The 72,089-nt window shown below is 32.4% G+C and overlaps 1 protein-coding gene and 1 long non-coding RNA gene across 2 annotated transcripts; both read right to left on the bottom strand.

Moving 5' to 3' along the window:
* Window positions 1-42,909: 42,909 nt before the first annotated feature.
* LOC140174396 (cation/H(+) antiporter 18-like) lies at window positions 42,910-43,671 on the bottom strand. Its single transcript, XM_072198846.1, has one exon. The coding sequence runs from the start codon at window positions 43,669-43,671 to the stop codon at window positions 42,910-42,912; it is 762 nt and encodes a 253-aa protein (XP_072054947.1).
* Window positions 43,672-66,179: 22,508 nt separating this feature from the next.
* On the bottom strand, window positions 66,180-67,223 carry LOC112703323 (uncharacterized). Its single transcript, XR_003154564.3, has 2 exons — window positions 66,773-67,223; window positions 66,180-66,477 (listed from the first exon to the last, which is right to left on the bottom strand). It is a non-coding gene; the product is annotated as an uncharacterized lncRNA (long non-coding RNA).
* Window positions 67,224-72,089: the final 4,866 nt, after the last annotated feature.

Here is a 72,089-nt window from a genome sequence, read left to right as displayed (position 1 = left end):
GTCTAAAAGCTAAGAAAGCTATAAAAAGTTTGGAACAAGAAAAAGAATCACTAGATTCTAAATATCCCCCAAAGGAATTACTTTGCAGGTATATTTCAGTGACTTTTACTCCAACAGAACAGAGATATACTACTCATGAAAGGGAAACTCTAGCAGCAATTAAATCTCTTAAGAAATGGAAAATTGATTTACTACCCAAAGAATTTACATTAAGGACAGATTCAAGTTATTTAACAGGTTTCATATGATATAATTTGAAAGTTGATTATAATCATGGACGATTGGTAAGATGGCAATTATTTTTGTTACAATATCCAATAAAAATTGAATATATTAAGGGTGACAAAAATGTTATTGCAGATACATTAACAAGAGAATGGAGTTCGTCTACAACGCATTAAATCAAGAAATTCAAAAATATGAACAAGAACTCGAAAAATGCAAGCATTGTCAACAAATAAGGACACAGATCCAATCCCTCAAGAAGGCCATCGAAACAACGAAATCAACACAACAACCAAAACCATCAGAGTTCAGCCAGCTAAGTGTGGTGGACAAATCAGGTGAGGAAAAAATTCCAGAAAATAAAACAATTGCTGAAATTATCAAAAAATCCACCCAAGATAAAAAATATTATGTAATTTATAATGGCCCCATGAAAGGAGTATATGATGCCTGGGAAAAAGCAGCACCATTTACACATTAATCAAGGATAATTCATAAAGGAGGGTTTTTAACACTGGAAGAAGCAAAGGAATCCTTCAGAGAATATGAAACTCTTCATCCAGAGCAAACCCTAAAAAGAGCAGATAAAGCTCCAATTCAAACCCAGAGAACAGGGATAATAAGAAACATTCCTACAAGGGCTGAAATCAAGGAAAAGAAAAGGGTCTGTAGATCAAATCTCAGAGAAACCCTTAACATAGTCCTGAATTGGACTGAAGAAAAGAGGGCAATCTTGGGATATTATCCTATTGCCAAAGAACAGCTAACAAAGCTGGTTATATTTCCAGAGGCTTCCCCATCTGACACCTATCAGTTTTTCCAGTATGGATTAATTGATACAATTTTAATTTTTAATGATTTGAAAATTATTAGTGAGTTTCCTGCAGGATTCGTTGATGCAGTAAAGAGATTTAAAAATATGATTGACAACGTAAATCCAAGGGATATATCCCTAAAATTTACAAACAGTCAACCTATTTTTAATGAAGAAGAAGAATGCTTGGTTCCAGCACATCAAGTAATATTCATGTCCGTCTTCCCAGGAAATTTTCAACCAATTGATCAAGTTCAAGATTTAACAATCTACAGTCATGAAGGTAGACTAGCCAGCACACTAGCAAGGGTCTTCGAAAGAACTCAAAAGATAACAAGGGAATCTCACACAAGAATCAATTATAAAAGCAGAAATACTCTGCTTGTGTCCAGTAAAAAGAATGAAATTGAAGAAAGAGAGATGAGACTCTTAGTGGAATTTGAATCAGCATTCTACAACTTATCTGGACTCTTAGAAAAGCTCTCCGAAGGGATAAAGAGGAATCTTTGCTATTTGATAAAAGACAGAGAAGACCACAAGTGCCAGCTATGTGTCTCAGAGTTATCTGAAGAAAGCAATAATGAAACGGAATCAACCCACATGATAAAGGAAGAAGACAACGCATCTGAAGGTCACATGATGAAAGAAGAGGACAACACATCTGAAGCATCTCTCAAAATTATTGCATAGTGACGTAAGCGCTTAGGTCATAGAGCACCAACAATGTAGCTGGTGCAAGATAATAAACAATGACGTAAGCAATGACGTCATAAGAAGGGTAAGGATGGGAATTGTCCATCAGACCCAGCCATTATAAATAGGTTGCTTAGGCAATTGTAGAAAGCATCAGACAATAGAAAGCAGGAGGCTAAGAGTACTCATATGCTAGGAGAGCAAGGAGGAAGCTGCCGAGGCGATTCTGTAGTCTGAAGAAGAATTCCCTTAGGAAAAACCAAGTCTAAACTCCCCTCTGGAGTTAGTATCTATAATCTCCCCTTTGGAGATAAAAACATGTTATGTAAAATATTCTAAATAAAGGAAGTTTTTCTCCAGAAAGGTACGCCTTTATCCTAATCTCTTAGTTATGAATTATTTAGAAAGTTTAGAATTAACGGAAGAATCTGATTATTATAGGTTATCTGCTTTATTAGATAATGAAAAACAGGCTGTTCTAAAAACAGAATTAAATCTCAAATCAAATGAAAATTTTAATAAACAAAATCTTTTAAAAGAAGTTTTTAATAGAAAAAATATAATATACTATGAAAAAATTCAACTTGAAGCCCCTATAAAAATAAAATCCGCCAATGGAGAACTTGAAATAGCTTTGATAAATGATGAAGAATTGAGTAAACAGATTGAGAAAATTAAGGATCAACAAAAAAGATCTAAAATTGGATGGATCCATATTAGTACTATACAAGTCTTAATCAAATCTACATATATGAAAGGAATTAATTCACCAATAAGCTTAGCAATCTGTGATAAAAGAATTACTGATGATCCAATAGATCAAATAATTGGAATTGTTCATGGAAACTTGGCAAACGTAAATGTTAAATTCAATGCCCATCTTGGATACGCTATACCTTTATCAACTGAAAATCTTGGAAGATCTATAAGCTTAGCTTATAAATCTCACAGAAAGAATCTAATGGAACAAGATGATGAACCATTTTCAATTACATATGCGATAAATTATGCTTTAACGAATAGCCATCATAGTATAATATTTAAAAACAGAGAAAGAATTTATGTTGATGAATTATTTCAGAAAATTGTAAAAACAGAAATACCAAAATATAAAGCTATTGAAAACCCAGTTCTATTATTAAAAGAACCATCAGGAAAATTAGTATCATCAAATTTTCAAATAAGAGGATCTAAAATTAATAGACCTTTAAGTTTATCTAAGCTAAAAATCAAAGAAGAAAATTCTGAAATAAAAGAACTAACAAAAAAGGTCGAAAAATTAAATGAAACCCTAAACACTAAATTATGACAGTAAATAAAGAAGAAATATATGTGACTTATCAAGACAAGAAACAAGAGCTATTTGAAAGAAAAAATCGGTTGAATTATTTATAGTTTTCTGAAATAAATCAAAGAGCATTCAAAGCCCTAAAAATAATCTATGACAAGTTGAAAAGAGAAGTTGAAGAGCTAGAGAAATTAATAGAATCTCTAGAAAATAGTGATGAATCAATGATAGAGTTTGCAGAAATTTTAAAATAAATAATGAAGCATAAAAAGATTGAAAAACCAGAAAATAAAATTAAAAGAAATAGGACGAGAAAATTAAAAGGTAAAATAAAGGAGTATAAAAGGGAATTAAACAATCTTCAGATTAAAATTAATGATCTTATAATAAGAAGGATAGAAATAAGAACAAGTTGGAATTGAACTTAAAAAAGTTATAAATGCCTGGAAAACCATATTATGACCTAAAAGAATTAAAGCTGTTAAAAGAAAAAATAAAAAATGAAATTGAAAAATTAAACAGATATTTAGAAACAGGAGAAAATGTAGAAATAAAAGAAGTTATTGAGGATTTGAGAAGTTATATTAAAGAAAAAGACAAACAGATAAAAGATTTTATATACAATAATCTATGCAAAAAGGAATATTATAAACTAAAACAAGATTGAAAAGTTATAAACTGGTAGAATGCAAAAAAGAATATTATAAACTAAAACAAGATTGAAAAGTTATAAACTGATAGAAATGGTCAATACTTTCAAAGAAAAATTTGAAGAGCTAATAGAAATTTCGAAAAAGAAATTAAAAGAAAAAATCGAAATTAAAAAATTGGTATCAGAGCCAAGTTAACGATTAAGGGTAACACTTTCTCTTTAAGCAACATTTTTAGTGATACACTTTCAGTTACCAAATGTCCACAATTAATTGGTAAACTTCTTTGTAGTCACTATAAATACAATAAGCTAATAGGTACCATAGAAGGCACCAACATAAATATGTCTTTTATGATATCTTTTTTTTTTATCTGCTTCTCTCACACATAAAAAGTCTTTTTAAAAAATTTTCATCTCTTGGTATGTGTCATAACATTCTGACAACAAACAAGAAATTATGACATACTAACTAAGGCATTTGCATTGGTTTTCTTAATGGTTCACAGACTGTCTTACATATTTATTTATTTTATCATAAATAATTAGAGAATAATATTGTGTTATGCACTTAAATAATATAATAAACAAATAATAATAACACTAAATATAATAATAATATACATGGTTTAAATAGATATAACAATAACATCAATAATCATAATAAAATCATTAATAATAATAATAATAATAATAATAATAATAATAATGAAAAAGCAATAGTGATAATATAATAATAATTTAGTAATAATAACATTAATCAATAATATATTGTAAAGCATTAATAAAATAAATAAATGATAAATAACATGGAGATAAATATATAAAGAAAACAGAATGGCGATAATCCGCATTGGATCAAGGAGAGATAATATTAATAATAGTAATAATATTAATAATTATAAAGCAAATGAAATGGTGGTAAATTCGCATTGGACCGAGAAAATAAAGAACAAATAATAAATATAATAATGATAATAACAATAACTTTAACCGAATTCCACATAAAATAATTAGATGCGAGAAAATAAAACATATATATATATATATATATATTATACCTAAAAAATTTTATTTAAAAAAAAAATATCTACCATAAAATTTTAATACTCCTCTCTCTCTCTCAATTTTATTACACTAAAATTCATTGAGTGCATTATTTTCTAATCATATAGTGACTAAAACTAATTTTAACTATATATTATAATTAGTAAAAATTAATATCTATATTATTACTTTATTTCTATATAGAGAAGAGAATAAAATCAATTGGATTATGTTAAATAGTTATAAAAAAATAAATGTTACAATTCTCGCATCATCTTTTTATGAATTTTGTTCCTAAAATTTACGAGTAAAAACCTAACATTTTCTTATCCATTTTTACGAAAGACAAAGTGCTTCTTATCTTAAAAAAAGGAGACTTCGGTTCTCAACTTTTTTATTTTAGGATAATACAATTCTTCTGCTAAAAAATTCGTTAAATAATAACGAAAATTAATTTTGTGAGACTTTTATTTGTAATTTATGGAGGGCTTAAAACTCCACAAAAAATTTCAATGATATAACTAACTATGACCATTACTACTACCACCTTTTTCATTCTCATCATTATCACTTCTACTTCTACTATTTTTGTTGTGTAATCATACTTTATCACCATCATTGTCTCCTCTACTGTCATCATCACTAATACATATATCCAAGGTTTTGAAAATCGAACCGGTCATCGAACCGCTCTAGCTACTGGTTCATTGGTTCATAGGTTCAATCGTGGTTGAACCGAAAAAACCGTTTTATAATAAAATAATAAATAAAATATAAATAAACACATGAAAATATAATTATAGTCTAATGTAAACTTTAAAATATCATTCAAATTAAAAGTACTACATAAACCAAAATGTTATAATCTCATTCAAATAGAAATTCAAAAGTCAAAAAATAAAACAACCAATCAAACATAACATAGCAATATCAAAATGATCCAAGTTTGTCATCAATAATCAAAATCCACCATAACTTGCTGCAGATTTGTGAAGATTTACATATTCGTTTTTCTTGTTAAATTCCAGTAACATAATTAATGACTCACCTCAAGATATCACTTCCGTGCTTCATCCACCCCATACAGTTGAGCTTCACAGAGAAAACACCATATGGACTCTTCGGTATCATTCGGATTTTGTGCAACATCTAGCTGAAACTGCTCAGCTCCTTCTTCAAATCTACAACAAAATGGGAATCCAATTCAGTCCCCCTTTTTACATATTCATAAGCAATACATTATAAATATACAATTCCATATGAATAGTAATTAAACTCAAATGAATAACAGAAGAGTGTAGAGTGAATACCTATCAAGGTAGTAAAGGGAGAAGCCCCTTTGCCGAAGATCTGGTAACAAACACAATGAGTACAACCAAATTTCATGTAACTTGAACTCAATTTACAATCATTCCAATCCAAAGTGCTGATATAACGCTTTTTTTTTTCAAAATGCTTATAAACATATACGCCTTTTGACGAGGGTCCAACTCAATTGCCCTGTCAAACTCCACCAGAGACTCCGAAACATCACCCTTTGCAATTTCACAGGCATCAAGTTATATATTCCTTCAACAAAGTGTTCAACTTCACTTACCAATATGCCAAAAGTGTTTATGAATGCTAGCATGAAAACAGAGTTATCCTAATTTTCAATCCAAAACCATAACTTGAGGTTGATAATAAACAAAGCAAAATCAAAGAGCTACTCAATCAAAGAGTTCACAGTCACAGTTTAGCAGTTCATCATGCAACAGTTATTCAATGATTCAATCAAACAATCTTAAGTTCATAACTAAAAAAAATTACCTGGAACTCTTGGAAGCTCGAAGGCACCTTCAAGGCTTCAAGTGCAGAACATGCAATAGGGAGAGTGGGACTTGGGAGACAGCGACTCCGGGTGATGGAGGTGACTGGCTGGGCGTCGGCTTCAAGCAGTGGTGGAGCACCTTCAAGGGACGACGGCTGCTACGTGATGGAGGTGGCTGTTCCGACGAACGACGGCTGCTGCGCGACGGAGGTCACTGGTCGAAGGAGGTGACTGCACAACGGAGGTGACTGGGCGACGGAGGTGACTGCTCGATGGAGGTGACTGGGCGATGCCGGCGACGGAGGTGACTGGGCGATGCCGAACCCGTGACGCCGAACCTTGCTCGATGAGAATTGTGAAAGGCTGAACTGCTGAGTGTTGAAGCCAATTAGGGATTCACATCATTGATTTAGGGCTTTAGTGGCGTAAACGGCAGCGTTTTGCTGCCCAGCCCAAAAGCTGGCCGGGTCACGGTTCGATTTGACTGACCAGTTACCGGCCGGTTACCGGTCTGTTCACTGGTTCAACTTCGATTTTCATTTTTTGCGGTTTTGCTGATTGCCCAAACCGTCTTCGCGTCCGGTTCACGGTTTGACCGGTTCGTCCCGGTTTTCAGAACATTGCATATATCATCAATATTAATGTTATCTTATTTCATTTCTTGTTCGATGCTATTTTTTTCTTTAAAAGGTCTTTGTACTGCAATTACTTTTTTCTCCTGTGACATCATTTTTAGCAAAGATCTTTCTCCACTTAACCACTACCAGTAAAGAAAATTTTTAAAAATAAACTTATTAATAGTTTGCGGGAGTTTAAAACCCTCCACAAGTTACAAATAAAACTCCCAAAAACTAATTTTTATTACTATTTAACACATTTTTTAATAAAGGAATCGTATTGTCCTAAAATAAAAACGTTGAGCGCCAAAATGTCCCTTTTTGTTTTGGACAAGGGTGCCTTGCCCTCGTGAAAATGAATAAGAACTGGATTGGGTCTTTACTCCAAAATTCACTAACTTGTTTGATAAATCCTGGATAAATCTTTTTCATTTCATCTTCTAATTTCTATGTTGCTTCTTCTTTTGTTAACCCTTTGCACACCACTATACCAAAAGAAGTTTCTTTTATTCTTAAATTTTTACCATCGAATATTACCGGCAGATTTAATGTCAGATTTACCGGTGATTACAGAAGAAATTCATCCCTCGATAAAATTTACGTCGGATTAAATATTTTGTCTCTAAATCTGACAGTAAGTAGTGGCGCGAAATTTTATTTTATTTGCGCCATTTTACCGTTGGATTTTACAATGAATTTTTTCGATAGTAACGGGTTTTAATGAAACGTATCGTTTAGGCAATGACAACTACCTTACCACAAGATTTATCTTTCAGCAAATCCGACGACAAAATTGGGGTAAAATTCAATACAAAACCCTTCTCTTTCACTTCTGCAAACTCTCTCTCTCTCTCTCTCTCTCTCTCTCTCTCTCTTCTCTTCTCTTCTCTTTTCTTGTCCTCTCTCTCATCTCCACTGCTCCATTAAAGCTGCCGCCATCGCCACCATCTAGAGCTGTTGTCGTCACCGCCACTGAACGTCGCCGTCACTGCTGTTGGAGCTGTCATCACTGCCGCTTCTATTGGTGTCCACTCCCGTCAAAGATTCACACCTTGTCTCCGTCATTACCGCCTGCTATCACCACCATGCTTTTACCATTCTGTAGCCACCATCAAAGAAATTTTTCTATAGTTCTTTATTTTTTCAAATTTTTTATGAGTTTAGAATTTTGTTTGGTATTTCATCAAGTTATTGACTAATTTTGTTTAATAAAGCGTATTATTAGGAGTTGTTATATTAATTTAGTGTAATTAGAAATTAAATAATGTTAGTGTAGGTTATGGTAAGGTAAAATTAAAAGTGCTTGAGTTGAAAGTTTTTATTTAAGTATTAAGAGTGCTTGAGCTGATCAAAGATTTTATTTGAGTTTAGGAGTGAGTTTCTTTTAATTGCATTCAATTTATATTGTTTATGTTTGTTATGCTTGTTATTAATTTGGTGAAATTAAAATTAGATTTTAATTAATTACAATGTTGAGTTTAATTTATTTATTGAAAATTAGTTTTTGATGTAGTTTTACCTTGTGAATTTAATAAGTTATCCTTTTTATTAGGATGGTGCTCTTTTCACTGAGATCAATTGTAATTTGCTTCTTTCGTAGTCTATGCAGTCATATTCCAAATATGTTTTTCATCTCTGAATATACTGAATTGTTTAAGTTGTATGCCGGACTTACTTTTTCTAGGATAGAGGTTTTGGACTAAAGTGGGAGAAGGTTTCGTAGTGGTGCCTTCGTAAAACTCTTGTTTGCTAAAAAATTGTGGAGTTATAAGGTGTTGCGCACTAGAATGGCTAGAATTTGATATTTTATTGAATGTGTGTTTTCTACTAATTTATGCATGTAGCTATTTTCTTTGCCGAATTTTTGTTTACGTTGTTTAAAACATGTTTAGTTTGTGAGAAAATGATAATTGAATTTGGTGAGAGATTCTAATTATAGAGGGAACTCTGCCGAATCGTCTAAAAATTTTAACAAATTGCGTTATTGGTTGAATTCTAGGATTTTTGTTGCAAAAAGATTCCAATCCATCGTTTATGAATGTACAATAGGGATAATAGTGGACAAGATAATTTAAAACCTAAGTTCTTTGAAGGGGTTGATGAGTTTGTTGTGTATATCTTTAACATGGAACTGTTTAAGTCTCAATGGGGTATCTAGGTGTCTTTGCTATAAATGTTAGCTGACTAAGTGGTTAAAATATTTGGATATAAATTTCATCTCTACCATAATGGGTTCAAGGATGGTATTAGATGTGGAAACAATATGGAGAGGTGGATGAGTAAGGAATTAACTGGTCTGCCTCGAATTCCAATAGGTCTGAAGGTCGATCAACGAGAGTTTGAGTGGTTAGTCTAAAACCTGCAAAATTATTGAATAATTAGCAAATAAATTAATTATTAATCAAGACAATTAGAAGATGAAATTTTATAGTTTAATGTGCTAGAGCTAATTAAAATAAAAATTTTGACACTAATTTTAAAAAATTTGGCCCAAGATTAGGACGAACTAACCAAACCACGCAAACCGAGCCTGTATTGGGCCCATGGCCCAACCCACAATGCCATACACACTTAATAAAACACCATCTTCCTCCTTCATTCAGCATGAATTGCTTAAGCATGTTCATGGAGAGAAGAGCTTGAGAATAACCCTAACCCTCCACTAAATTCCACATAACTTCTCGCTTCAAATTCCAATCACCGCACCATTTGTGACCACACGACTAGGGCGTCGAGCTCTACAAAGCCCAATAAGAAATTAGATAAGGAAGACACATTCCCAGTTTCTATTTTCTCTTCTCCAAAATTCCATGGTTTTGGGTGTTGAGATTGATGTTTTAGGATCAAATTCATTGAGGAATTAGTGGGTTTTTGTGTAATTGAGGCACATATAAGGTAAGAATTTTCAACCCTAGTAAATCTTTTAGTTAATTGTAATCTTGGTATTAAGTGTTATGTATGGATGCAATGATATGATATAGGTGTGTGTATATGTGTTTTGGAGCCTAATTGAGGAGATGAAAACCTAATTGGGAGCTTTTGGGGTTGACTTGTGGTGGTGGAACTTGTGAGCTTGCCTTGTGGGGTTGTTCTTGGGCTATACGAGAAAATCGGTCAAGGTATGGTTTTGGTTTCTTAAAACTAAAATATATTGTGTTGTGAGAACTTAGGCTAGTGACTGTAAGATAGGATTAAAATGTATGTTGTTAATGATATGGAATTGGATGGTATTTATGAGGCTTGGTGATTTAATGTTGTTGTTGGTGAAATAACGTAATCTTGTGGAGCTTGATGATGTTGTTTGATGCTGTCTTGTGTGAAATTATTGAGCAAATTGATTATAATTGTGGATTGATGTGTTGAGAGGTTGAGGATGGTTTGGAGCTTTTGTGGAAAGGTTTGGGTTGGTTTTTGAAAGGTTTGGCATTAGCATGTTTTGAAAGTTGAGGTCTGCAAATTTTATGAGAATTCTGATAATTGGCCAACTTTGGCGAAGCATAACTTGGCCTCTGGACCTCCGAATTTTATCAAACTTATCTTGAAAGAAAACTTGGTCTGAAAGGTTTACACTGTTCAAAAAATGGAGGGAAAATATTTTAAAACAAGAAAGTTGTGTGCGATCAAAGGTTGGTGTACAAAACAGAAATTCTAGACTTAGCAGCTTTTTGTGATTTCTGCTAAGCATGCGTACACGAGGGACACTTGTGTACACGAGCAGAGGGTCGCGTACGCGACCACCCATTTTTAACCCTGTGCGTATGCATGGTAGGGGTGTGTACGCACAACCCCTGTTTTTCTAAAATATGAATTTTTATGTTTTTAAACCAACCTCTAGCTTTCCAAACCACTTGTACACCTGTTTAAAGTCTGTTAGTGAGCCTTAAGTCTTAGAGTGAAGGTAAGCCTGCAAAATAAATGGAGGAAATATTTGGAAGAGTCTTGTGAAATGTTAACTGATTTAGGGAAGGGTTGGTGAGGTAAAGTAAGACGTGATGGATGAATATGATGATGATGCTTCTGAATTGTAATTGACTAAATAATGAATTAAATGACAATGAGATAGATGCGACCGGATAAGAGGTGGTGGAATTGACCACTCACTCCGGGTATATGTTAACGAAGTTTAGAAATGTTGAGAAATATATGGAAGATGAATTAATGATTGAATGATTATGAATGAATTGGAATGATAATGAAAATGAGTTTGAATTTAATTGTAATATGCCTCCGGGTAAGATGTAGTGGTATTATCCACTTGCTCTGGTTGAAAGTTTAATACTCCAGGTAAGATGCAAGGGTGGAATTCTGTCGCCGCTAGCTCCGGGTTGAGAACTATAACACCACTTGGGTAAGAGGCAAGGGTGAAGTTGTCCCGTGCTCCGGGTATGTGGGTAAGATGCAAGAGTTGCAACATTGTCGCACTTGCTCTGTGTTTGGTGTTCTGTCCAGGGTTAGCTACCGGACATGTCAGGTTCGGCTTTATAACTGACAGATGAGACTCATCGGCCATAGGATAGGCATGCATCATATGAATTTGTGTGTCTTGTTTTATTTTGCATTAATTGGGCTTGCCTCTGTGATTATTATGCCTACTTACTAAATTTGCTACATGCTGTAATTGTATTCTACTTGTGCTTGCTTTGTTTGCTTTGTTTGTTTGTGTGGTTCTACTGGTGTTTTGGAGGATTATAGAGGAAGGAGAGTAGTCGAGAGTTTTAATTAGAGTTTTATTAAATTGAAGAAACTTAGAGAACTACCCTGTTTATGGTTTCCGTTTTAAATCTTTATGTTTTACAATTTATTGTCGGAAGTTCTAGGATCGCCTTTGGCTTTCGCAGGACATTATATGTTAGAGATGTGGGAACGGTTACCATGCTGAGAATCTTTGGTTCTCACCCTCTACATATTTTGTGGTTTTCAAATGCAGGACTTGAGGTACCTCGCTGAGGCACTCTGAGAGCTTCTTACCGTGAAGATATTTTGCATTTTGGGACTTTAGTCTTGGTTATGCTATTTATAAGTAGATATTTTGTTATCTCCACTACTCATGTATATGATGTATTATTTCTCTTAGAGGTTATTTTGGAGAAATATGTTTTGTAAACTTTGTATTCTAGGCTTATTTTGGGTTCTCTTATGTATATGTATATATGCCTATATGCTCTAGTTAGTTTATCTTCGCGAGCCAAGTCATGAGCTTTGTTATCTGTATCTCGAAACTCTTTAGTATATATCCATGTATAGTTTACTCTTGTTTTTACTCCGGTTATGCTAACATTTACGCGAGTGTTGCATTTTTTTCTGTTTAACGCCTTCATTTTCAAATCTTTTTCCAAAGTCTCCTAGATAAAAACTTCCTTTTCAACTATATTTATATATATAATTTTACATTTAGAGGTCATAATATCTCACCACCTCTGTTTTATGACTTAAGGATAAGACTCTGTGTGGTAGGGTGTTATAGTTAGAGAACCGAACATGGAAAAAATAAATTGGCAGGGTAACAAAGAGAGATACAATAATATAGTGTTTGATACAATTGGTGTTTACGATGTGGAAGATGTTAAACAAGAGCCTCACCTAGAGGCAAAGAGATTTTATTATCTGTTAAAACATGCCGTGAAACCTTTGTTCGAGGGGTGCGTTCATTTAAAATTATCTGCATGTGTTAGAATGATGAGTATTAAGTTTAAGTCAAATCATAAACAAGAATCCTTTGATAACTATGCCACCCTTTTCAATGAATTAGTACCTAGCGGGACTACTAGCATCCCCGGGAGCCACTACGAAGTAAAGAAGTTAGTTTCAAAGTTAGGTCTATATTCAGTGAAAATTGATTGTTGTTTGAATGGTTGTATATTGTATTACAAGGGAGACGTAGATCTAACTATTTGTAGATTTTGTAAAACACCGAGGTTTCAAGTCAAGAGAGAACGGATTGGTAAACGACTTGTAAAGAGAGTTCCAAACAAACCGATGCACTATTTATCCCTAATTCCTAGGCAAAAATGATTGTATGCATCGATGAGTTTAATCCCTCACATGACTTGGCATAGTACAACAAGAGAGATGACGGTTTTATGATGCACCCGTCACACGGGATACTTGAAAGCACTTTGATAGGGTCCATCCTACATTTGTGAGCGACCCTAAAAATGTTACATTAGTTTTGTGCTCTAACGAGTTTGCACCAAACTCTAATTTCGGTAATGCGTACTCTTGTTGGCTTATTGTGGTGACTCCTTATACCCTACCTCCCAAAATGTGCATGAAGGACTTATACATGTTACTAACTTGTATCATACCTGGTCCAAGTAACCCAAAGGCCAAAATATATGTCTTCTTGCAACCTTTGGTAGATGAGTTGATCGAGTAGTGAATTCATGATATAGAAACGTATGATATTTTAACGAAGGCAAACTTTCAACTTCATGCTGCATTGAGTGAACCATTAACAAATTTTCTGCATATGGGATGTTATCAGGTTGGTCCACTCAGGGTAGAATGTCGTCTCCCATTTATATAGAGGATAGAAAGCATTTTGGCTGACGAATAGGGGTAAGAATTTGTGGTTTGATTGTCATCAAAGGTTCCTCGATATTGATCATCCTTTTTGTCACAACAAGGACTCGTTTAGGAAGAATAAAACCAAATAAAGAGGCACTAGTGAGGTTGAGTGGTTTGCAAGTTTGATATCGTGTCAGTAGAGTTACACGGATCGTCGATAATGAGACAGGGTTAAGACACCAGAATATGGCAAGGAGCATAATTGGACGAAATAGAGTTGCCTTATTGGAAAGACAACTTAGTTCATCATTGTTTTAATGTGATACACATTGAAAAAACATGTTTGATAATATCATACACACCGTAATAGGAGATGAGCGAACAAAAGACAATGATAAGATAAGGTTAGACTTGGTGGACATTTGCAGGTGGCCATATCTGAACTTAAAAAGACTTGAGAATGGCCGGTGGGCTACACCAAAGGCGGTGTTCACTCTAACAAATTATCAGAGACAAAATATTTGTACATGGATTAGAAGATTGTAATTTTCTGATAGTTACGCCTCTAACTTAGATAGGTGTGCAAATGTCTCACAAGGTAGGCTTGCTGAGTTGAAGAGTGATGATTGTCATATATTTATGAAGTCATTGCTTTCTATCACAATCAGAGAACGTCCTACCAATATCTGGAAATTCTTTACAGAAATAAGTGAGTTCTTTAGAGAATTATGTGCTACGAAGCTTAGCATTAATGATCTCATGGTCATGGAGAAGAACATTCCCATCATACTTTATAAGTTAAAGAGGATATTCCCTCCAGGATTTTTTGATGTTATGGAACACTTAGCAATCTACCTGCCATACGAAGCAAGAGTATGTGGGTCGGTCCAATTTAGGTGGATGTACCTGATATACAATGTTAATAGATATTGGTTCCATTCTTTACAATGGTCGGTGGGAAAGAAAATAGATAACACCGAAGTCTGGGTTCGTGGGGATGCAGGCAGTGGTCATTCTGATTGGTATATGTGTTTAAATGTGAATGGTATGATCCACGTTCATGACAGAGAAGACAAAAGTACAAAGACTATAACATCACTGAAGTAAATATAACAAAAAATATAGGCACTACAATCCTTTTAGTCCACCTCAAAATGCATGACAGGTATACTATTTGGCTTATCTAGGGTTATATAAGTCTACTAGAGTTGTTGTGGTTAAGACTATGCCAAGAGGTCGCATGAAGTCTGAGGGGACAGAAGGTCAGCAACCTTACCAAATTGATGACCCAATTCCTTCGAAAATGGTGATTGACACTAGTGATCTGATCACTCTTAAGTCGGCTGTTATGGATGATGACATCATTGACCTTAGGGTAGATGATGACACACTACCACTAAAGGATCACGATCTTCAAGAAGAAAAGGGGATCGATGGAGACGAATAAGAAGAAGATCAGTTCGATGATCGAGAAATTACTTCGGAAGAGGAGGATGATGAACCAACGAAAAAGATGATGAATCTGAATATGGTTAACCTAAATATAGTTTAACTAACTTGTTGTGTTTAAACTTTATTTTAGTCAGATCATATAATTACAATGCACGCTAGCCTTAGTTTCTATTTTATGTATTTCTTTATTTCTTTCATGTTTTTATTCTGTATGTTTGATCTTTCACATCATATATAAATTACTTTTTTCACATAAATTACTAATTTATACTTTACTTATTGGGAGTTTCTCTTTAGTTATTGGGAGTTGACTATTGATTATTAACTTTTAGGGTCCATTATAGATTAAAAAAGAAAAATAAAAAAATTGATATTTTCGTCAAATTTATCGTCGGAATTTTTCTAACGGTAACGATTTTCCAGATGTAAAAAAAAAAAATTGGTGCTACGGTCGGATTTATCGTCAAAAAAATCTGACGGCAATCAAGCGCAAAGTTTCAATGTTTAGCATCACAGTTACTATCGAAAAAATTCCAATGGTAAGTGGCATTAGGTTACCTTTACTTAAACTTTGTATTCTACTAGTAATTCTACCACAAGTTACTGTCAAACAAAAAAATCTGCTGGTAAATATTTACCAGCAAGGTTTATACCATCAGATACAATCCAACAATAATCAATTTATTGGCGGATTATTTTTTTAATCCACCGGTAAATCCGATGTTACTAAACATTTTTCTTGTAGTGTTTATCAATAATTTCTATTAGTATGGTTTCATATGTCAAACCATCTCTTATTTATTGTATCATATTCTATTACATGTTTTTTGTCAAAATAATACTTTATGAGTTGGAAAAAATAGAAGACAGTGTGAAAGTTTGAAAACTTTAAAGGAAATACAATTTGGTAAGCAACGGTCCAGTCCTCTTAAGAATTTAGAATGGACCAATGAATTTATGATTTAACTTTTTGGATTTTAGGGCTTTATCAATACAGTAGTAGGAATGACTTTAAGAAAAATATTGTCTCCTTAAACTTTATAGGTCTGTTGCTTTTATCAGCATAATTTTTTTACTTACTTTGAATAGTGAGCAAATTCTTTCTAATGAATCTAATCTTTTATGTGATTTGTTGTACAATATCAAGTCCTAAAAAACTCTTCACACCATCCTTAAACCAGCACAAATGTGATCAATTTTTTTACCATATAGAGCCTCAAAGGTAGCTATTCTAATGCTGGAATTATAGCTATTGTTGTAGGCAAACTCTATCAAAGGTAGATGAGTATCCCAACTTTCTTGTAACTCGAATATAAAATCCTTAAGCATGTCTTCTAGATTTTGGATTGTCCTCTCAATTTGACTGGTGCGCGAAAATTTAACTCGTACAACTTCACCGGCAAGCACCGGGTCGTCCAAGTAATACCTCAGGTGAGTGAGGGTCAATTCCACAAGGATTGTTGGATTGAGCAAGCTGCGATTATCCTGTAGATCTTAGTCATGCGAATACAAAGATAATTGTTGTTGTTGTAGGTGCATAAAACAAAACAATAAAGAAAGCAATAAAGAACTGATATAGAAACAGTAATGAGAAATTAGTTAAGACTTTAGAAATGCTTTATCTTTCAAGATTAATACCTCTTACTGACTACTTTAACAATGAATAATTCATTCTATGGAAAAGCTGTAAGTGATTAACACCATGGATCATGGTCAATTAATCTCCTCTAATCCATATCAAACGCCATGGGTCGTGGTCATTCAATATGAACGAGGGTGAAGCTCACGCAATTCATCCTCACTTAATCCTACTCAAAACACCATAGATAAGGTAGGATCTTCCGGATCGAAGAATGAAGCTCAATGTTCTAGCCTTAGTGCCACAAAAATCTCATTACCCAGTACTAATGAGATTATATGTCACTTATCCCCATTAGTCCAGATAAATTATTGGTCTAAGTGATGTATTCTCAAGCTTATAGCTCAATACTATCCGGGTCAGGATTTACAAGAACTCATGTAGAATAAGGAGTCATACTCTTGTTCCACCCTAGATTCATTAGATGAAGAATGACAATACATCATAAAATGGAATCAAACGTATATTAAAATAGAGAAGTAATCATATTAATCCATAGGAATAAGCAAAGCTCCTTACCTTAACTTATGAGGTTTAGTTGCTCATAATTTACAAAGAAAACAGAGAAGATATGTCTAATGCTATTCAAAACCCTTAATCCTAGGTGATCTTCTCTTTAAATAGTAAATACTAACCCTAAGAAATGTTAAATTTAAATTAAAAAGTACAAAGATAAGACTGCAAAAACTAAGGAGTGCTAAAATCCACTTTGGGCCCACTTTGGTTGAGTGCTTTGTCCAAGTCTGGCATTCAACTTGGAGAATGGGCGTTGAATGCCAGCTAAGGGGTGAACGTGCTGCTCCCTTGGTCCCTTGGTGGCGTTGAATGCCAGCTTTGGGTGTTCAATGCTGGGCTTGTTCCCTTTGGGGCGTTGAACTCTAGATGTGGACGTTCAACGCCAGTTATGGGCAGTGATCTGGAAGTAAAGTATAAACTATTATATATTTCTGGAAAGCTCTGGAAGTTAGCTTTCCAACGCCATTGAGAATGCATCAATTGGACCTTTGTATCTCAAAAAATTCTTGTTGGAATGCACGGAGGTCAGAACTTAACAGCATCTACTATCATTTCTTCCGCTCTGAACAAAAATTTGCCAATCTTGCTAATTTTTGCCCAAAAATCATCTAAAATCATAGAAGAAATAGAAAAAATCAAAGTAGCATCCAAATATGAATTTTTGCACTAAAACATACTAAATTTAACAAAAATTACTAAAATCTAACTAAAAACACAGTGAAAATGCTATGAAAAAGCGTATAAGAAATCCACTCATCATTGACCATTTAGTTGTGGGTGATAGGCTATATTAAAATGAACTTAGTACCTAAGACATATTGCAAAGTGGCTTAAAACTTAGATTTAAATCTAGAATCTCTGTCAGACACTATACCAGTTGGTACTCCATGCAACCTTATAATCTATTGGATATAAGATTGAAATAACTTATATAGTGGCCAACTAATCCTTATTGCCAGAATATGTGTAGATTGGTCCACCTATCTACTATTACTCATACAGCATCATAGTATGAAAGTGGTCTAAGTAATCCTATGACAAAGTCTATCGATATACGATGCTATTTTCATTATTGGATTTCTAGAGGATGAAGCAATCCTGCAGGTGTTTAGCATTCTATCTTAACCCTTTGGCAAGTGAAATACTTAGAGTCAAACTCAACTATGTTTCTTGTCATCCCTTTTTACCAAAATTTTTCTTTTAGATTTAGATACATCTTGGTTTTACCAGGATGCATGGTAAATCCATTGCAATGTGCTTCTAAAAAAATCTAGTTTTTTTAAATCTTTATTGTTAGGTAGACATAATCTCCCTTCATATAACACAATACCCTTATCATCAAGATTAAAATTATCAATCTTTTCTCTTGAAAGCTTCTCTTTGAGGGACAAAAGAAGTTGATCATTCTCTTGGACCAATCTCACTTATTCCCTCATGTTAGACTCGATCCTATCTTTGCTAGCATAAAACAATGAAGTTGCAATGACACTAGGAATCTTAAGTCTCTAAATTTCTCTAATAACTTATACTCCTCTATCATCAATGAAGACATGTGTAAGGATTTTTTACTTAAGACATTAGCTACTACATTAGCCTTCTTAACATAATACTTTAGTTCAAAATCATAATCTTTTAGAAACTCTATCCATCTTCTTTTCTCATATTCAATTTCTTTTGATCAAACAAATATTTTAAATTCTTATGATCAATATAGACCTCAAACTTTACTCCATACAAAAAATGCCTCCAAATCCTTAATGCAAATATTACTGTTGTAAGTTCTAGGTCATAAGTTGGATAATTTTTTTCATGGGTCCTATGCTGCCTAGAAGCATATGCTAAAACCCTTCCTTGTTGCATTAGGATACATCTTGAACTTTTTTTAGATGCATCACTACAAAATTTTGCTAAGGATCGGGGATTATTAAGACATGGGTTGATGTAAGCATATGTTTCAACTCTTGAAAGCTAGTTTTACAACTTTCACTCCACACAAAAAGTTGCTATTTTCTAGTCAACCTAGTCAAAGGTAAAGCTAGTTGAGAAAAATCTTTAATGATTCACCTATAATACCCTGTTAACCCTGGAAAACTCATAATCTTAGTGATAGACTTTGGTCTTTCCTAGTGTATCTTTTCTTCAACTTTACTTGGATCAACTATTACATCACTTTTTGTAATCAGATGGCCTCAGAACTTGATCTCATTCAACTAAAACTCACACTTTTCAAGCTTAGCATACAATTATTTCTCCTCTAAAACACAATCATATGGTGTTATTCATATTCTTCTTTAGTCTTAGAATCGACAAGAATATCATCTGCAATGGCTACAATAAATTGATCCAAGTATTGTCTGAATATCCTATTCATGTAATCTATGAATACTGCAGGAGCATTGGTCAGTCCAAAAGACATTATAACATATTTATAATGACCATATCTAGTTCTAAAAGCAGCCTTTAGAATGTCTTCTTGTTTTACTCTAATTTGATAATAACCAAACCTTAAATTTATTTTGGAGAAAACTGAGGCTCCTAACAATTGATTTAATAAGTCATCTATGCTAAGCAGAGAATGCTTATTCTTAATGATGACCTTATTTAACTGTCTGTAATATATACACAACCTCATGTTACTATGCTTTTTCTTAACAAACAAAATTGGTGCATTCCAAGGAGACACATTTGGCCTAAAGAATCCATTAGTTAATAGAACCTCAAGTTGTTTCCTAAGTTTAGCTAATTTGAAGGAGACATTCAATAATGTGCAAAGGATAATGGACCTGCTTCTGAAATAAGATCAATAGAGAACTCGACTTCTCTTTCAGGTGGCATTTTCACTATGTCTTTTGGAAACACTGTTAAAAAATTTTTTACTATAGGTAAGCTGTTTATATCTTGTTCGACCTTTGACATTAAAGAATAAAAAAGAAAATCAAGTATCTTTTTTAAAAGGCACTCCTTTACCTTAATAACATTAAGGTATAAGGATTTAGAGGATTTGAGATGAAATTCATTAGGAAAACAACCAAGTTTCTTATAAAAATCTAAGAGGATACCATTTTTGAATAGCCAGTCCATTTCAATGACGACATCAGTATCTTTTAAGGCAGGCAAATAAGGTCAATAATAAATGGTTTTCCTTAAATAGATATTGAGCAATTTAAACAAGCATTTGTGTTAGAAATTTTTATTCTTGTAGAAATTAAAACAAGAAAACTAAAAGGTAGAAGAGTTTGAAAAAGTTTAATTTGTTCACACAGTTAATAGAAATGAAAGAATGTGTAGCACTAGTATTATACAATGCAATTAAAAGATTATTATTCAAGAAACATTTACCTTTCATCATGTTAGGAGAATTAGTTGCTTCGCCTCCAATAAAAGAGAATACTCTTTCTTTAATTTGTGGCATGATACTTGGGTTACTTGCAATTCTTGAAACGTTGCATTGCAGTTGTTGGCGTAACGTCCAAGTTTGTCATAGTAATAACACACATTCTGCCCAACATAGCAAGCTCTCAAACTATGAGATTTTTCACATGTTTTACATGGAGCTGAGGATTCCCTAGAAGATACCAGTTCATTCCTTTTCAAGTTTTCACCTTTCTTAAAGTTATTTTTCTTATGTGTTTATATATCCCTCTTTCTCTTAATGAAGGTTTATCTTTTCCTCTCAAATTTAGCTTCTAAAAAATTCTTTTCTGTTATTCTATATTTATTTACTAAAAAATTACAATCTTTTATTTCTAAAGTTGCTACCTTTTCTTTAATCTTTGGTTACAATCATAGTTTAAACTAAAGGCTTTCCATTGACCACCAAATGGGTGTTTTAGGAATACAGAGAATTTGAAAAGTTTCTCAAACTTATTTACATACTTTTCAATGATCATATTTTCTGTTTGAATTGCATAAACCCATTCTCTTTTTCTTTTTTACATGCTATTAGGAAAATATTTACCAAAAAAAGTTGTTTAAAAAACTCTCAGGTAATTTACATTTCTTTAGACTCTAAGAGACTCTTAGCACCTCTCCACCAATGTTAAGCCTCTCATTTTAATTTAAATGTTAGTTTTAACCGTTCATCATGAAAAATATCTTTGATACCATAATCATATAAAAATAATTTTTTTACTGCAATCAAAAATGTCTTTGTGATATCTTTATTTTTCTTTTGACTTTTTTTTCATCTGATTGTCTCACATATAAAAGGATTTTTCAGGAATTTTCTATCTCTTGGTATGTTTCATAACATTGTGACAATAAAACAGGAATTACGACGTACTAACCAAGGCATCTGACCTTCTTAAGGATTGACAATCTTACATGTTTATTTTCTTTTCATCATAATTAATTAAAAAATAATATTATGTTATACCAATTAAATAATATAATAAACAAATAATAATAATAATAATGATAATAATAATAATAATAATAATAATAACACTAAATATAACAATGATGATAATAATAACAATAATAATATAACAACGATATTAATAATAATTAATGGATAATTGATAAACTTCCTTTTATTATTTTAAATTGTGTTAAAAAGTATGAAGTTTAGTAATAAACTTACACAATTTTAGCTTAATTAATTAAATTTTTTAATTTTGCTTCCAATGAAGTGTGTGTAAAAAAGATACTTTTGTGCTCCTAATTATTAAATTCTTAATCTCAGAGTTTAGGTTTATCAATGACCTCTAAAGATCGAAAATAATAGAGTGAAGAAGTGAATTTAGAAAGTGATTCAATAGTGGAACTTTCTAGAAACTCGCATGCACAACACTTCTTCGTGTGCGCAAAATACTCATGCGGGTAGCTCGTCCTCGTGTACGCGAGCTTTTTCCACATGTACGAGATGACTCTACGCGTTGGGTTTAATGAAATATGTGCATCCTCATTTTTTGACTTTTTAAAGGATCCCAATAGCTATCTTCTAATGTATTATGAAGCCAAGATAAAGGGAAAAAAGAGAAACATTCACATACTAACCATTTTACATTTTGTTCTTAGGTTTTGTTCATAGTTATAGTAAGAGAAACTCTAACTTCTTTCTAGGTTTTCTAGGATTTAATTACATTTTGCTTTTAGTTTTGAATTTTGATCTTGATTAATTATAGTGTTAACTCTTGTTTTCTTATTTTTACACTATACTTCTCTTAGAATTTAGTCTTAGTTTTACTTTTCTTTTCTTTTTTGCTATTTTATGAATTATGTAAATTCTTTGTTTATATTAATGAATTGAATGTTTTATGTTTTATTCATGCTTAATTGAGTTATTATTGTTGACTTCTTATAGTAGATTGTTATAGTTTTTGCTATTTCTTGAAATTTATGATGCTTCTTTTTCATGCATACTAAGTATTTGATAAAATATTTACATTAATTATGGAGTATAGATTTTCTCTTTCTTGGTTTGGGTTGAAGAATTTGGTGATCTTGAATCATTAATTTTTAATATTGATTGGTAATTTAGAATTGTTAGTTGATCTTATTTTCACTAGCGCTAACTTTTTACTAAATTCAATTAATAAGTTAGTTAGGATTTGTGAATTAATATCAATTATGCCTATTTGACTTTCTTCAATATTTAGATATTGACAAAGTGAAATTAACTCTTAATAATTACTATGTTTATGGTTAATTACAAGAATAAGAATCCTTAATTTTTAATCCTAGCCAAGATTTTTTAAATACTTGAATTTCATCTCTTTATTAGTTTGTTTCCTTAATCATTTCTAGTTCAATTTAGTTACTTCTTAGTGTAGTTGTCATTTTAATTATTGCTCATTTATACTCATGCTTGCTTAGTTGGTTATTTACTTGCTTATTGATTTTATTTTTTTGCATTTTAATTTTTTAGTTGTCATTTTAATTTCTAGTCGATTTACATTTTCGTAATTGTATTTAAATTCCGATTTCCATAGCCAACGGTGTGTATGTTATTACAAGTCTAAAGAAAAACGATCCAAAATTAAAACTTCTAATATTTATTTTGAATTTGTTACATTTTCACTAAATGTTGATAGTGTTAGTTGTTAACCACATAAAAAAAAGTCAACACATAAAATAATTAGATACAAGAAAATAAAACTTTAACGGTATATAAATAATTATTATTATATATATAGCTAGAAAAATTTATTTTAAAAAATATATCTCTCTTAAAACTCTCTCTGTCTCTCTCATGTATATATATAAATAAAGGAAGAAGAAAAGACATGGACGGCACTGTGCATTGCCGACCCATTGTCTCTTCCTCTTTTTTTCTTCAAACTTTATTACATTAAAACTCATTGAGTGTATTATTACCTAATTATGCAGTTGCTAAAAATAATTTTAACTGTATATTATAGTTACTAAAAATTAATATCTACATTATTATCTTATTTTTATCTAGAAAAGAGAATAAAATTAAATATATTATCTCAAATATTTATTAAAAAATTAGATGTTCAATAAGTGTTAATAATCAGTTTAAAATTTATAAGTTAAAAAGCTCAACATTTGATGTAGCTCTAAATTATTAATTAACACTCTTAAAGTGCAGTTTAAAAGATGTTCCAATTTAATTTAAAATAATATCAAGAATTTTAATTTCGAATCATTCTCACAACTAAAAAATAGATTAATACAGACAGATTTATAGACAGATTTTTTGTTACCGACGAAATTACCGACAGATTTTGTCCCTCTGTAAAAGTTCTGTCGGAAATTATTTACCGACGGATTTTTTCCGTCAGAAAATTACCGACGGATTTTTACCAGTTACCGACGGATTTTTCCTCTGTAAATTCTCCATCCATTTCCCGAAGTCGACGAACTTTTCGATGGATTTTCCGTCGGTAATTACAGACGGATTTTTCGTTTGTAATTACAGACAGATTTTCTGACAGATTTTTCGTCTGTAATTACAGACAAATTTTCAGACGGATTTTCCGTCTATAATTTGAATGTTGGAAAATCATCTCACACTCTTATTACAGACAGAAAATTCGTCTGTAAATCCTTCAGGTAAAATAATTTTTTTATTTTTCTAATTACAAAATAAACTTGTTTTCATACAAAATAAATATAAATTTAATACAAATTTTTATCTAATTTGTATTCGAATATTTATAATATTTCAAAAAATAAACAAATTCATCGTATTATCAAACTAAAAGAAAAGTACTATAAACAAACAAGTCAATATATTTCAAAATATAAAAAAAGTGTTGATACATCAATTATAATAACAAGTAACAACCATACATCAACAAAGTGTATTGATATATCAACTATTGTCCTCTAATTAAGTCAAAATATACTATAAGATTGCTTAATTAGGTTCTAAAATTGGAACTTCATCTGTACAGGAACCATTCATCATTATTGTGTCCATTGATTCAAATAGTGGGGTCATAAATTGATCCTCTGCCTCAGGCTTCTCCGCCTCCTTATATTTTTCCATTTTCATCTGTTTTTCAAGTATCGAATTCTGACAAAAATAAAAAAATAGTGACAACATAATCTATATATAGTGTATTCTTCATCTCAAGTAACAAATTCACAAGTGAAGCTCACCTCAACATCTGGTCTAGTTCCAGTGATTTTCGATTTGGGAGTGCAAGTTTAATATGAGAAAAAGGGAAAGAACCGGTGGTGCTTCTTTAATCTTTGCTGAGTCTTGAACTAGAACAGGAGTCTTCTTAATAACTGGTGGTGCTTCTTAATAACTAGAAAGTATACTCTTGTACTCGATGATTGTGAATAAAGAAGTTAATTTAAAGCATAAGCCCCCCGTAGGAAACAAAATAAAAATAAAGGTGTATTCTTTTTTTTAAAAAAGGTCACCTAATTTCAGTTTTCTCATCCAATGTAGCTGTCCTAAACAAACTAGCCATAAGGAATTTGCAGAGAAATACGGTTAGAAATTGTCAATAGTACTAGACTGAGATACTTAACTTTTTCTACTAGTAAAATTCACTTATTCACAAGAAATTCATGACATAATAAATCAATATCCTTATTTATTAGTTGTGATTGCATATTTGTTTCCATATTAGATTAACATCACTAATAATTACGTTTTAGAATATCTTTGGTGCTGGTGGTGGGACAACAGCAACTACAATAGATTGGGCAATGGCAGAAATGATGAAGGACACAACAATAATGAAGAAACCACAAGTTGAGGTGAGAGAAAACTTCAGTAAGAAAGGAGGTGTTGATGAAACTTGTCTCTATAAACTCAAATATTTGAAATCAGTGGTCAAAGAGACTCTCAGATTACACCCTCCAGTTCCTCTTTTGCTCCTAAGAGAATGCAGATCCGAATGCGATATAAATGGCTATCACATACTTGAAAAGAGTGTGGAGATTAAAATGAAGCTAAAACTATGTTTAAGAAACTCTAACCACCACCCTATTATACAAACCTTATCCAAACTTCGAAAAATAAAACAAATAAATATCCCATCCAAAGTTTATTTTACTCTAATCAGGGTTATTCTAATTTAACAGAAAACCATATGGTTTCAACAGTAAAAGAACACACATATACATCCCTCTCTCTCTCTCTCTCTCTCTCTCTCTCTCTCTCTCTCTCTCTCTCTCTCTCTCTCTCTCTCTCTCTCTCTCTCTCTCTCTCTCTCTCTCTCTCTCTCTCTCTCTCTCTCTCTCTCTCTCTCTCTTACATGCAAACCATCATGGGAGGTTAAAATGAATTTTATTTTTCTTTTTGGTTTTCGTAACACTCACCATTTTCTAAACACAATTGATATGCCTCTTCAGTGCCTTCATACAGAAAAATTCTGTCCAAAATTTCAACTTTTCAAGGAGAAAAACTTTTCATTATTTTAATACTTGAAGTAAACAAAATTGCATTGCAGCCAGAGGTTTGTCTTGAGACCTGCCAAATCATATAAGCCAACAAAACTAATCAGCATTTGCAATCTTTGCATGAAATGAATACCTATTATACCAAACAGAAAATAAAAGCATAAACCAAATAGACCCAAAACGTGAAAATCAAATTCATTTGCAGTATGTATACCAAAAACAAAAACACCTTCGAAAAGAAAAAAGGAAATAAATCATGTCCCTTATTAATTTGAAACCAACTTTAACGTGGTAGTGACATTATACTTGGGTAGCATCCTGCCACTAAAATAACCAGGTCAGTAACCAATTCCTATTTGACAAATCCATAGAATCAATCAGTGCACTAATCTGATATCTTTCATGAAAAGCTGTTTGGGCTTTTCCACCAAAATTGATATCATCTCGGAGTATCTGCTCTTCACTCCTCAGCCAAGTAGGTCATAGACAAAGTTAATTTTATTTTCCATTAATATTTAAGCTGAAAAGAAAGTCATAAAACAGAAGGAGAAAAAAAGGAACCTTTCAATATTCTATCTTAACATATCACCTAACTACTTCTACAACTTCCAAATCACAGAAGAGAGAATAATACTCAATAAATAATACTAATACTATAATTTTTGCATAGATAAATTTATTGTAACACCCTAATATTCAAATCCTTATGCTCGAGTCATAAGCCAATGATATTACGGTGGTACGACTCTCAGGTGGATTTTTAATATATAAACATAGGTAATTTCGAAAGGAGTATTAATCGAGAAGCCTGAAAAGAGTAGAAATAAAATCGCGAAGACGTATCACTCACGATTCGACAACGAAAAGATAAAACGTGAAGCCGAAAGCGATATATGGACAAGGCATAAAGGAGATTAAGAGATAGATAACAGATAGATATATATAACATAAGTAAACAGCCACTAGTCGCGACCCGCGAAGTTTAGGCCGGCTAGGGTACAGTATGAAAGTAGTTGACAACAGTACATCCTAATCTCTCCCAAAGGAAACATAAGAGCCTCTATAGGCAAGTTCCAAAAGAGTTCAACACATAATATAATATCTTCAAAACAAAGGTGGAGAGATTCTAAGCAAAACACAAAGTAGAGAAAATAAAGATCTTCGCCGGCTCTCAGACGAACCACAGCTCACTTCTGAGCACCTGGACCTGTATCTGAAAAACAAGAGATATATACGGAATGAGAACCCCGGGCCCATGGGTTCCCAGTACGGTAAAAGTGCCAAATAAATACAATGCACTGCAATAAAAACTCACTAAGCATCCTAAACTCCTTTTCACCAAGTATCCAGCCTAGATTCTCACTAATCCATAAATAGGCATCTGTCGTAAGGGGATACTAAATCTAGTTCATGTTACACATGTTTCCCAACTCGCTGATTCTTACACGAATCAGACTCAAAATCATAAGCAAAACCATCACCAGTTGTTCTGTCTCAGCAACTCTATATCAATACATCATACCCTCGCCTGGAGCTAGTGAAATCACATCACTGCGTCTACCCAGGGGGCTCAAATTATCTCATTCCAAAAATCATCATCATCATGCTATCGCATCATCAATTCATCTCATCAAGAACAGCCCTCAACATCCAGCGACACCAACATGAGGGATCTCTCAGTTGTACAAACACAAGTAATACAGACAAGTAATACACAAATAAGGTACAAGTAGAACAAGTAGCACATAATCAGGTAGCATAGCATATATGATGTAAAAATCCAAAACAAATAGGCAAACCCAAATAATTCAAACATATGCAAATGATGTATGCCTGCCCTATGGCTGATGATATCATCTGTCGGTTATATAGCCAACCCGACATGTCCTGGTAGCTAACCATTGGACAGAAACACCCCTTGCGGAGCAAGTAGGTTTGAGCTACAACCCCCTTGCTACTACCCGCTCAACCCAGAGCCAGTGGAACAACCACTACTGCGGCTACTACCCAGGCGGGTGTTTAAAAGCTCAACCTGGAGCGAGTGGATTCACCACTACTGCCGCTACTACCCAGGCGTCACAATCTCTGACCTGGAGCAAGTGGGACGAACCACAACCCTTGCTACTGCCCAGGTATCTTAAGCATTAACCCGGAGCAAGCGGGACGGACCACAACCCTTGCTACTGCCCAGGTATCTCAAACATATATTCATTCAATCTCAATTCATATTGTCAATTCTCATTGTTATCAAATCTCAAACATTAACCTGGAGCAAGTGGGACGAACCATAACCCTTACTACTACCCAGGTATCACAAATACATTCATTCAAAACTCCATAATTAAACTCATTTATCATAAACATCCTTTTCCGCCTCACACCCGGAGCAAGTGGACAACGCCACTGCCTACTACCCGGGGTTACACATCACATTTCAACATCTACCATTATTATCCATTTAACACATTCATTCATTAATCATATATGCAATTATTCTCAGCCATAATCAATAATGGCTTTGCCGTGACCCGGCAATAACTCAGCCATCCGGCTCATGGTCCAATCAAGAACCAGCCATTTATCAATAAATATAGCCCTTCGGCTCATGGCATACACGGTACTCCCACCGTCATCCTCCATATCTCATATAATCATCGTTGATCATCATTGATCATAACTTTTCCCCTTGCTTCACTCGCAAGTTACCACATCCCCTAGCTCCTTTCTCATTGCTAGGCATATCATAATGATTTAATACATAAGGGGTGAGATCGGAGGCTTAGAAGTATGAGATTTGGCTTTTAATACTCAAAAATCAACTTTGGGATGAAAATAGGGCCACGCGTACGCGTACTCCACGCGCACGCGTGGATGGCCACAAAACTCATCGGCACATACGCGCCATTCACGCGGACGCGCGGATTGAAAAATAGATAACGACGCGTACGCGTCAGCCACGCGTACGCGTGGGTACACTTGCGCCCCAGGCACAAGACTGGCACAACTCTGGCACAACTCTCGGGAAAATGGCTGGGCAATGGGTGCAGCGCATCGACGCGCACGCGCACACCACGCGCATGCGTGGATGGTGCCTTCTCGAAGAACGACGCGTACGCGCCAAGTGCGCCTACGCGTGGAGGGTCATTCTGCTAAAAAATTTCTAAGTTAAAAGCTGCAGAATTTACAGATTCAACCCCCAATCTTCCGACGGACATAACTCTCTCATTTTAAATCGTTTTTCACCCGTTCTTCGAACGACATGGACATCCTGGATCCAATTTCATTTCTAAACAGATTTGGCACAAAACAGAGATCCGTAGTCCAAGTTATGTCCCGTCAAAGTATGTCCAAAAACCATATTTTTCATACAAAACCACAAAGTGCCATTTTTAAAACAAGTCATTTTCAACTCTTTTCAAAATCAACCAAAACATGCCAATTTTAACCCTTTTTGAAATCAATCAAAATATACCAAAATCAACATCAAGCCTCCTCAACTCATACATTAATACTTTACCACGATTCACAGAACCGCCATATGACCATTTTTACCCATTTCAACAAATGGCGAAATTACAACACATTAACATGTCATACATCCTTCCCCATCCCAATTTCCAACAATACTATTTCCAATCGGTCATCATTATACATAATCAATATCATACTCACTATCACGTGGTTTCACCCACAAATCAACCTTAATCATTCCTCAAGCATATATCACAACATACATATCTCTCATGCATCATCATATCCTCAAGGCATCAATAATCGTAATTACATATATGACCACATAATATATCTCAACCAAAACCAAACATACCTCATCTACATAATTTCACCCAAAATTACCAAATTCCACACTTCAACTCCTCAAACCTTATTATTCAATAACCAACCCAATCATTCATACATTCATTATTTAAAACTCATCCAATCACTTGTGTCATCATACAATGCACATATCAACTTACCTTCCTTACCTCTTCTCGGCCTCCGGCCCAAAATTCACGGCCTCCGGCCCAATTTCACAATTTAAAAGCATAAACCACAAATCAATACTCATTACCCTATACATTCAATTCTCAATACACCAAACATACAAGGCCACACAATTCTCAACCCAATCATTAATTCACATTACATACCAACTATGCATATTAGCACCAACCATTTACACAATCCAAACTTAATCCTAGGGGCATCTAGCCTAGGAATTCTCATCACACCACACGGTACTTAAATGAAACTTAAACCGTACCTCTTGTAGCCAAATCAATTGAGCCTCTTCTTTGGGAGTCTCCACCAACCTTAGCTCCAAGCCTTACCAAAGCTCCTCAAGCAACACCAATCTCCCAATCGTGCACCAAAACCATCAAATGCACTAACATAACCAATATTACATACATACATCAACCTAGGGCTCATAAAGATGATAAATCACAAGGGTTTGAGCACTTCTTACCTCAGCCCATATGAAGTAGGGATAGAACCCACTTAGAATCCATGTTGGAGTATCCCTAAACACCCAAAATCACAAAATTTCAACACTAACTTCCCAAAAACGTGTAACAGTGGAGAATTTCGAAAACTGGGCAGAGATAAATGGAATACTCACCACAAAACTTAGATAGAATTGTAGAGGATGAGAAGAGCGACGTGTGGCCGCAAACGGCTCGTCAATCGGAGCTCCGTAGCTCAAGTTATGGTGGTTTGAAGATCAAAGAGAGTTAGGTTTTCTCTCTTTTCTTCTCTCTTCTTAATTCAGCGCCCCAACCCTTCTTTTTAAGGTAAAATGAGCTGAAATGCTCATAACTAATGTTTATATATGTTGGGTCTTGGGCCCACTTAGGCCCGGTTCACTTATTTTTGTCTGTTGGCCCAATTTTGGGCCAAAACCTTTAAGATTAGCGCTCCAAATCGCACTTTAAATATTTCTACCTCCCCTAATCATAATTCCTCATTTCTTAATCTTATTTACTCATAATCAATTTTCTCAGCTGCAGTACCAGACAGGTCTCAGCCGGTACTGTCGGTCAAAATTCCACTGCGCGCTTTTACGCAGAAAACTATGTCTTCCGACTCGGAAAAATTCACTGAATCCAAATATTATATTTAAATCATCAAATTCCAATTGCCAAATATTCCAATCATATTCGCTCCTACTTAACTCATTATTTAATTAATTTCGGTTAGACCGGGTATTACATTTATCTGCTGCAATAAGTGATTAAGAGAAGCCATAAAAGGAGCTAACCTGGCGAAGCTTCTTAAATGACTGGACATTGTTTTCTCTTTGTTGCATCTGAATAGAAAATAAGTACCAAAATTCAACCAAAAATATATGCCATTTCCAAAATTCAAATCCATGAAATATTTTTCATTAGCCAAAAAGAAAAAAAAGAACCGATAACAAAATTACCTAACTGCAGCATGTGTGAGAATAGAAAAGATATTAAAATTTCAAAGAATATAAACAGAACATTTTGTCACAACATATAATATCATGCACCATAAAAGCACAAACACCGTCTATTTTGGCTTCATTTAAGCAGGTAAAACTAGCCAGTAACTACCTTCTCTTGTGTCCCATTGATATAGGCATCCAAGCTTCCAAAAGAAGAGAGGCATTATAGCTGTTTGAATCACCAAAAGTATCATATTTCATTTTTCCTTCATGACAGTTTGCTTTTAGAACTCAAGTTAACATACATTATTTACAAAAATTTTTATAGGACTTTCACAACACTCATTTACTTCTATTCCCAAGTAGGAAAAATTACAAATCAAAGTATATGAAACCAAGTATATGAGTTGGAAATTTTTCATGCAACTTGAAAATTATTATAGGAACAAAAGGAACTAAACTAAATCAAGTTGTCCCATCATAGTGTGATACCTCACTTTCCATTATACAACCTGAAATTATGTAGAGTAATAGTGAACTCAACCAACTTGGAGAGCTGTGTCAATGCCTCCCTTGAAAGCTCAGCTTTCTGAATGTCACTGTCCTGCCTGTACCCTTCATCTCCAACAACAAATCCGGGGATTGGAGGCCCTTCTGAACACCTTCACACAACACAATATCTTCTATCTGTTTATTAATAAGAACAACCAAATATACTACTTCAGTACTATGTTATGACACTGAAATTTTCTATCAGACCTAGAAAATTAACATTTATACTCACTGTCTTGTAAACTTAACTCTATGAAATCCTTGTCATGCTACTAAGCCAAAGAAGAATGTTAGAGAGAAGAAAAGTTTCAACCCTTCAAATAACTATGGAGACAATAAGATCAAGTAGAATCCATCCAAGCAAAAAAAATAGTTAGACACTTACTTGTGACCGAGTTGTTTATAGCATGAATCAAGAGCCATAAGGTAGCAAGTTTGAGAAAGTTTTCTATCAATAACCTATAAGAGAAGTTGTTATTAATTTAGATAATAATAACAATAATAGTAACTATATTTAAAGAAATTATTAAAATAGCAATATGAAGTTGGATAAGCTCTAACATAACTGTAGTTTATTGAGTTATTCCATGCACCATGCATCTGAAATGAACTTAGCATATAGTTCATTGAAATATTGGGCCAAAGAGAAAAAATATTTATTTGGCCAATGCAAGCTAGCTTAGCATATAATAATAATAATATTGAATTTTGAAGCTCTCTGCTGTATCCTACTCACATTGAACTAACAAGTGTCAAGTTTTAAAAATATTCCAATTGAACTAGCTTACATTCAATATTTTTATTATAAGTTTAATTTTCCTAAAACTTTCTCTAAATGTAAACTTGCAATTTGTCATGAGTTTGTACTTAATTTATTGCCTAATGCTTAAAATATATCTCATTCAGATTATTCTCCTCTGTAACATGGCATTTTGATGGTTCTTAAACACATTAATTAACCTGATTACATCATCCAGAGCAGAAAAAGGGCAAAGGATTTCACATCAAAACATCAAATATCACCGGATTATTAAAAACTGAAATTCATGCAAAGAAGAACATGAAGAAAACTTCATCAGTAGGGAACATACTAAGAAGATCAATAATCTTTTTACCTCTGAGAAAAATTAAACTTTATACGTTAGAAATGAAAATTCAAGAAATGAAAAGCCTGAAAAAACAAAAACTGAAAAGAAGAAAGCAAAGTAAGTTTATGTACTAATAGGTTCTTACTTGCAATCAGCAGCAATTGCAGCCAAACCATCAGTGCTAAAACCATCACAATTTTGAAGGGAAATAGCTTTGAAGTTTGGAAAAGAGCGCGCCAAGAACTTCAAACTCTCATGAGTAACAATCATCCTCTTAAGCCTAAGCTCTTCAAGAAAAGGGTACTTTTCAGCAAACACCACAAGCCAAAAGTGAACATAAGCACCCCAATTTGCAGGAACCAAGTTGAAATCAGAGAAACATGGCTTCCCTTTTAGTGTAACACTTCTTATGTTTGGGAAACTTCGGTTTATGATCTCAGGGGACACAGAGTAGCAGTTACATATGAATACATTCCTCCTTGACCATCTCTCAGCGTTGTACCACTCCTTGCAAACCAGTGACACAGAGCTTCTATCCTTTCTTGATTTCAGCATCCTAATAACACGCTCAAGAACCTCATCTGGAAAACACGATGAACATCTTAAAAGGATCACTATCACACTGCAGCAAGAAGTAGCAGCAAAAGAAAAGAGATAGTGCAGTGAAAGAAAACACCAAAAATTAAAAAATCATGAGAAAAAAAGTTTCAACAACAAATTTTAAATCAAACTAATTACTAAAATCAGAAAAAAAACAAATCTAACTAAACCTAATCTAATCAAAACCTAAAAATCCACTAATCAGAAAACAAATCTAACTAAACTAATTACTAAAATCAAACTAATTAAACAAAATTAATTGAACTTAACAGAAATTAAAAGAATTTTGAAACCAAAACCTGGAAGCATTGACTGGAGGAGATGATGGCTGCGGCGCTAAGAAGATATGCAAGCTAGAACTGAGTGGGGATAAAAGGAGAGAGAGAGGTGCAGCGGTGGTGGGGACAGACGCTACTACAGGTGGCGTCGGCATGCTGGAGCTCACCTGAGACGAAGAGAACAGGAGCTTGAGCTTGATTTAGTCTGCGAATGAGAAAGAACGAGAGAGACAGGGGCTGTATTCTACTGGTTCAGTGTTTAAAAGAGAGGAGAAGAAGGAGAAGGTAGTTGCGGTGGTTAGGGTGGCGGCGGTGGCGTTGTGAGTGAGGAAAGGAGAAGAAGAAGCTCATGCGTGCGACGGAGAAGTTCCTTGAAGGAGAGAGGAACAACTCTGATCTCTGATATTTTGTGTGTGTAAAAGGAGCTCGATAGGGTGGGGAGGAAGTTAGGTTTAAATTAAAATTTTTCGATGAAAAATTTTAAATTATAGACGGATTTTCCATCTGTAATAATTTTTCTATTTAATTACAAACGAATTTTCCGTCTGTAACCATTTTTCACAAAAAGAAATTAATTTTTCCGACGGAATTATCGACGGATTCTCTTTTCCGTCTGTAATTTATGCTAATTCAATTTTTTTTTTTCGACAAAAAAATTCCTCTGAAATTCCGTCTGTATTTCGTGAGATAAAATCCGTCGAAAATATCCGTCTGTAATAACTAATTTTCTAGTAGTGTCTCCCTTAAAATCACAATATAATGCATAATCATTAGTATTGAATCAAGATTTGATTCAATATCTTCTGATAACAAACATAATTGATTATTTTTTATTATAATTAACCATTGTAATGAACAAATGTAGAAATCAATCAAGAATGACCAAACTAAAAAGATGGATTGTGCAAACTAGCATCATTAAGAGGAATATTATTAAAGATATCAAGATAAACTTAAAAATATATTGTACAATCAAGTTAGCAAGGGACACGACTCCAAAAATCAAGTTTATAAGTGTTTGGACGGTTGTTACATATTATCAAGATAAGGAAGGAAAGTATTTCTACTTTAATGTCAATGAAAATAACTAAAAAAATCAGTGTATACAAAAGTCAATTTTTGTTTTATTTGAAGATTTTTATTTTGAAAAGTATGTTAGTTTAGAGTACATGTGGTTTTTTTTAATTAGGTTAGGTTAGTATTTAGGTAAGTGACTAAGTTTAAAATAATTTAGATAAAATTATAAGAGTGTGAGTCTCTTGGTATTGGTGCTTGTAATCCAAATTGATTATAATTAAAATTTTACCATAGTTATAATAAAGAGTGCACGTTAGTTACATTGGATTTCGTGGCCAAACCAAGTAAATCCTGGTCTCACTTTTCTCCTTTCTTATTCTCTGCAATTTCAATTCTATTATGTTCTGTACTAAGGGACGAGACAATATTAAAAATAATCTTTTAAAATTAGAGTTTTGCACAATTTATTTTTAAGCTTTAAAAGTGGTTCCTTAATTCAACTTCATTTTCTCAACTCACTTGGAACCTTCAATTGGCTATAAAAAAATTAGGATTTTGATTGCGATTGACAAAAATTTAAAGAGAAAGTTTAAGGGGTCAGCATTTTTATTGAAATTTGGCCAGCACTTAACCATCAAAAGGGAAATGAATAATCCTACACCATTAGATGCCATCTCACACCATTAAAAATATTGATGATGGCTAATTGATGGCTATACATCATAAATTCTGCTGACCCTTAGCATTCCTCAAATTTAAATAAGCTAAAAGTACAATTAAAGATTAAATAGCAAAGAGATTAAACTAAGAGTAATTAAAATAACCAACTAGACGAAAGAAAGTAAATTTAAGCCCTAAAAGGCCTTGATAAGGATTGAGGGTTAAAGATCACTATTCTTTTCACTAACCACAACATGATCATTATCAAGAGCAAACCCAATTTGTTAACTTTTATAAATTGAAAAAAGTCAATTAGGGTTAATTAACCCTAATCCACAAGTCCTAACTAACTAATTAATTTGGTAAAAAGTTAGTGATAATGGAAACAAGATTAATTAACATCTCTTAATTATCAATCAACTTGGACATTAGTAACTCAAGATCATGTAGGTTTCCAATCCAAGCCAAGAATGAAAAATCTACTCTCTAACTACATGAGATATTTTATCAAATACTTGGAATGGACAAAAATAAAACTTTATAAATTACAATAATAATAAAATCTACAACTATCCAATTCAAGAAAGTAATAATAACACCTCAAGTAAGCAAGAATAAAATATCAAATTCATTAAAAAAAATTAGAATTCAATAAGGGTTCAAGCAGGGACGGATCTACTCAATAAGTAGTGGGGGCAACTGCCCCAGTAAAATTTAAAAAATTAGTGAGTAATTCTTAAGGAAATATCCAATTTGCTCCCATAATTTAATTGATTTTGACCCCACCCTCCAAATCCCTAACCCTTCTCCTTCTTTCCTTTTGTAATTTTGTTTCTCTAATTCTCTGCTCCAGTCTCCAAGGCTCCAACCCTAATGCTTCCAAACTCTAGTAGGCAGCAGTCCAGCCCTCCAGAGTTACTGTCGTCTGCCATTACTCACCCACTCTGCCACTAACGCTTCCAGTCTCCGCTGATTTCTCCTTCCATTGCCTCATGCCCGCATCTGGTTCTGCCGCACCATTCCTTCGGTGTCTGGTTTTTTCATCGGTCTTCACAGGTTCAATTCTCGTCTAGTTTTGTCTTTCCGTTCCTTCGGGCTTCGACATCTGGTTCTGTCTTCAACAATTCAGGGTGCGGGACTGCAGGGGCTGCTTGTTCTGCTGCTGGGTGCCGTTGGTTCTACCGTTGGGTCCTGGCTCCTGGTCTTGGGTGCCGCTGGTTCTGCCGCTGGGTTATGCCTCGTGGAGTTTAAGGTTCTGCAGTTCACTCTTGCCTCTTGCGGTCTTGTCCTCTTGGTACATTCGTACAGACATTCATGATTCATGAATGATAATTATTAATTATTTTTTTTAATTGTCTCTTAGATTCTGCAATTTAGTTCTGTGATTATGTCTATGTAATTGTTGTTGTTGGAATTTAGAAATCAATTTTGTTACTGTTGGAATTTAGTTCATTAGTTGTTGCTATCGCTTGTTGGAATTCAGAAATCAATTTGTTGTTGCTGTTAGAATTTTGTTGCAGTTTAGTTCATTAGATGTTGCTGTTGAAATTTAGAAATCAATTTGAATGACACATGACATGATTATCAATTTTGTATATATAATTTTATACTGTATTTTTTTATTTGTGTAGAATTGTGAATTATTTATATTAGTCAATTAACTTAGGTTTATAATTTTATCCTTTTAGTAATGGAGAAATATTTCAAAAGAACTTCATCGTTGGAGGTTGGATTCTAAAATAATTCGTCGACCTCTTCTAACAAAAGGAGGTTTTTAGAATTCGAAGTAGAGAGTCTTAAATGATTGTTTAGTCACATATATAGAAAGAGGGATATTTGATTGTATTGATAATGAAAAGATTATTCAATCTTTTCAAAATATAAAATCAGAAGAATGGAATTTTAAATTATTTGTTATTATTTTAAATTATTATTTTATTGTTTTAATTTATTAGTTAAATAATTTGAAGAGTAATTATATTTTATAATATTATAGTACAATTATACAAATTATTATTATATTATATATATTTTGCCCCTATAGACAAAATTTTCTAGATTCGTCATTAGGTTCAAGAACTTAAAAATAACAAAATAGAGAAAGTAACGAAAAAATCTAAACAACTTAGAATAACAAAACAAGAAATTATAAACAAAACTATAATTAAACAAAACTAAAACCTAGAACTAGAGAAAAAATTAAGGTAAAAATCCGAAAAATTCTATAAAAAAGTTAGAACTTCTCTTTCTCTTTCTATAATTTAACTAAAACATACTAAAAAAAATTAAACCTAAAAACTACTTAGTATTTTTTCTTGTATTTTTTTTAAATGCTTTAAAAATATGGTATTTGAGGCTTTTTGGGTCTAAAACATGATTCTATGTACAGTTTTTAATGAATTACGTGCATCTAGGGATGCGTACCCACGAATTAATACATACACACAAATCATATGTGTACATCTGATGATAAATATGCATCTATATATTTATAGATAGCATTTATTTTTTTATACAATTTTCTCATTGCTCATGCTTTTTTTTCAATTTTTAAGACTATTAATATCCTTAAAACTTGAAATATATTAAACAAGACACATCAGGACATCAAATAAAATAAAATTAATAAATTATAAAAAAAAGTATGATTTTAACCATCAAACTTATTAATGAGAGAAATATATAAACAAATGTTTTTAAAAATATCAAAAATACACGAATTATTTTATAAACTTCACATTTTATTAAAATGATAAAATGGGATTTACCCATGTTACAACTTACAAATACTCCACTATCTTTACCCTTATCGTAAGTCAAAATGTACAAACATTCCCATTATACTGCTATGAATATTCAAACTTGACCTTTGAATATAAACTTGTACAAAGTTAACAATAAGACATATGGCATATAGGAAAAGCGCGATAAAAAAAATAAATTTATTATAACTAAAATTTAAGTTTAAAAAATTAAATAAAGAACACATATTGGGTGAGCAGAGATAAACATCAATGAGATCAGACTCTCAACATGGTAACCATGGAGGATTAGTGATAGTACCACATCTATCTTTAATGATAACATTCTAAGGAGAAGTTCAAAAGGTATATTCAGAGAGTATGAATGGATAGTCGGATTGAACAAAAATAAATTTACTTGAGAGAAATATTAACAATAAATTTACTTTCAAACTTCAACTTCACCAGGAATAGATATGACGTTAGGACGTCGTTTGAATCACCAATCTTAGCGAAGTTAACGACTTCATTATGATGAAAATAGCCAAGAATCCATCTTGGTTGGCTAAGTCAGGGATGCACCTCTTACTCTCAAAGAACCTAGAGAAAAATAAACACACAACTTATTTAATATATAACTCAATCAACTCAACTTCGTAAGCAAAAGGGGTACATATGCATATTTATACTAAAAAGGAAAGGAGAAAACTTTCATGACTCGAGTAATATTGGACTAACTCATAACACAATATAATAGTATATGCTTAAACTATACTACTTTTGTAAACCCCGCTAAAATCGGTAAATAATTAGTCAATAATTTGCATTTTAATTAGGAAAATTAAAAATAAAAAATTAATATCAAAATAGGATAAAACTCGTCAAAATTATAATTTTGATACCAATTTCAAAAATTTGGCCTAAAGTTGGACCGGATGAACTGAACTAGTTGAACCGGAACCCAAACCGAACCTGTGGGTCCAATCGGACCCAAACACTTAAAAGAAACAGCCGCTCCTTCTTCTCCCATTTCATGCAACGACACAAACAGATTGGGGGAGGGAAGAGGAGCTCTCAAACCCTCACCAACATTGAATCCACCATAACTCTTCCGTCCGGGCTCCGATCGTCGCACCGTTCGCGGCCACGCGTCCAGCGCGTCAAGCTCTACATTTCTGTCGGATCAATTTTATCGGTAAGCTTCATTTCTGTTTCAAAATATCTACCCCCTTTCTTTGATGAAATGAAATCCTATAGTGAAATCTTGCCCAATTTTGTGTTTTAGGTTCGAATTAGCTTCCGGAGCTTATTGGGCTCGAGCTATTATGCATATGGGTACGATAAAGACACCCTAAACCCTAGCTCAATCTTCCATTTACTGTGGAAAAACTGAATTTGGAATATGTATATGAATTAAGTGTAGATTAAGTGGATATATATGCATTGGAATTAAATTGGGAGTATTTGGAGGCTTATTGGTGATCAATGCTTGGTGTGTGGCTAGTTCATTGGAGCTTGTAGGGGCTGTGTTTTGCTTGTGAGGCTGCCTTGGGTGGAATAAAGTGATCGGCCAAGGTGTGATTTAGGTTTCGCGCGTTTAACATATAAGGTTTTGTGAAAACTTAGGCTAGAGCATTATAAGATAAGTTGGAAATGGTTGCATGCATTAAATGATTAGTTCGGTGATGTTGATGGATAAGTGAATGTTGAGTTCGTGTTGAGAAATATGGTTAATTTGTGGTGTTTCTTGAGAAATGGTTATTAATGAATGTGTATATATAAATATATTAGTATGATGATGATGGATGTAAGATTTATGAGCATGGCAATGTAAGGACATGGTTGTGGTTGGGTGGAATTTAATTGAACTTGTTGGTACTGACTTGATGAATAATGTTGTAATAAGGGTTGAAGAATTTCATGATGATCGTAAAAAGAGTATGTATAATAATATGTGGTTTGTGGCTAAACTTGTAATATTAGGTGAAATATGATGTTATTGAGCTAAGGTTGCAAGATTAGTTGTGCTATGGTTAAGGCCGGATATATTGATGGTTGTGATATGTTAAGTTGAGTGGAGATGAGTTTTGAAAGGAAAATAAGGTTTGGGGTGTTATTTGGTAAAAAATGAATTTTAGTGAACTTTGAAAGTCCATAACTTGCTCCTCAAATATTGGATGGAAATGTGATTTATTTTAAATGAAATATGGTTTTACAAGCTTTTAAACGATATCAATTTTGTGAAAAACGAAATTTTGTAGAGTAAGTTCTGGACGATGGAAAATTAGTGTATGAAACTGGATTAATGCAGGTTAAAAACTGGTTATGTAGCTTTCTAGGCATTCTGCATTTTGGGAAAACTTCCATCCACGCGTACGCGTGGCGTGGCATTTTAGCAACGCATGCGCGAGAAGCCATGTGCGCGCGTGAAAAGATAATACGCATGATCACGCGTACGCACGACTCACGCGTACGTGTGACTTTCTGTTCGCTCCACGCGTGCACGTGGCATACACGTACGTGTGACCACTGCCTGCTGCAAAACCAGATTTTGACTATTTTAAACCAAATTTCCACTTCTAAACCTCCATTTTCTTTCCTTTTAGACTTAGAGTATAGTACTAAGTCCAGTAGCTAATTGGAGCTAGGAAAATAAGATAACTTAGGGATAAAGTAAGAGATAAAATGATAAGTTATATGAAGGAGATGAAAAGTTAAATGAAGTTTAGTGCCATGGCTTGACAAATGATTATATATTGATTGTGTAAATGAAATGGCTTATGAATGATATCTGTGATACGAGTTTTCCTAGGTAACAGAACTGTGGCTCGCCACCACGTGTTCCAGGTTGAATTTCAATACTCTATTGACCCTACGTCGTAAGGGTGACCGGACACGTATAAATTTTCGGGTATGGATAGCCCCCAGTGAGTGATTTGAATGATATATGAATGTGAAATCTATGCATAAACTCATGGGGATGCGCGACGGGGGACAGTCTAAGGTTTTTGGACTTGTCGGATTAGCTAGATAACCGACAGATGAGCCTCATCAACCATAGGACAGGCATGCATCATATACATTTGTTTGTTTTGATTGCTATGCATTATCTGAGATTGCCTAATTGAGTATATATCCTGCTACCTGCCATTCTTGCTATTTGCAGTATTTTCTTCTTACTTGTGAGTGAACTTGTTTGTTTGCTTGTCTCTGCATGATTTATGGATGGCGGAGGAACGGAGGAAGGGTGAAAAATGGTTGGTGGTTATGTTAGGTTTGAATTTGAGTAAGTATAGGAATAGCTTAGAACACCTATCCCTATTTATGGCTTTTACTTAGAAATTAAGTTCTGTAATTGTGATAACGGAGTTCTAGGATTTTCTCTGGCATTCCCAGGACCTTATTTATTATACGCGTGGCACCTTTACCATGCTGAGAACTTTCGGTTCTCATTCCATACTGTGTTGTGTTCTTCAGATGCAGGTCGAGAGGCTCCTCGCTAGGCGTCTAGATCTTTGAAGCGGAGTATCACCTGGGAGTATTTTGGGTTTTCTATTTGTATATGTATATATATGTACTTAGCTTACTCTCCAAGATACTTGGTTATTTTGCTCCTTATAGAGGTTACAGGGGAGCTACGGTCCTTTTTCTATATTCTGGGTGTTTGGGATACTTATGTATATATATATATATATATATATATATATATATATATATATATATATATATATGTAAATATTCTCCGGCTTCGCAGGCTGAGTCAGGAGCTAGTTATATTGTATTCCTTGGCCTTCTTTCAATCTTTTGCTTATTCTTATTCTTAACTTTTAGGTTTCTTAGCACACAAGCATTTCTACATCTTGAGTGTTGCGCTTTTTATTTTACAAATTTTTGTTTTACCCATTTTTCAAGACTCCTAATTTATTAGATTCTTTCTACTATTATATGTATATATTTTATTTTAAAGGTCGTAGCGCCTCGCCACCTCTGTTTTACGTAAAGTTCTGTGTGGTAGGGTGTTACAACTTTAATTAACGATACAAACGTAAAGAAATGTGCTTCTACATCATACTCCCTGGGTTGGAAAGAGCTCCTGTATTATCCTCCTTGAGTTGAAAAAGGCTCATCTTGTATTGGCAAAAGATTCCATTGGTAAGTGCATTTAGTCTTGAAAGTTGTTAAAGGCATAGCTCAGCTTGATTCTTTTGACCATCTACATGTTGTAAAGGAGTTAATACAATCTTCTTGCCATCTTTGATAAACGAGTATGTATTTTTGAAAGGGTTAAGTACTGAAATCGTCCCTAAGGTCTGGGGTGAAAATCAAAATCGTCTCCAACCTTTTTTTGTTATTAAAATCATCCTCAACGTTACAAAACGTTATAAAATTGTCATTTTCTATTTTTTTGGACCAAATTACCCTTAACTATTAATAAAAATAATATTAAAAAAATAAAACCCCACCCCACCCACACCCACTATCTCTTCGTCTCTCCCTCCACCCCAGACCCACCACCAGAGACAAGATCCTCAACTTTCTCAACAAGAGTAGCCGCAAAAGGGCCTTCCTTGGGAAGAACCACTCCAAAAACAAATGCCCCAAATAGAGCATGGATTCCAATGGTGTCGGTGACAAAACCAGCTGCCAAGACCGTTGCCAACGTGGCACAGACGTAGGACTCGTTGATGGCTTCGCCTTCAGAGCAGCGCCGAGACATCCATCTGAGGATGGAAGGAAGAACAAGTGTGCAACAGATTACAAAGCCGCATCCGGACAACAGGAACCAAACGGAGACAAGTGGAGAAGATTCAGAGCCAGAGAGCGCAATTGCAAGGGCGAGAAGAATCCATGCTGCCACATCATTAACAGCCACTGCTGACATAGCCATCCGTCCAACCTCAGTGGTAAGCAGCCTCAACTCAGCCAAGATGCGTGCCAGGACGGGGAAGGTGGTGATGGAGAGAATGACTCCCATGAACACAAAGAAAGGTGCTTTATCGAATCCCTGCGAGATTGTTGCTCGAAGTGCAAAAGATGTCCCGATTCCCAAGACGAAGGGGAATGTGATCCCAACAAGGGCAATGGCAAGAGCTTTCTGTCCTGTTTTGCTAAGGAGGGACTTGGGGTCGAGTTCTAGTCCTATCAAGAACATGAAGAAAAGTAAGCCAATGTTGGCCAAAGTGTCAAAGACCGTTAGGCTCTTGGATGGGAACACAGCGTTCAGAAAGCAGAGCTGCATCCTAGAGCTAATGGACCAAGCAATATTCCACCCACAATTTCTGCAATCACACGTGGCTGCCTTAGTGGCTTGAGAAGGAATTCTAGGAGGCGAATGAGAGACGAAGAGATGGTGGGTGTGGGTGGGGTGGGGTTTTATTTTTTTAATATTTTTTTATTAATAGTTAAGGGTAATTTGGTCCAAAAAAATAGAAAAGAACGATTTTATAACATTTTGTAACGTTGAAAATGACTTTAATAACAAAAAAAGGTCGGGGACGATTTTGATTTTCACCCCAGATCTTAGGGACGATTTCAGTACTTAACCATTTTTGAAACCATCATGAATAGCTTAACGATCATATTGCCAAGGACATCCTAACAGTAAGTGACACGCATCCTTCGGGATGACATCACACCATACTTTATCCTTGTATTTTCTCCCCATAGAAAATTGGGCACGACATCGCTTTGTTACTTTAACTTCATTCTCCTTTTTTAACTAATGCAACTAGTAAGGACGATGATGTAACTCGGTTGGAAGCTTCAGTTTCTCTACCATATAATTTAAAATAACATTTTCACAACTTTCGCTATTTATGATGACCTTGCAAACCTTCTCTTCAACAGTGCATCTTATGTGAAAGATGTTGTGGCGTCGCCAACTCTCATCTTCTATTACCCTTGCAGAATTCAAGTTTCGACAAACTACTAAAGTTTCTCCACAATTGGCTGGAACTTCTTCAATAGCATAGTCAACCTCACCTTCCTCTACTTGCTCCTGAATTGGTTCCTCATTAATCTCTTCCTCGACAAGAGTGATAACCTTTCTGTTTGGACAATCAGCAGCAATATGCTTAAAACCTTGACATTTGAAGCATTTCTTACCTGATGATCCACGCTCCTTGTTGCTTTTATAAGATCTTATCTTCATTTCTTGTTGAACATCAAGGATGACTTCTTTATCCTTCGGCGACTGAGTGTTATTTTTTTGTGTTCTTTGCTTTTCATTCTTTAATGACAGCCTAATGACATCATCCAAGGTCCAATATGTTGCAGTTGAACGATACCAAAAATTTTTGTGTTCAGTCCTCCAAGATAACAAGCAATTATTTGTTCTTTAGGCTCTTGAATGTCACACTTCATAAGCAACTCTTCAAAGTCCATTGTATATTCTTCTACAAATGATTGACTTTTACCTCAAATTATGAAATTTGATGAAGGTGTCTTGCCTGTAATGTTCATGAAAGAACTTGCGCTTGAGCTCATGATGCATTTTATCCCATGTCTTGATCTTTCTTCTTCCTTCTCTTTCTCGTTGACACGTGAGATTCTCCCACCATACTAACGCGTGCTTCTTCAACTTGATTGCTACAAGCTTCACATGCTTGTCATCTTGAATGTCTTTTAACTCGAATACTCTTTCCACTGTGTAAAGCCAGTCGGTGAAATCATCAGGTTGGAGTCTCCCTTCAAACTCAGGAATATCAATTTTGATTCCTAAGTCTTTAGCTTTGTGAGTCATGTTGTGTCGTGCTCTTTGTGTGGACAAATCTTCAGATAAAGAAGAATAATAAAATGGATTTGCATTATCCTCTTCACTAGAAGGACTGTCTTCAATTTGGTTCCCATGATTATGTTGAGCGGCTTCATATTTTGTAAGTTGTTCTTGCAACTCCTTAACTTGACGGCGTAATTCCTCCACTTCAATTTCTTAAGTAGTTCTACGCTTTGGAGCCATCTTTTACTACTATGCAATGAGACTAATGCTTAGATGTTGATGTTGCGATGATGATGAGGATGCACAATGATGATGGGAATGCACCAACGATGATAATGATGGGAATGAATGAAGATAATCACCAACAGAAAATGCACCAAAAGAAGAGAAAAAACAATATTACTCAAAACTTCACAGCAGACAATCCATACTGACGATAACTCGTACCAACATCGAGAGAACCACACTAAAGACCGTACTTATGAACCAAATAAAATTTTACTGGAGCAAGTCGAGGATTGACCTTGCTCTGATACCAAACTGACGCTGAGACATTGTTTAAATTACCAATGTTGGCAAGATTAACAATCCCATTATGGTGAAAATAGCCAAGAACCCACCTTGGTTGGCTAAGCCAAGGATGCACCTCTTACTCTCAAAGAGCCTAAAAGAAAATAAGCACATAGCTTATTTATATAACTCAATCAACTCAACTTCGTAAGAAAAATTGGTACATATGCATATTTATACTAGTAGGGGAGGGGGGAACCTTCATGACTAGGAAAATGTGGGACTAACTCATAATACAATATAATAATATATGCTTAAACTAGACTTCTTTAATTAATGACACAAACATAAAGATGCGATATATGCTCCTTTAATGAACTCCTTCTTTCATGAAAAAAGACATTGTAAACTACAATCTTAATGTCAATTGAGAAAATTTTTATCATTTTTAGAGAAGCAAGGTAATTAATTACCAACTATTTTTTACTGGTTAGTCTTTTGAAATTAGGGTGAGTCTTGTTTCTATTTGTTTATATTGTGTGATCGGCCACTTTCTACATTCCCTTTACCCCAAATTTTAACTTGGATTATTCGTACGAGTTTTCTAATGTAGCCACATGATGGAGCACCAGTTGGTTGCCCAATAATGATATATGAATGTGTAAAGAAATCGTGGATGATATTCTGTCTTTTGATAACGTCCACCTTAATCCAAATTTTGATAGACATAGAAACACTTTTGGCAGAAATTATATCTGCAATCAACATAGACAACAGAAAAATATGAATCAAATTGTATTTGTGAATAGTAAAAATATAGATTAATAGGTTTGTATATGTATATAGTATAATACCAGAAACAATATATAGTTTGTATACATATAGGTAAATAGTACTGTACATTATCTGTATATAATATTATACGAGTGTTATTTATATCAGTACTAATTTGTACCAACATTTAATGCTGAAATCCCTACTACCAATACTACAAGAAAAATGTTGAGAACGGTCGAACTTACCATCGAATTTAGCATCGCAGAGTAGCGACGGATTTACCGTCAGATTAACTGACGATAACCATTTCAAATTTGTAAGATTAGGTAAATTACCAGTGGATTTTGTTTTCCGATGATAAATTCACCGGTAATATTTTGAGAGAAAATAAATTAGATTAGCGCGCCCTTTACCATCAGGTTTACCGTCAAAGTTTTTCAACGGTAACACAATTTCATGAAACAATGCGTTTTGGTGACCTGCAATGGTTTACTGTTGGAATTTTTCGACAGTAAATCTGACGGTAAAAGGGGTGTAAATTCAAATCACAAACTTCTTTCCCTTCATTTGAACCCTCACTAGTCACCACCATCCCTCTCTCTCTCTCTCACATTCCAGCTACCGTCAACATCATCTATCGCCGTCACCGGGACCACCGCCGTCGCCATCCCCTCTCCGTCGCCGTCAACCTTTTACGATGATGCCTCCTTCTTCCCCTCACTCTCTCCCTCTCCTTTGAAGTCACCACCATCTGACGTTACCATCATCTGCCATAACCACAACTTTGGAGACCAAGGCTGCAACATCCACCTCTTCCCTTATCTCTTGCTCTGTTCATTATTACAAATTCTTGAGAAACTCTTTTCCTATTCCTTTAATTTTAGTTTAGTTTAGTTTAGGTTTGAGTGGAATTTCAATTTTAATTTTGAATCAGTTTAAAAGTTAGTTCAGTTTAATTTTCTAATCTTAGTGGATTTAGGTTGATTAATTTAGGTTAGATACAATACACTAGGTTTTGAATTGTTAAATTATTTAGAATTCTCTAATTTTGTTATTTTCTGTGTTAATGACTGTTTTGCTGAGAAATTGTTACTGAGATTGTTTACTAATTGTTTAATTTAGTTTAGGTTTGATTAGAATTTCAATTTTAATTTTGAATCAGTTTCGAAGTTAGTTCAATTTAGTTTTCTAATCTTAGTGGATTTAGGTTGATTAAGTTAGGTTAGATTCAATACATTAGGTTATAAATTGTTGAAATGTTTGGAATTGTCTAATTATGTTAATTTCTGCGTTGATGACTATTTTGCTGAGAAATTGTTGTTGAGATTGTTTGATAATTATTTAAGTTTAGTTTAATTTACTTTTGGTTTGATTTTGAATTTCAGTTTTAATTTTGAATCAGTTTCAAAGTTATTTCATTTTAGTTTTCTAATCTTAGTGGATTTAAGTTGATTAAGTTAGGTTAGATTCAATACATTAGGTCTTGAAGTGTTGAAGCATTTAGAATTGTCTAATAGTGTTAATTGTTGTGTTGATGACTATTTTGATGAAAAATTATTGATGAGATTATTTGATAATTGTTTAATCTTAGTTTAATTTACTTTAGGTTTGATTAGAATATCAATTTTAATTTTAAATCAGTTTCAAAGTTAGTTCAGTTTAGTTTTCTAATCTTAGTGAATTTAGGTTTATTAAGTTAGGTTAGACTCAATACATTAGGTTTTGAATTGTTAGTGTTTGAAATTGTCTAATTATGTTAATTGCTGCGTTGATGACTGTTTTGCTGAGAAATTGTTACTGAGATTGTTTGATAATTGTTTAATTTTAGTTTAATTTAATTTTGATTTGATTAGAATTTCAATTTTAATTTTGAATTAGTTTCAAAGTTAGTTCAGTTTAGTTTTCTAATCTTAGTGGATTTTGGTTGATTAAGTTATGTTAGATTCAATACATTAGATTTTGAATTGTTGAAGTATTTGGAATTGTCTAATTATGTTAATTATTGTGTTGATGATTGTTTTGTTGAGAAATTATTGCTGACATTGTTTGCTAATTGCTTAATTTTAGTTTAATTTAGTTTAGGTTTGATTAAAATTTTAATTTTAATTTTTGAATCAGTTTCAAAGTTAGTTCAGTTTAGTTTTCTAATCTTAGTGGATTTAGGTTGATTAAGTTAGGTTAGATTCAACACATTAGGTTTTAAATTGTTGAAGTGTTTGAAATTGTCTAATTGTGTTAATTTTTGCGTTGATGACTATTTTGCTAAGAAATTATTGCTGAGATTGTTTGATAATTGTTTAAGTTTAGTTTAATTTGCTTTAGGTTTGATTAGAAATTCAATTTTTATGTTGAATCAGTTTCAAAGTTAGCTCAGTTTAGTTTTCTAATCTTAGTGGATTTAGGTTGATTAAATTAGGTTAGATTCAATACTTCAGGTCTTGAATTGTTGATGTGTTTGAAATTGTCTAATTGTGTTAATTTTTGCGTTGATGACTATTTTGCTAAGAAATTATTGCTGAGATTGTTTGATAATTTGATATTTGCAGATATGTCGACAGATAGAGGTGATGCGGATCACGCTGGTGGTCATGGTCGTAGTCGTGGTCGGGGTAGAGGGAGGGTTTCTTCCTGTACCCAGGGACTTCTGGATCCTCTCCCTCTACTCAAACCACCCCGGTGACGCCACAAATTATGGGTTTAGCGGACCAACCATTTATCATGGTCCCTATTCCCGACTACATGTGCCTCTGTCTAAGGCGACGCCGCCGCCTCCTACCACTCAGCAGCCCACATCCATGTCGATGCCGCCTCTAGCGACGGATGCCATGGCCCTAGAGTCCAGCCACGCAAGTTAGGCAGCAGCTGATGTCCTTCCACCACCTCCCATCATACGGTTGAAGATTTGGCCTATTGGAGGCACGGGGTAAGTATAACGTTAAGTCTCAGTATTTTTTGTTTATGGTTATTGCTGAAAGTTCCTAAAAATTGGTTCATGTTTACTAGATTTAGGTTGGCTGATTAGTGTTTTTGAATTTCAATGATTATGATTAACTTTATTGCTGAAAGTTCTTGAAAATTAATTCTTTTTTAGTGGATTTAGGTTGATTTGGTTGCTTGGTTAGTGTTATTAAATTTCAATGATTATGATTAACCTTATTGCTAAAAGTTCTCAAAAATTGATTCATGTTTAGTTGATGTAGGTTGATTTAGTTGTCTGGTTAGTGTTTCCTGTTTCAATGAATATGGTTGTTGCTGAAATTTCCTGAAAATTAATTCCTGTTTAGTGGATTTATGTTGATTTGGTCGGCTAGTTAGTGTTTTTAAGTTTCAATTATTATTATTAACTTTATTGTTGAATGTTCTTGAAAATTGATTCCTGTTTAGTGGATTTAGGTTAATTTGGTTGCCTGGTTAGTGTTTCTCGTTTCAATGATTATGGTCGTTGCTGAACGTTCCTAAAAATTAATTGCTGTTTAGTGGATTTAGGTTGATTTGGTTAGCTGGTTAGTGTTTTTAAGTTTCAATGACTATGATTAACTTTATTGCTGAAAGTTCTTGAAAATTGATTCTTGTTTAGTGAATTTAGATTGATTTGGTTGCCTGGTTAGTGTTTCCTGTTTCAATGATTATGGTTGTTGCTGAAAGTTCCTGAAAATTGATTCATGTTTAGTGGATTCAGGTTGATTTGGTTGGCTGGTTAGTGTTTTTAAGTTTCAATGATTATGATTAACTTTATTGTTGAAAGTTCTTGAAAATTGATTCCTGTTTAGTGGATTTAGGTCGATTTGGTTGCCTGGTTATTGTTTTAAGTTTCAATAATTATGATTCCTGTTTAGTGGATTTAGGTTTATTCTTGTTTGTGGGTTGTTAGGTTTTCGCTGAACAACAATGCGTGTACTCAGGAGATGACTAATGTCATCAAGCTGATGTACGACCATCCTTGTCCCAACTACATGAAGATCCCCTCTAAGACCAGGAAGCGATAGTTTCAGAAATGGGCGGTAATTACTTTTTTTTAGTTTCAAATCTTTTTAGCTAGTTTATATCTTCTATCTTGCTTAGCTAGTTTTAAAGTTTCTCTTATTGCAGCTACACTCTAGGTGGGACGCTGAGCACGACCTTACCATCAGAAAGATATTCGACCGTAGAAGGTCGGCGGCTCCAGCAGATGCTGGATGATGTTCGTCAGCGGCAGGACCACCAGATGACCTGGCTCAGACTGGACATAAAGAAGGCTCTGTTTGTTCATTAAGAGACCGATGAGAGTTTCCAGCATCAGTGTCTCACCAACAGAGCTAACAGGGCCTCAACCAGGTCCTCTAAGTATACTGGCAGCTCAGTGACCTTCATGAAGACTAAGGTCAGACTGGTATGTAAAGTGACTTTAATTTTATTGATAACTTAGTTATATTCTCCTGCATATCATTACTAGGCATCCTAAACATATCATTTTAATGCAACATGTGTAGTCAAAGTCGTTGGATCGCGAGGCAACGTTGGCGGAGACGTTCAAGTACACTCACACGCTGAAGGAGAACAAAGAGACATTTACTGATTAGCGGTCTCAGGACCATTATGTGAGTAAATATACATCTGATTATCTTCTGCTATAAAATTATTAGAGATTAACTGTATATCTATCGTACTAATCACAATAACTTGTGTTACTTACACAGGAATCCTACCCATAGAGATTAGAGGCCGCGTCTCAGCAAGTTGGGGAGGATGCCACCGATGGCTCTGTAGCTTCAGTCGTCGATCGCGATACGGTTTGACGCGATATCGCCTCAGCACAGTAAATGAATCGCGTATACGGGATGGGGTCTTTCTTTACCAGCAGCCTCCGCCCATCCACGTTGAGGTCATCATCAAGCTCAGCCACTAGTTGAGCCGTCGAGCCCGAAGAATGTGTAGATTTTAGGCTGCATGTGCAGGAGCAACAACACAGCCTTCATCAGCAAGCTCAAGAACTTAATGATTATCAGGTGAGGTATCAGGATATCTTCAACCGCATGATGTCTACGAATGAGCTTAGGCTGGAGAGGAGGGATTCGTTAAAGCCGATGCAACGTATGGAGGCTCAGATGGAGGTGTACCTGGCTTAGATGCGCGCCGCTGGCATCGACCTTGCTAGTGGCAGTAACGTTGCTGATGGCAGCTGTCCTGTTGTAGGTGGCAGACGAAAATTACCGCCTTCTGCGCCGTTGACTCTGGGCCACGGGACTGATGACGATGACGACCTGGATCTGTAGTTATTAGTTTTTTGTTTTATTGTTTCATTGTATTTATTTGATGTACTTGAATTTTAATTTATTTAAACATTGTATTATTTATTTTAAATAAAAGTTTTTCAATATTTATAAATGGATCACTAATTGTGTGACAAAATTAAAATTTAAAATTAAAATTGACCATTTATTTCAAATTGACAAAAAAAATTTGACATTACCGTCGGAATTAGTATAGAAATAATCCGATGATAATAGTGCGTGAAACAACATTTTTTGGCACTAACAATATTGTCGGAAAAATTCGCAGGTAACCAATTGGTTTTTCGAGCTGATAATCCGTCGCAAATTCCGTCGGTAAACATTTACCAGTCAAGTTTATACCATCGAATTTTATTTATTTTTCCTATGATAAATTCAACGGTACTCAACGTTTTTCTTTTAATGTAACAAAAAGCTACGTGCCAAAACTTTAAAAGAAATTTTATTATATTCAGAATAATTACACAATACACATTTCATATTCTTACACACCCAAAAGTTGTACATAATATTTTCTAGCAAAATCTCTTGTTATTCAAATACTACAATTTTATGATAATTGTGGTACCAAAACATAATAAAGATAACACGCTATAATTTTTTAGAATTACTCTCTCTCTCTTCTCTCTCTCTCTCTCTCTCTCTCTTTTTTCTCTCTCCATTTATAAGCGAGGTTTCGTTTGGTTTCCAAATATTGTTGCACAACATCTTTTATTATACATCATTTAAATTTTCTTTCTTCTATATCGTTTTTCAATATGTGCACAAACACGTTTTTCATCTACTATTTTAAATTTTTAATTTTTGCGCATGTTACTATGCATAGCATTCAAAAATTGCATTCTCTTTTTTCTAACGATTAAACTACTAAAATGATATTCGAATGTTTACATCATTGACAAAAAAAATCTCAAAAGATCTAAAAACAAAGACCCCTTTGACTTGCATTAATAAAGAAAGTAATTCAACGGTATAAGTCGTTTTTACTATTAAATCAGCAAGATGAGTAGTACCAGTTAGTGATCCCATTATATCAACTACCACATATCGTCATCGTCTGGCTCAGTGGCAGTGGCAGGGAAGGTTTTCTCTACGATATAAGATTGAGTACCATATTTCGATTCAACAATCTAAGCTTTAAGTAACTAATTTTTTGTCTTCGAGGAAGGCATATGATGGAGGAGCGACAAGCCCTCTAAGGAAAGGGCCTTTTCATGCTCGTTGGCGGTAGCAGACTTTCTTTTACTATGGGCGAACCCTCCTTTTTAGTACCATATTTTGAGTCCGAAGAGAATTCACCCTAAGGTACCAACTTTCAATTAATAGGAAGAAAGTTGGGACATGTCCATTGTTTGGGTTCAAGTCCATTAACCGAGTGAGCTTTTAACCCCAACGCAAAGATAATCTAAGTCCCTGAAAGATTTAAAAATGTACCAAAAAAATTTTTAAAAAAGACTTTAGAAATCAGATTTTCATGCAAATTTTTGTAATCATAAGTAAAAAAATAAGATATTTTCATATTTAAGATTTAGTAATTTATGTCAAGTGAATTTTTTTAAAAAAGTTTTTTATTGTGAACAATCACACTATATTTGAAAAATAAAAAAGAAATCTAAAAATTTTTTTGTACATTGTTTTCTAAATAGTAGCGGATCTAAAAATCTTATCAAGAGGGATCAAAAACTAAAAATTTGTATAAATTAAATATTATATCATATATTTTGTAACATTGATTTTTCTTTCATTATTCTAAATAAAAAATTTTAAATGTTATATAAACATAAAAAATTTTCTTAAAACATATTATTTAATATTTTAATGTTATTCATAACTACAAATAATTTAAAAATTTCATTTATGTCAAAGTTGTTTTCCGCATAAAACTATCATTTTTGTACTTTATTATCATAAAGAATATAATATAAATAATATAATATAAATAATATAAATTAATTTTACTAACATTTTTTATATATGCATTTAAAATAAATTAATGAATACATATAGTATGTAAAATATATTCATATTAATAAATAATATTCTTAATATATTCTAATTTTAATATCATAAAAAATAAAGAAATATTAATATAATTTATTTTTATGTATATATTTTTTTATTACATTTAGTTTATAGTTGTTATAAAAATTAAAGTATTTTTTATATGATAATAGACAAAAAATAAATAAATAAATAAATAAATTTATTGAATAAAATAAATATAAAATGCGAAAAATGGGATTGAGAGGGGGGATGGCTCATACACGCCCCTCTTTTAGATCCGCCACTACTTTTAAATATTTATTTAAATATTGTCATAAAAGATTTAGATTAAATAGATAAATTATTTATTAAATATAAAAGTTATTTTGTTATTTATAAAAATATAATAATTATTAATTATTTTTATCGTATTTTTAAATTATTCAAAAAATATTTTATGGATAATATCTTTAAAAAAATTTTTATCAACAATTAAATCTTTCGGATATCAAATTGATAATTAACTTTATATTATTTATGTTATATTCTTTAGGATAATAAAGTACAAAAATATGATAGATTTATGCAAAAAACAATTTTGATATAAATAAATTTTTTAAATTACTTTTAGTTATGAATAATATTAAAATATTATTTTTTTTAAAAACTCTTTTATTTTGATATAACATTTAAAATTTTTTATTTAAAATAATAAAAAAAAGCTCAACGTCACAAAATATATGATATAATATTTAATTTATACAAGTTTTTAGCTTGCGCCTCTTTCTTGATAAGATTTCTGGATCCGTCACTATTTAAAAGGTGTACAAAAAAAAATTTGATCACTAGATTTTTTTTTCATTTTTCAAAAAAAGTGTGATAATTCACAATAAAAAATTTTTTAAAAAAAATTAACTTGACATAAAATTACTAAATTTTAAAAATGAAAGGATCTTATTTTTCTAATAACAATTGCAAAAATTTGCATCAATATCTTATATTTAAAATTTTTTTTAGAATATATGTTTAATATCTAATTCTTTTTATTACATTTTTAAATCTTTTGAGGATTTATTTTTCTTTAGCATATTTTAAATTTTTTTTGTTCAGCGATGTAAACTCTCAGATACTATTTAATAATGTACTCAATAATTTCTCTAATATTTTTATATATACATTTAAAATAAATTAATGGATACAGTGTATAAAATATATTCATATTAATAAATAATTTTTTAGTATATTCAGATTTTAATATCATAAAGAATAACTAAATGTTAACATAATTTATTTTATATATATATTATTTTATTATATTCAGTTATTACGTAGTTGTTACAAAATTAAAATATTTTTATATGATAATACACAAAAAAAATTAAAAAGCCAAAAAGTAGAAATAACAAAAGAAATTCATTGAATAAAATCAATATAAAATGCAAAAAGTGGAGTTGAACCCCTGTTTGTAGTGTATACAATGTGAACAAACCATCACGCACGCCCTCTTAGATTCATCACTGCTTCTAAGTATTTATTTAAATATTTTTACAAAAATTTAAATCAAATAAATAAATTATTTATTAAATATAAATTTTTTTTACAAAAAAAATAATAATTATTAATTATTTTTGTTATATATTTAAATTATTTAGAGAATATTTTATCAATAATATCTTTTAAAAAAAGTTTTTATCAGCGATTAAATTTTTTGAGTTTTAAATTAATAGTTAACTCTTTTTTCTGACGGTGACAACTATACAAGAATTCAGTTACTGCATACCATAGTTATCAAACTCGGTATAATCCAATTGGTCAAACTAAAAATTCGGTCATCTAATCATCAATTCAAGTTGAATCATTATTTAAATTAGTTAAACAATTAATTCGATCAAATATAGTCAAATTTGATAAAATATAGTCAAATTCGTCTAAACCGATTTAAACCGATCTGATCAAGATCAAAGCAGGTTGAAGTACTAAAAAAATATTTTCTATACATATTTTTATTAAATATATTATGTAAATTAAATTAAATTATATTTACAAATTAAAAAAAATATTTTATTAACTATAGTATAGCTTCTATTTCTATGATTATTATTTTTATTTTTTATAAATAATTAAAAAATATAATAAATATAAATTTATAAATACTTAAAGAATATAATAAATATAAATTAATTGATGAATTATTAAAATTTAAAAATAATAATTAATTAAATATAAAATTAAATTAAAAAAATATTTATTATAAAAATAAAAAATAAAATTTTATATAATTATTTAATTAGAATAGAATTAATTTATTTAATTAATTTGTAACTCATCCGATTGAATTAAAAACTTAATAATTCAATAATCGGAATAAATCGACTATCAGTTTGATTATGATAACTAATGTTGCATACGTTATCAATCATTTCTTTTTTTTTTTTTTTCAGGGTGGATCCCACAAACAAACCAAATTAGTCTTTTGAAAATACGAATCTGACACTAACATTAGGATGGTAAATAAATGCTTGGAGAAAAAAAAAATTCTCCAAAAATATGTTGAATTGTTGATTATTAATAACCTTGATTATTTCGTACATGGTTGCGATACCAACGTTTGAGGAAATCAAGATGGAATCCATGTATGGTTGAACTATATATACACAATTTATGACTATGGCTCAGTTTGAATAAAAAATTTAATTTTTTAAAATAATTTAAATAATAAATACTTATATTAAAAATAATTTATAAATAAATTATTTTATATTTAATTTTTTAGTTTTAAAAATATTTATTTTAAAAAAATATAATAAAAAATTATTATAAAAAAAGTTATTTATTTAATTTTTTATAAATATTTAAATAATTTTTGAAAAAATTATAATTTAATTTTAAAAATTACACCAAACATTAATATTATTATTTTTTATAAATTAAAACTCAAAAAAATAACTTTTAAAATTTTTTAAATGGAGCCAATTCTTGGCACAAAACCTAAGAAAAAAATATTTTTATCATTTTATTTTTTCAATCCGTTATTATTGGAACTACTTTCAGTTGGAATTTTAATAATTTTAACTGAAATTGTTACGAGCGGTGGGAGAAAGGAAAAGTCAATAAAAAAATAAGTTCAAGAAGCTTGTGATTAGCACCAATCAATTTAAAAACAATGATACAAGATGAATCATCCAACAAAAAAAAAAACAAACAAAAAATAAAACTCCAAAGAAAAAGAGATATAGATATTAGATACCAATACTCCCAAATTAGAGCTTAGCCAGCATATTAGCATTACTTTTAGTGAGTGGGTATAGAATTTTCAAAGACCAGACTAATGTGAACAATATTTTTAATTGACTCAACATGAGCACATAATTCACTTTGACCAAACAATAATATAACCACACAATTTACTTTGACCAAAGAAAAAAAAAAGCACACACTTCACTTCAAATTCAATATTTCATTATGATCATCAGCTATATCCATCTATGAATGATCATAACTTTAGAGAGCATGATATATATGGTCAAACTGATAATGCTTATATGTTCAAAAACGCTAACAAGAACAGTGACATTCTGATAATTGACACTTTATTTTTCAAATAATTTTTGCACACCAAAAAATATATGACGATTTATACATCTTCTAGAATATAAGGATGAATAGAGTGGATGAATAGAAAATAAGATTTACAATTTAATCTGATTAATGATGATAATAGAATTAGTACGGTCATTATTTCTGATTTTTTATTCATGTGTGTAAATAATACTATCATCTTTTGTTGAATAAATAATTTTGAATAGCCCTTAAACAAGAACATATTACAAGGACTAGAAACAGTTTAGTGAACTGATATTAATTCACTCAATTAATTTGAAAATCAACTTATAATTAGAAAGAAATAAATATCAGAAAGAAACATCTGAAGTAAAAATAATAAAAACATCTAAAAGTTAAGTAAAAAATTGAAAATAAAATAAAATAAAATTAATTTAGAATTTAGAATTAAAATTTATTATTTAAATTTTAGAATTTAAGATTTGAATTTAATTATGATTAAGGATTTAGGATTTAGTGTGCCCAAACCAAAGATAGTGTTGGGTGGTGGCTGATCGACAACAATTGATAATAGTGGTGAATATAGGTAGCGTTTGAAAGAGAGATAGAGATTGAGAGACTGAGACTGAGAGATTAAGATTGAGAGACAAAAACTGAAATAAATTTCAGTATTATGTTTAGTGTAAAGTAGAAGATAGAAACTGAAATAAGAATAAAGCTCTAATTTAATTTGTATAAAAGATAAAGTTAAAATTAATTAAGGTTTAATTACTCTATTGGTCTTTATAGTTTCGTAAAATTTTCAATTAAGTCCTAAACTTTTTTCTTTTAATTGGGTTTCTGTATTATTTTTTTTTTCAATTAGGTCCCTTTTGGCAGTAATTCACTTAATTTTATAGGAATCCAACTAAAAAAAATTTGGTACAGGGACCCAAATAAAAAGAAAAAAAGTGTAGGGACCCAATTAAAAAAAATTGGTGTAAGAACTCAATTGAAAGAAAAAGAAGTACAGGGATCTAATTAAAAATTTTGTAAAACTATAGGGACCAACAGAGTAATTAAACCATTAATTAATTGAAATAGGAGTATTTTAAGTATAAAATATTATTAAACTTTCCGTTTCTGTCCCAAAAAATTTCAGTCTCCTATGTCTCTATTTTTTGAAGGTATTGAAATACTGAAATTTTAGAAATAGAAACTGAAATTTTAATATCAATCTCTAAACTAACAAACATAATACTAAAATTTAGTCTTAGTTCCATTCCAATACCTCAAAATAAACGCTACCATAGAGTTGATGGTGAGGACTGGCGAGTGAAGTTGTTGGGTTGGGAAAAAACAAGAAAAAAAAAGTAAAAAAGATTAAAAGGGTAATTAAGAAAAAGATAAGTGAATAGACTTGTTTAGTTATGATCCAATAATTGATTATTGGCCCAAGTTGACTGATATTTTATTGACTCTACTAGATTTGCAAGGACTAGCGTTTGAATTTAAATAGTTTTGTCCCATTTAGATTAGCACCTGATGACCAATTCATGTTACGGAAGCACATACCATTCCACCATTGATGTTGCAACAAAGTGTGTTACAATCCAAGTTTGAATGGTAATTATAAGAGCAAAAAGAGAGAGCAAAATGTTAAATGTTATCCAATGAATAAGAGTTCAAATTAAAAACAATTTGACATATATCTGAAACGCAAAAATATCTCGAGCTAGCAAATGAATCACCAATATATGAATTAAAAGCAAAGTGAAACAGAACTTATTTTTCTTTTGATGACTTTGTAGTAATGCATTTAATTTTGACTTGGATTTGGAATGAATGAGTTAAGTGGTGCATGCGTAATAATGTAATAGTGTAATCTTATGTGGTAATGTTCATCTCCAACTAAACTTGAGTCTTAGAAGATATAACATTTATATATTAAAATAGAACTATATTATGTCTATACTAAAATCTGTCACTAAAATTAATTATTAATATAAAATATATATTAAAATATAAATATACATTAAAAATAAATTAAATCATATATATTTATATATAAATATACTAATAACTAATTTTAGTAATTAATTTTAGTGTATAAATAATATTTTTAATTAAAATAATAAAAACAACTCGTTGGAAAGTCAAAAAGAGGTTAATTCCACAAGTTCGGCTATGTGTGAATATGTTTTAAAGGCCGCAAGGGATTGACTCATAATCGAATTGATACGAAAGGTAAGGGGAAGAATTGGATTAGATCATGCTACTCTTGTCTTTATTGGATGTTTAACCCTTTTTTTTCCTTCGAAGTAATTTTAGTGTGAAAAAATGCGATGCAGTCTTATGTAATCTATTTTTTTTATTTTAGAAGAAAGTATTATCAAATTAAATTTAATTTAAATATAATTCTAGAATTTTTTTCATTTTAAATTATTTTAAATTTTTCAATATTTAAATACATTAAAACCAGCCTCTTAAGATCATTACATTTCTTTAGTTCTCTCATTTTGCCATTTTTTTATTCTTGTTAAGTTACCACTAAATCATTCGATCATTTATCTTGTTGCCATTTTCTATTGCTTGTTGTCATTTTCTCATTATGTTGCCCTCTATTTCCTGTTGCCATTTTCTCATTGTTTATCTCTAGGTAACACACAAATCAAAATAACAATAATTTAAATAGTAAATTATAAATAACTAATTTTTTTTGTCATTTTCCGAATACAAAAAAAATCAATTATAATTGTTCATTCTTTTCTTTTTATTATCAGAAGTAAGTTTTAGTTTTTCTTTTTGTTGTTAGAAAGTTAATACTCGATTATACTTAATATTAACCAATAAATATGTGTTTGATTTTTATTATTTAATTATAAGTAATTATTTTAAAATGTAACTATATTTTGAATGTGTTCATAATTATTTTATTTGTAGATTATTTAATAGTCAGTAATTATTTTAAAATATGACTTCATTTCGGTTGTATTTATAATTATTTTGTATATAGTTATATAATTTTATATGTGTAGTAAAGATTTAATTTGATGTAGTGTTTTGAATATATTTAAAGCACATCCAACATAACAAATAACAATAAAATGCTTTTGAAATATATCCAAAGAATAAGTAAGTTTGTGTTAATTACAATGAAGTACGAATACTTTGTTGAGTTATTGTGTATGTATGTCGGACATATTTTGGACACGATACTCATTGATATTCGTCTGACACGTGTGTCTGTTATGTCTAACTGTGTTTTAATAAAAAATAAAAAATAAAAAATAAAAAAGATTCTCTTAACACGTTTGAACACACCTAAATTTTAACAAGAACCTATGTCACGTTTAAAAAATTTTGATGTCAAAATTAAAAAAAATTGTGTCACGATTAAAATATTTCCGTGCTATTTTTTTGGATAAATTCTGCACAATTGATCAAAACTTTTATCGTCCTCTTCTTCTTCATCATCTTCTTTTTCTTTTTCATATTCTCTTTTGATGTTAAAGTGCGTGATTTACGTATGAATGATTTTTGTTTAGTTTGAACCAACTTAATTGACAAAAATACTTTAAATGTATAACAAAACTGTTATATCTTCTTCTATCCCAAATACTTGCTTAATTATAATTATACACATATATTTTAACCTTTTATAGGTTCACTAGCTAGTAAAAGAATAATTAATATTATCTAAACTTTTTACATAAATATATTATTTAATTTGTGACAAATAAAATTTTAAAAATAGAGAAGCTTTATTTATTTATTTATTTACTTGCTCTATTTAGAGTCTGTTTGGAAAGTAGCAAAAGTTACTTTTTTTTTTACTTTTAGATTATGAAAAGTCACAATTTACGTGTTTGGCACCATTTTAGAAAAAGTTTTTAACTTTTCGAAAAGTTAATTTGCAATTTTTTGAAGAAGTAAAAATATATGACTTCTCTACTTCTCGATAAGTCATTTTACCACTTACTTAAAAAAATTTAATTTCAAAACAAAAAAATCTACTTTCCTTCTTCACTCTGTGAAAAATACTGACCCTTCACTACCATTTTCACGCAAGATCTGCTAGAAGCATTGACCTTCCACCATAATTCCACCGTCATTCTCACGCAATGTTCCAAACTTCACCATTCTCACGTAATGATTCATCTGATGGAAGTATTAATTCTCCACCACCATTTTCAGACAATATTACATTTGAACAACCTACTGCATATATTTCTTCTAAGTATTTTTTATTATTTTATCACTCTATTTTTTATTATTAAATTTGTATTTAACTGTGGTATGAAATTTCAGTTTTAATTTTATTTTTTTCATATGTGATTTTATAGCTTGCTATTATTTTCATAGTGAATTATAGCAAGTTCTTGACCTCAATCAAGGAGAAGAGAGTTCTAATAGGAGTAAAAAGAATAAAAATAACAACAAAATATACATTGATATACATTTTATATTTATTTTTTATTTTCACCTACCATATCATACACAATATTAGTGATTAGGTTATGTAAAATCAATATTCAATATTGGAAAGTATTTGTTATCATCGTTATTTTAATATTCATTCTCTTATGTAAAAAAAATTTATTTTTTTAGTTATTTATCCAAACGCTACAACTTTAAAATAAGTACTTTTATAACTAAAAATTTATAAGCTATTATTAATAAAAGTCCTTATATTTTAAATTTTTTTTCAAAAGAACTTATTTAAATTATTTATCCAAACTGAACCTTAGTACATCGAGTTCACATACCTCTACATATTTGAGTGATTTTTGTTAGGGCTCTACATGTTTTTTTTTCTTTTGGTAGTGTCAGGCTAGATAGTTGAGTGTTATGTGAGCTTTCATATGAAATGGGCTTCACTTTCCATCCAAAGATGATGATGACAGTAGTGTTTACTTGTAATACTTAAGACCCAAAACAATTGTGTTCGCTTTTTTTTTTTGTCATGGTTTACTTGTTAATCTAGCATCTGTTGCTATAACTATAACTTTGGGCCGGGCGAACCTAAAGCTAGGTGAGAACAAAATATCTAAGTTGGGTTAACAAATTTATTAACTGCCAAAAACAAAAGTCAAAAAGTGCAAAATCAGATATTAGCTTAGAAAATGAAATTATTTAGTGCCATAGTTCTCCTTATTGTTTGTCAACGGGATAGTGTTAAAGCTATTAAATTGAAATTAGACACTCACGTTCACGTAACGAAGTCAATGTCTCAATAAAGAAGCAATGTGATCATTGCTGATTTTTGTGGTAACAAACTGCGCATTCGGTTGCTCAATTGGCTAAACAAGGTAGGTGTGATGCCTTCGCAATTGTGAAAGTATAGCGTCGTCTTCATCATATTGTGCAAGTCCTTTTTTTTTTGTTCATACAAACACTGCTAGGAATCGAACCTCGCGTGGCTGTTTTTGAGGCAAATAGTTTTGCCATTTGAATAGATGCCTCAGCCACGTTGTGTAACTTCCTTATGATTGGGAAGGAGAGGACTTGTACTGTGGATCATTGTTTAATCCTGAATTATATTGGGCTTTGGTTGTAGATGTTTCTATTGGCCTGTTGGGTTCTTAAAATATGTGCCCATGAGTCCAAGACAGAACATAAAAACTTTTTATAAAGAGAACTTGGTTTATATAAGAAATGTGTTAATGAAATATGTGAACATAAATTAACAATTGTTACATTTAAGGAATATTGTGAATATTAAATTAAACATTAAGGAATCATTAAAACTTTTTAGTAACTCTTTATAAGGAGTAAAAGTGAGTCTAATAATCCAATTATATATAACTCTCGCTAATAATAGAATTTGTTATAAATAAGAAAAATGATGATGGAATCAAGTAAGGAAGAAATTAGTAATTGATATTTTTTTAATTTTTTATGGAATTATTCTTTTTCTATTTTTCACTACAGGAAAAGCATCGAATACTAGCAGATTTTTCGTCGGATTTACTATCGAAAGAAATCAGACGGTATAAACCTCGTCGATAAATGTTTACCGTCGAATTTTTTTGTTTGATGATAATTACTGTCAGATTCTACAACGGATTACCTGCTTGAAAAACTATTTGGTTACCGACGGATTTTTCCGACGGTAATATTGATGCCATAATATATTGTCTCCCGCACTATTACCGTTGGATTATTCCTTCCGTAAATCTGGCGATCAATTTTGTTTTAACAAAAGTTGTGAAATAAATGGTTAATTTAAAAATAATAGAAACCTATTATTTAAAATAAATTATCAAATGTTCAAATAAATTAAAAATCAAGTAAATCAAATAAATACAATGAAATAATAAAACGAAGCACCAATCACTAAAGATCTAGGTAGTCTTCGTCGTCGTCATTGTCATTCCCGTGACCCTGATGAGGCGGCGCAGAAGGCGATGATGTCTGTGTGCCACCAGCAGGAATGACGCCAGCGGTGCGCATCTGAACCTGGTACACCTCCATCCGCTGAAGCTGCTCCAGCTTGAGGTTATTTGTATCCGTCACGCGTGTGAGGATCTCCTGATACTTCTCCCGATAATCGTTCAGTTTTTGAGCCTGCTGGTGAAGGCTGCGGGGTGAACTCCTGCATCTGCAGCCTCAAATCAATGGATTACAAATTCATATTTATGAAGATATTTTCTTTGAGAATCTCAAATTTCTTTTTCGTACTTTTTATTTAGCAAAATTCTATGAAAAAATTTACAAACTAATATTCAAATTCAATAATCATAGATCATCAATTGAATTCCACAAGATCATATCACAAATCAATAAGTTCAGAATTTAAAACAAATGAAGGAGATGCAGAAACTACTTAGAATTCAACAAAAATTACAAAGCAAAATTTCAAAATTTAGATCCAAAAATTTAATTAAAAAACTCTAAATTTAAAAATTTCAATATCAACAATTTAAAAGCCCAACTCAATTCCACTAGATATACACTTATAAATAATTTCAAAGTCAGTATCAGATTGTGACGTTAGTGAAAAAATCGGGACAACTTTTAAGGATTCAATCGAGGTAGCACTTACCACGGAGATTTCAGCAGTAACATTCGATGATGGTGATGTTAACAACAATTCGAAGAATAATGCCCAGGTTAGCACTGTCGCCATGGAATATCAGCGAATGATCGCAACTTTCATTCATGGAGCATGAACAATGGAAGATGGAGCAACGATGATAGAGGACGGAACAATGAGATCCTAGTAATCATTTTTAATTTTTAGAGGTAGAATAAAAATAAAATAAAATTATTAGTATTTAGTATTTATATTTTTTTTTTCACAACCTTGCCCTCAAAGTTGTTTTTATGGAAAAGAAACAGTAGTGAGTAAAAGTGGACCTAATAGACCAATTAAGTAACCCTCGTTAATAGTATTTGTTATGAATTAGGAAAATGGTGATGGAATGAAGCACTAAAAAAATTAGTATATGATATATTTTCTTCGTCCAAATTTTTTTCTATTGAATTATTCTTTTTTTTATTTTTCTCTACCTAAATCCGTTTTTTCTCTATTTTCATTGTGTCTTGTTAATTCTTTCTTATTCCATATTCTTCTTCTTTTACTCTCACGGTCACACACACGTCAACAAAAACTCTAACTTATAATTTTATAAAATACAACCTAGATATTTTGCTAATTGTGATAATTCTCACTATTATTTTTGGATAAAGTATTATTATTTTGATGTTTAAAATTTTTGTAAAAAATAGAGTTGTCTCTAATTTTTTAATTTTTAAAAATATTTCAAATATTACAATAAGTTTTTCAAAATGGTCTTTTTGTTAAAAAAATGCTAAGTTTATAAATTTATTTTTTATGATAGTTAGTCGTGAAATAAAACCTTTTTAAATCCTACCCTAACCTTAAATCCAAATCTCCAACTCCAACCTTACTAACCCTAACCTTTATTCCACCTTCCGCAGCACACCCATTATTGTCACCCCCCAAACCCTGACCTTCACCACTTCCAACTCCTCCTATCATCACTCTCAATACTCATTAGCTTCACCACAATACCACTATTGTCACCTTCTGCCACTCTATGAACTTGCTTCTACTTCCGTCAAAATTTGCTTTATTTCTATTAAGATATACTTCACTTTTATTGAAATATATTTATGCTTCTATAGGGATCTTTGTTGCCACCTTGTGAATATGATTTTTTGGTTGCCCACGGTATCCTTCAGCCCAATAGATCAATGACTAATCCGTCGCAGCTCTATTTAAGGGTCTGTCGTTGGCCAATGGGTTGCTGCATGCACAAGACGGCATTCGAATCTCCGGCACTTGCTTAAACGGACGAGTGAGCTGACCGCTCGACCAACCCAAATTAATTTTCTCGTAAATATGATTTTGCTTCTGCTTTTGTTGGGATCTTCATTGCGACCTTGTGAGTCTACTTTTACTTTTGGCAAGATATGTTTCACTTGCGTTGAGATCTACTTCACTTCTTATGAGATATTCTTTGATGCCTCTTCCAGCCAACCACCCCACCATTAGCATACAAAGAAAAAAATGAAACAAAGATCTGATGCAGGTGAAAAAGTAAAAGATGACAGTGGATAGATAATATAGGCAATAATAGAGTTAGGGAAGAAACATGAGTTGGTGGCGATGATGGCAGTGGGGGATGGGGTGATGACGAGAGCCGAAAGGGTTGGGAGTTGGAGGTTGGGTTGGAGTAGGTGATAATCTTTTTATATTTTGTTCTTAGTATTTTCACAAGGGGCAAATTTGTTCAGAAATTAATGTTTCTTAATAAAAGCATCATTTTTTATTTTGGACAAAAATCTCAAGGACTAAAACAATACTTTATCCTAATATTTTTTGTTACGGTAAAGTATATTTTTATCTTGAACAATTTTTGAATTTTTTCAAACTACCTCTAACATTTAATTTAATTCATTCTTGTTCTACATTAGAAATAAGTTTTAATTTTACCTCTACCATTAATTTTTTAACAATAAAGAGTTAGTTAAATTAATTTGTTTTCTAATTTTTTTTCCCGAATTAAACCATTCCCTTTTTACAACCATCTTGTCTCTCCTAAACCCATTGATAGCACCACCATTACGCCTTATGCATGTCGCTGTTGCCATTGCCTTGATCTCTTCCTCCTCTGCACAATACTTTCTTCCTCTTCCAAATGCTACCACCATCATCATTTGCTTCGTCACCCTCTTTCCTTCTCCCTCTGCTTTTTTCTCTCTTGATGTTCTGTTCCTTCATGCGTAACAACAACTATTATAAGGACAAGATTATTGATCACCTGCCCCTACCCCTGTTTCGCTACTGTTTTTGTCACCTCGCCATCCACCGTCTCTGCATCACTTTGTTATTTTTTTGGTTGTTGGTGGTGATGGTATTATTGTTCGGGTTGATTGGTGAGGTGATTGTGCTAGTAGTTGATGTGAGGTCGAGTTGGAGTAGTGACAGAAGTTGTGGGGTAGGGTAGAGTTTAGTACACAAACTCAGAAGTCATAATCTTAGAAATTGAAACTGAAGAAGTAGTGGTTACCGGAGACATGGTGAGGCAGGAATGGCGGTGAAAGAGTGAGCTCGGAAGAGGATCACTTTGCAATGGAGAGGCCCCGAAGAGAAATTCCCAGCGAGGCTTCGGGTAGAGATTCACGAAGAAGAGGACGCACGGAGAGGATCAAGCAACTGTTCGTGACTGAAGAACATAGGGCGGATGAGCAATTGTTCGAGACTGAGCAACCATTTGCGATGGCGTCACCAAGAGCTCTAAGACCTTCGCGCGATGTAGAAGAGAAGAGGGTCAAATGGACATTTGAAAGACGACGACAGCACGACACCCTCTGTCACACCCGGTGGCGATGCCACCCTCTACCCGGCAAAGACACAGACGACGAGTTTCAGGTCGTGGTAATGAAACGTATTTTAGGTTTGGGGATTTGGTTAGGTTTGTGTGAGAAAAGGGGGAGGGGGTTGTTCGCGTAGTGTTGCCCGTTTTTTCTTTTTTTTTTAAAAAAAAAATCAAAATGCACCGTTTTGAAGAGGGGGGAGAGGAGTGAACCGGGACTCTAAAAAAACGGACCGATTCATCCGGTTCACTGGTTAATCGCCAATTCGACCGAATTTTTGTAAGGTAGTTTTGAATGTTAATCGGACCGGCCTGACGACCAATTTTTGGTTAACCTAGTTGAACCGGCTGGTCCAGTCTGATTTTGAAAACAATAATAGTTGCAACTCAAAAGAAAATTTTAATGTCCATAGTTGATGGATTCCATATTAACTATAAGAATCTATTCACTTATTTATGATAGTATTTTGTTGAACATACACACTTATTTTTAACTGTGAGAATCTATTCACTTTTGAATTAAAATAATAAATTTTAGATATGATAAAAAATTATAAATTTAATAGTAATTAATTTCTTATTTTATTATTTTACTGTTCTTTTTATTTTAAAATAATTATATATATATATATATATATATATATATATATATATATATGGCATAAATTCAATCATAGTTAAATAGTTAATAATCGTGTGTAATGTAAATAATTTTTATGTTATGAAAATACCATATTCAATTTCCTATTATATACGTAGTAAAATGAAAAAAAAAATAAAGAATTCAGAAAACTTTGGCAGATACAAAGACAATCTCAATTATATTTTTGTCTTTGTTTTTTGTTTTTACCTTTAGCATTTGCATTTGAGATTTGAGAATGGAAAGGAAACTAGTGGTACTCTTGTGGAACCCACGAATATCAAAACATGGACCTCGAATTGAAAGTACCACTATTGCCCACGACTTTGTCATTAAAATTGTGGCAAACAAATACACTGAAATCCTAAAAACCACTCCTGACCACAAATCCACGCCCCACCTCTTCTCATCTTATCAAATATCAATGTAGTCCCGCATTTTCCCAATAATTATTGATTATAGTAACAATAAAATAATAATTTCCATGCATACATGCTTAGGTGTAGGTGATAGTAAGTATTAATCTAAGTATTGGTGAATATTATGGTGTACATATAAATAATGTGGAGTTAAATCTTGAAATAGTTTTTGAAATTGGTATTGTATATTAAAATTGTTTTTGATATTTTAATTGTATTAATTATGTCTTTGAGATTGACAAAAGTACATTATGTTAGTCTCTAACCCATTTTCAATTAATGACGTGATGACATGGCTTGATGACGTGAGCTGTTAGTGACATGTGTCACTCCATGAATTGACTATGTGTCATGATATGATGATGTGGTGACCAGTGACATGTGGTATGCTGATGTAGATAGTTGTGCCACGTGTCACAATGCTATTTGACAATGTATCCGTTTGTGTCACGTGTCGCAACAATATTCGTTCACGTGTTGTTCATTATGTCATCACTGTAGATGCACCAAATTAGTCTCTCACTTTTCATTAAGTGTCTCATTTTAGTCCTTGAAATTGAATGTCATGTACCAAACTAGTCTCTTCACTAGTTTTTTCTCCTTTTTTTCTATAAATTTAAAATTCTCAATATCTGTGAGAGTGCTTAAAGTGTCTTCAGTCTAGCCCATTTACACATAATGAAAATGTGTATTTTATAAGAACAAAAAATGTTTATTTTAATTATCCATTTCTTGTTAAAAACACATGTTTTTTGATAAAAAAAAATGTGTCTAATCAATCATATCATTCTTTTTTTATAATAACATACTTATATATTACAAAATTTATCAATGTTAAATTATTATAGAAAAAAATATATAATTAAAACTAAAATAAATTTTTACAAAAGCACTTGTATTTACACGATATATGAAAAAATAGAACTGAAATTAGTGCATCCAAGATATTGAAAATTTTAAATTTAAAAAAATGAGAAAAAACTGGTAAATTGGCTAATTTTGTGCACGACATTCAATTTCAGGGATTAAAATGAGTCACTTAATGTAAGTATGAGATTAATTTAATGCATCTACAATGATGCATAATGGATGGATGACATGTGAACGAATATTGTTACGACATGTGGCACAAACAAATACGTGGCCAAATAGTATTGTGACATGTGACACAACCATCTACATTAGCATGCCACATGTCACTAGTCACCACATCATCGTATCATTACACGTGGCCAAACCATAGAATGACATGTGTCACTAACAGCCCACGTCATCAAGCGATGTCATCACGTCGTTAAGGAAAAATAAGTCAGGAACTAACATGATACACTTTTATCAATTTCAAAGACAATTTTAATATACGACACAAATCTTAAAAATCATTTTGGGATTTAACTCAAATAATGTGTGATTAATTTTTTGAGATGACATCTATCATATTCATAATAGTAATAACTGTAATAATAAAAGCAGTAGTACTTACACATAATAATAATAATAATAATAATAATAATAATAATAATAATAATAATAATAACAAAAAACAATAGTACTTATTGTAAATTAGATAAATAAATAAAATAAGGAAGTATACTTAGATAACAATATACACCATAATTATGATTTCAATATAGATATGATTAATATATTTACTAAATTAAATATGAAGAGAGAGAAAATTGTATAAGAGAGAGAAGATTGTAGTTGTTATTGATTTTTTGTGTGTATAATGCATCTGACGATGCCTACTATTTATACATGTAAATTGAGTTTATTTTCAACCTTCATTTATTGGTTTTTGTCTTGTAAAGTGATTTATTCAGTATTGAAGGAAGATAGCCACCCAAGACATACGTGGTCATCCATCTTTATCACAACACTCTCCCTTGAATAACTACTTAGGATTATTGCCTCATTAAAACCTTACTAAAGAAAAACCCAGTGGAAAAAAATCTTAGTGAAGGAAAAAGAGTATAATATCCTTTGTGATGGGGACTGTCTCATTAAAAATCTTGTCAAGAAAAACCCAATGGAAAAAAAACCTAACCAAGGAAAAAAGAGTACAGTCTCCCCCTCTTGTCGACATCATTTAATATCTCGAAATCGGTGCATCCCAATCTGATGTACCAATTTTTCAAAAGAGGATTTTGGGAGTGACTTTGTAAATAAATCTGCCAGATTGTCACTTGAGCAGATCTGTTGGATATCAATTGTCCATTGATTTTGAAGATCATGAGTGAAGAAGAATTTGGGAGAAATATGCTTTGTTCTATCACCTTTGATATATCCGCTTTTAAGTTGAGCAATACATGCTGTATTATCTTCAAACAGGACAGTTGGAGCTATCTTATGGTCAATCAGTCCACATGATGATAGAATATATTGGATCAAACTCCTGAACCAAAAACACTCGCGACTAGCTTCATGTATCGCGAGTATTTCAGCATGATTAGAGGAGGTTACTGCTATCGTCTGTTTTGTGGACCTCCATGATATAGCTGTACCACCATATGTGAATATATATCCTGTTTGAGATCTCCCTTTATGTGGATCAGACAAATATCCAGCATCTGCATACCCAACTAATCGTGACTTGGATCCATAGGGATAAAACAATCCCATATCAACCGTTCCATGAAGATATCGAAAGATATGTCAGGTCGCGTGTTATTGGCAAGATATATTAGCGCTCCAATGGCACTAAGATATGATACTTCAGGACCAAGGATATCTTCATTATATTCTTTAGGACGGAATTGATCATTTTCCATATCCAAAGATCTTACGATCATTGGGGTACTCAAAGGATGTGACTTATCCATATAAAATCTTTTTAAGATCTTCTCTGTGTATGTCGCTTGATGAATTAAGATCTCATTTTTTGTATGCTCGATCTGCAAGGCGAAACAAAATTTAGTCCTTCCAAGATCTTTCATCTCAAACTCTTCTTTCAGAGTTTTTATAATTGTTGGAATCTCTTCAGGTGTACGGACTACAAGTCCAAAGACTTCATGTTTTGCAAGTGAGTCTAATTTAGCCTTCATGGCTGCTTCCCATTTTGGCCAATCATTTCTTTGTCGACATTCTTCGACTGATCTTGGCTCAAGATCCTTATTTTCATGCATGATATTTAATGCCACATTATATGCAAATATTTCATTGACAATTACCTTATTTCAGTCCTATTTCTCTCCTGTAAAGACATAATTTATTGAGATCTCATTATTTTCACTATTTTCAGGTACCTGAACGTCTTTGGCGTTATATCAGAATTTTGGACAACTGCAAGTGTCTCTACTATGTCTTTTTCAACAGGAATAGTATTTACTTCTTTTCTCTTTCGAGAATTTTTATCTGTGGAACCGACAGGCCTGCCACGCTTCTGGCGTGTATTTGCTTCAGTGGCTATTTGTCCTACTGGGACATCAATTCGAATTGGGGCATTTTTCGCCCTGCCACGCTTCTGGCGTGAATTTTCTTCAGTGGCTACTTGTCCTACTGGGACATCAATTCGAATTGGGACATTTTCCGCTAGTATATAAGATTTGGTTATTCTCTTTGTATCGGAAAATGCATCAGGCAATTCATTTGCTATTCTTTGCCAATGTATAATCTTTTGAACTTCTAGTTCATATTGCCCTGATCGAGGATCTAAATGCATCAACGATGAGGCATTCCAATTAAGTTCCTTTTCAGGAAGCTTATTCTCTCCCCCTAATGTTGAAAATTTTGATTCATCAAAATGACAATCCACAAACCGGGCTTTAAATACATCTCCAGTTTGTATCTCAAGATACCTTACTATAGAGGGAGAATCATATCCAACATATATCCCCAATTTTCTTTGGAGTCCCATTTTGGTGCGATTAGGTGGTGCAATGGGAACATATATTGCACACCCAAATATTCTTAAATGGGGGATATTTGGCTGCTGGCCAAAAGCTAATTGCAT

Source organism: Arachis hypogaea, chromosome 7 (genome assembly GCF_003086295.3).
Source record: "Arachis hypogaea cultivar Tifrunner chromosome 7, arahy.Tifrunner.gnm2.J5K5, whole genome shotgun sequence".
Classification (NCBI taxonomy): domain Eukaryota; kingdom Viridiplantae; phylum Streptophyta; class Magnoliopsida; order Fabales; family Fabaceae; genus Arachis; species Arachis hypogaea.
This window is presented reverse-complemented; position numbering and strand designations above follow the sequence as displayed.

Excerpts from the sequence above, each read along its gene's own strand:
- LOC140174396 (XM_072198846.1), bottom strand. The coding sequence starts at position 43,671 with ATGCAGCTCTGCTTTCTGAACGCTGTGTTCCCATCCAAGAGCCTAACG.